This window comes from Perna viridis, chromosome 4 (genome assembly GCF_037379345.1).
Source record: "Perna viridis isolate PV_CMFRI_1.1 ecotype Kerala chromosome 4, ASM3737934v1, whole genome shotgun sequence".
In the NCBI taxonomy this organism is placed as follows: Eukaryota; Metazoa; Mollusca; class Bivalvia; order Mytilida; family Mytilidae; genus Perna; species Perna viridis.
Genome location: NC_142448.1, coordinates 45506085 through 45567032, shown reverse-complemented (window position 1 = coordinate 45567032; position 60948 = coordinate 45506085). Strand labels below are relative to the sequence as shown.

Genomic DNA, 60948 nt, shown 5'->3' with positions numbered 1-60948 from the left:
TGTATGGCACATCGTTCTGACTCCAACCTGACACATCAATATCCAAATAAAAAAGAGGAGGGTTAATACAGGGTCAGAGGAAATTTGGACTAAAAGACTTATAATGGCGCAAGCAAATGGATCAATTTCTAGGACACCACGATCTGAACATAAAGAGTACAGAACTTACCACGAAGAAACCCTACTAGCAAGCAGATTAACTGTCACAGACATTAGGAGACAGCACGGGAGGCCAATTTTTTTTTTACATCGATCGAATGATATGTCTGTTTAATAGGTCAAATAATACACGAACAATGACAACATGGTGAAAAGTCACTACATAGAAATTTTTAAAAGTGACCAATGTTCCATCCCACCCTCGCTTAACTTACAGCCCCAAAATGTGAATGGCATTTCAATGAAGTTCTAGTGCATTATCATTTTATTGCATTGTTAGAGATTACAGCCCTACCCAACCGGGATAAAAATAATCAGAGAAATCTTTACTGAAATGTTTCCTGAGTTTGGACCCCTCCTTTGCTGGCCATTTAAAATACGTCACATCTCCTCCAGTAAGCCAGCCTATCCACCAACCAAAAGAACCAACAGTAGTTATTGTATGATCACATGCTGATAATAGAGCAACGATTATTTCCCTTTGTTTGTGATTGATATACCGTACAGTTTCATTTTTCGGAAAATGATTTTGTGTCCATTCCATGTCTAATGATGACACTATGAAAATAGTGTTTTTGTACTTATTTTTGTAATATTGCACAGCTTTAGATAAATACTCTGGGGTTGCCACATTGTATCCAAAGGAATGGTTTACCATATCTCCCCTCCGAATGTGTACCCCTATTAGAATAACATCTTTCCTGGATTTTATTTTTAGGGCATCTAATTCTTTGTTCAACATTTTATTAGCCTCCAATTGCACATGCGGACGAAATACCAGTTCTTTCCGCAAACTGTCACGATAGTCATAGAAATATTTCCAGGACTGCATGTAAGTATTTAGTCTTATATTTTTTGAGGCATTGAATTTCATTAAATTTTCATCATATGCACAATCCCATCTTGCAGATCTTCCAACGACATTTTGGCAAACACGAGAGGTATTTTCGGTAAATACGTTCAATTTGAAAACTCGATCAAGTTCGGTGTTGTTGGTCATAGCTATTGTCATTCCTTTTGCCATTGAAGCACCAAAATGTGTTGCAAAAATAAACAGAAGATTTCCAAGTCCTCCAAGAAAATTTGGACACAAATAATAAGTGGCATTGCCTGTATCCATTGGTATAAAAGTTGTCTTCGAGTCATTCCGAAGAGAGGTAAATTCTATGCTTGTCATTGTAGTTTTTCTAAAAGTTTGTTGGGAAGAAGCATGTAATGTTTTGACAGAAGACGCCGTCGATGAAGAATGAAAGCTTGTCCATGGATTTGTAAAATGTTGGGGAATACTTTCATTTTTATTAGCATCTTTTATCGAGACATTAGTGTGAATATTGCTATGGAGCATTCTCATATACGGTGGTGACGAAAAATTCTTTACAAATCTAATGTTGTAGATAGAAAAGAAATTCCACGTGGTTTTCTCGCCCATTTGAAAGAAAAATATCACAAAGGTAAATGCACACATAAGTACTGGTATTAGTAAACCTGAAAAACAGAACAATCTCAATCTTTGTGCAGTTGATAAGTCGACAAAATAATTTATAAAAAAAAAAAACAAAAGTAACAAAAAAAAAAAAAAAAAAAAAAAAACGTCATTTATGGTATTGTTAATCTAGATAATACGAATTTTACAAATCCGTTGTTATATTCTGATCATTTCACTATGTCATAATACTTCCCAGCTAGTTGATCTTTCGTTTTATAGTAGTTTTAAAGTAGTAAGTTGAATTCAGGGTCTAAACTGAATAAAATATTGACTTCTTGTACATGTACTTCAAATCCTGAGTTCATGTACATGTACCAGCATTCTACCACTCTCTAATGCACTCTGCATGGCAAACCGAAAGTTGCCATTACTATATATATCTCAAAGAATAAACGCATGGGTAACACTATTGAAATTTATTTGGTATATTGTCAGAGTTTACTACATACATATGTAGATATATTACCTCTAAAACCTCAAACGAATGGGGTATATACACAATAAGATATCTTACATTTTTGGCGATCCATGCTGACATTCTTGTGACTGTGGCTCCATTTTAATTCATTTTCTCCCAGAAAAGCAATCCCTTTCTAAAACAAAAGCATATGAAATAGGATAAGTATTGTTACGATATAATAAAACAAATTTGTACTTGTATAGAAACACGTCGTATAATTGCGCAGATTATTCGGTCTATTTGATTGAAAAGATTTATGATATTTGATTTTAATCCCCTCTAATCAAACAAAACGTGTGCAGTTAAGTATCTGCCCACATACACACCAAATGTTACGTCGACTTTGTGTGTTTGCACAATAGTCAAGTCAATGGGCCTTAAATCACTATAGTTTGAAAGTAGTTTGAGGGATGTGACAGTTGTTTAATTGCTTTGAAGATTTTTGTTAGTAAATGCTTTATGTCACTGTAAGCTATCATTGATTCCCTGTCTTATTCTTTACCTCTCGATTACCATACGGTACATTGTGTTCATGAAATAAATTTCAAGATTTAAGATGGAAAAAAATGTACACATTTTGTCGAGAAAACGGCTACGACAGAACTTTTTTCTCTCTCAGACAGTTTACACTTGTTACAAGTGACAGACATCTAACACATTTCACATGGTAACGGCAAGCAGGAACAGAATGGTACATATATGAACATAATGTTTATTTGTCCTGATAAGGCTAATTTTTGTTGTTGTCTCAGCTTGGTACTTTTTATTATTGCTTACAGTATAATTTTAAGATTGAATATACGTAAGGCTTTATATGTTTTGATATTACAAATACAATTTTACTACAGGCGTTTGAATTAAAAAAAAGACGAGAGCATATAACACATCTACGTCACTCGTAAAAAAGCTAAATTACTAGTACCCCCTTAAAAAAATCAACAAAAAAATATAGAATATCTGTGTGTTAGACTGGAATAAACAAAACATATAAATACGTAAGTCCCATACATACTGATTCCTTCTCCTTAGACAAAACCTTTTTTTTTAAATGGGTATATAAGGATTTGCATTCCTCATGTTCCTTGAATATTGTATAATACATTTTGTATGTAAATGTTTGATGTTAATGAAAAGCAGAATAATTGAATTTTAGACATTAACTTTCTAAGGAAGTAACACTCATGCGTATTGTATATTTCAACACATCCGTACTCGCATTCAGGGGCGCATCCAGAGGTTTAAAAAGGGGTTCCAAAAAAGGAGGTTCCATGCTATTATTTGTTCATTTTTCCTAAATTCTGCGCGAAATTTACATTTTTTAACAAAGGGGGAAGGGGTGTCCAATCCCATAATCCCCTCCAGATTCGCTAGTGACATTATTATGTCAATAATAAACTAGATCCGCCCTTGAATGCGAGTACGAAAGTGTTGAAGAATAATCAAGGGAACCAAGGTTATAACGGTAATCAAAAGAATGCAATCCAGGGACAAAGACCAGACATAGAAAACAGACACACTCACAACAAAGAACATTAAGTAACTAAAATCATACATACAAAGTAACAAAAGAAAATGAGCAACTCGGTTCGTTTATCTATTTAGCATAGTATGTGTCATTTGTATATTATTCAATGGCTAAACGAGGCTGGAGTAGAAAGTCAAATAATTTTCAAAATTGAGATCTTATTTGCTTTGCTTAAATAAGCACACACGTACATGTACATGTATATATATATATATATGTAATACACCTACAGTAACACTTAAATTAATATACATGTGTTTAAGAATAGCAACTATTATTAAAAAAAAGTTGTTATTTAAGTGTCAATTTTCAATAAAAATCGGGTTATAAGGTAGTCCATGGGCATGTCAATGAGGCTCTCTTAGGAATTGGGCGTGTCTTCGGATGGTCTTAGAACACATCTTCATCTTAAGTCATGGCAAGGAGTTACATATATAAAATTTTTTACCGAAAACCATCTGTGCTTTATTACCATATACTGAGAGTATTAACCAACTATTACAATACACTTGAAAATATAAGTGACCAGTATGATTAAATCTCGCCACGCAAGATAAAACGAGAAAGCATGAGATTCAAATCCTTCCATATTCAACTCCTTGGTCATGTCAACTAAAGTCTCCTAACTTAAGATACGCCCTAAAATTTGTCCTAAAGTTTAGATACTTCGACAGGTATCTTAAGCTGATCTTAGGATATTCCTAATACTTAAGATGAATTTATGATTTCCTAATTTGAAAGAATAACAATAAACATGGCCGCTGTGTATGTTCAATGAAAAAGGGCATTTAAAGACAGAGATGGCCCATTAGATCATTTGGATGATTCAGAAATTGTACGCAAAAACAGATTGACTAGGCCTATGATTTGAACTTTGGAGAATGTTCAAAAAATGAGCTTGCACGCCCGACCAAACGATCACAAACATTTCCAGATTCTTTACAAATAATGGTGGCTCTTAGAGTCTATGCGACTGGCAGTTTCCAAATTGTGAATGCGACTGTCCGCTGCATTTCAAGAGCCAGTGCATCTCATGTCACTCGTGACGTAACTCAATGTTTGAAAGGTGTTTGTAATCGTTACATAAAGATGCCAACAGACCAGGTAACCCTTCATGCAATAAAGCAAGAGTTCTACAACATTTCTAACTTCCTTAATGTTGTAGGTGCTGTAGATGGCACCCATGTGCGTATCAAAACCTCAAGCATTGACAAAGACTTATACGTTAACAGGAAAAACTAATATGATAAAGGTGAAACCTTTTAGTGCTACCGAAGAAACATTAATAAAAACAACTTTGATAATTTTTGTCAGCTCTGATTTGATATATTATACTTGTAACCTTCAAGTATGGTAAATTTTGTAATGATATATACTTGTCCTTCAGCATTATATTAATTGTCATGGGCTGATATGTCTATTGGTTGAAATGTCCGGCATTCATAAGGAATTATTGGTTGTCATGGTCCGAAATGTCTTTGGGTCGAATTGTCCGGCACTGGTTAACATTAAGGTTCTTATAATTTGCGAAATGTCTTAAACGATTTCTTTTATTGTATTCAGTTTCGCTTCATTCTGTCTCATATTATGTTGTTTAATTATGTTTTTATTACGATTTGATTCGTTTCGATTCTTTCTTTTGTCGATTATTTTCGTTTCGTTTTCGTTTCGCAATGTTTATGACCCGAGAATTATGGGTAATATTGGTTACATAATTTTCGTAAACATCTGGGCACCATACTGCAGACTATAAGGCCAACCCTATTTTGGAAAAGCTATGATTCGATTTGTATTTAATTATTGAAACTAGCAAATATATTCCAAGACTTGTTTGGCTCTCAATCACTTAAACAAGTATACGCAAATGAAGCTGCCATTATGCTGTTTTTCAGCTCCTGAAAATGCAGGTACAAACCGGATATTGATGCTTTTTTCTGCCATAAGTACACAGAACCAAGTTACGCTCCCTTCGGCAGCGTATCACTCTATTAATGTAATGGGAGTTCGTGATGCAAATTTTAAGATTTTGAAAGTTGTAGCGAAATGGCTTGGAAGCAGTCATGACTCTTTCGTATTTAGCAATTCCAGATTATATGAAATATTTGATAATGGTGGCATAAATGTTTGAAATGCATGACGGGTCTTCTACAATGAAATTCTGTACCCCTTCAATGCCATCTATAGGGGTATCTCCTATAATTCCAACGATAATTTCCTCCATGATTGTCGGAATCTCTTCAGGAGGAGGTTCACCACATGTCTTTCTCGATTCCCGTCTTTATTTAGCAACCTTTGCTTTGGTATTACTCAAGTAGGTGCTCCATTTCTTTCCAATTTCTTCAAGACACCTTCCACGTCTCTTTTTGACGGCATTTACTTTAAGGCAAATATTTTCCCACACTTTTTTTAATCATTAGTTATAACATTGGACATTCTGTTAAATTTTGTTGTTTTATTCTTCTTAACTTCATTCAATATGATTTGAATTTCACTTTCCGAAAAATTTGGATTCCTATTATTACTACCCATGATTTGTGTAATACGTGTTTATTGGTAATCCTGTCGAGTGGATCTTTGTCAGAATTATATATAGGTTAGGGAGTAAGTTTTAAAGTGTATTTGTTATATTTACGGCAAAAATAATCATTATTATTAGTAATAATAATTTTTGTAGTAATCTATACACATTGCTCTATATCATAAATGTGATAGATACCATCCTTCCAATATATTCACCTTTCAGTTTTTACGTGTAAGAATTTGTTAGAATCAGGCAAAAACCCCACCAGTCTGACAATGTGATATCACTCAAGGATACTTTCTCTATTTGAAAAGACCATTATTTGATCTCTGATTCACTGGCTTTGCTCAGAAATTTTTCAATAGAATCTTAGAAAAATGAGGCTTCTGACATAGTCATCTACCTTTGAAATGTTTATTTTCAGTGCATTTTATTAAAATTGTAACTCAATGGTCCAGCATGATATAGATAATCGTGTTTGTTTTCCTTGATTCGGATGATGCAAATAGTCAAGTTATACTATCAAAATGATGGTTTTTTATACCATGTACAAATCTTAGGATACTTTTATTGACATGACCCCTGGTCAATCATAAAAATATACAGTGTACAGTAGAATTATATACAGCTTACAGTAGTCAAAATATACAAAATATAGTTATGAAAACATGGGTGTCTGAGTAAAGTTTATACTTCGCGAGAAACCTGAGTGTTCGCCTGACAGTGTAAATATATGCTTGAAATAAGGAGAAATGATTACAAAATGAATACATAAAAAAACGCTTTATGGAAGAAGGTTATTATATATTATTATACTCGGCGTCACATAAATAAGATACTATTTTCTACGACTTTATTGACACCTACCGTCGTTTAAATTGTCTTAAATGCTCATTCGTTTAGCCAAACGGCTTCTCCCTAAAAATTGAATCGTTAAATTCCGGTCAGATTTTAATTCTCGGTGCCAATATTTACATTGTAAAAAGTCGGCCATGTTTACATTAATCGGGTTGCTAGGAGATGTTGTTTACGTTTAAATGGTTTGTCCAAAAACCGAAGAACCCAGAATGCATTTCGGCGTTATTTCGGATATCTCGGATTTATTTTACGCGAACAACGTACAATACCGAGAGGTTGATCAAGCAGACGATTGTCACCGGAGTTCGACGGGAACTTACGAACTTCGTTTGTAAACAAATCGCCCCGTAGAAACCAACATGGCGTATATTAGTTTGGGATTTTTCCGTAAGGATTTGTTACGCATGATTTAAGCTAATAAGCGACTCGTTAGTATTAACACGTCATGCATATATGCGAACTACCTTCATATTAAATAAAAGAGAGACAACTCTAGCGGTAAGTCCCGACTGTTTAAAAAGTAGAGCTTCAATTCGAAATTGTGTTGTATGTGACGTCGAGTATAAGTGGTAGAATAGTTTTTTTTGCCCGACGTTTTACATCTCAGAAACTGAAATGTGATTGTTGCATTTTGATTTTTCCTAAGTTACTTGCTGTAATATTATTTGTTTCTTTAAGCATACACGAATCCTGAATAAATTTCAGCTAAGAGATATTTTCAAAAGTATCTATCCAAAATTGACATGACTGTACGAAATATATACATGTATGTGTTGTAACTTCCGTTCTTACACTGTGATAATAAGCTACTTAAGGTTTTATATTTCTGTGTTTTATTGTTTTCAGCAAAAAGTTACATTTTCATCTAAAAAAACGTGACCAACTATCTTGTGCTAATAGACGATGTATTTGTCTTTTATCTCAGAACGCAAAACCCAGTACATTGTATTGGTTGAAATGTTTCTTCTTTGAAAATTCCCAACTCAAAGTGTTCAATTTAGAAAGAAAATGTTGAAAATGAATTTTTAACTACTTTTTTGCTATTTTTTTATATTATTCCTTCATCTAACAGGCCCTTGGGACCAGGACTTTTTTCTTTTTTTATCACAAAAAAAGTATTAAATCATTTTGCTTCCATATTTGAGTTGTTATTGTGTGTTCACAGACATGTCCGCTTGCTATTTAATGTTTTGTATATTATGCCAAGTTTTTCTTCTATCTCCTTGTCTGCTTTGTTGACATTTTGAATCGTAATACGTGTGAAGTGTCAAGCTCAACGCAGCGACAGACGTTTGTTCACTCTTTTATTAACCGCTGCAGACATGCCTTTCGAAATTCTCGGACACTTTTCAAATAAAACGTCGTATGACAATGGGATAAAGTCGTGTAAAAGTATTCACTTTTTTCCGACTTTGCAAGGTTCTTGCATTTTCTGAGAGGGCTGACTGCAGCATCTAGAGTGTATTTCGAACGCAAGACGCTGTTACGGAGCTTGGTAAGGTGGCGCGAGACGAGAGTGCGATGCTTGTTACTTTTGGAACGGAACGGTCGCAGATATGTAATTTAAACCGGAATTATGAAATAGTCAGTTGGATTCCGGTTTTCTAAATCGTGTCCGCTCCGTTCCGAACGAAAAGTACTAACAAGATCCGCCAACTCTCGTCTCGCGCCACTTCACGTGTATTACGATTCCAAATGTCAATATAGCCTCCCGTGGAGGAGCCCAATTGTTTTTACTCCGATAGAATACCACAAAACGGTTCTTTAACGTGCGAGGAACCTGGCATATTACCCAACACATTCCACCACTATGGTTTGCGGTCAGGTTTTCCGTATTATGGCCTGACGACCCCAACATATAACACGCCAGGGGTACCCCCATTCCACCACCTGTTGTACGCAACCCAGTTGCCCTGTAGTCAGAGCGCCACAGCCCCCTCGGCCAGGGTTCTGATCACTATTTAGTTGCCTTTTACGACAAGCTTATTGCTGCTGCGGGTCTATTCTTTTGACAACCGGACCCGCACGGGGCGACTTCAACTTGGAAGTCTTCGAAACGGTTGAGGGCTCCGCTGTATCGCTGAATTTTCAACTTTCAGAAATTAACGAATCAGACGAAAATAATTGTTATCGTGAAAAAAAGAGGGTGGTCTGAATTACCCGTTCCACAATTGCATGTGGCACATGGTAGAAGCTTATATGAGAATTACTCTTTAGATGTCAAAATATCTGCACAACACAAAATCAGAAAAAAACACTTGAATTGGATTTAAAAACAAAACTAATATGAAACTACATTCACATTTGAGAGTAACCAGTAATTGATAGAAACAAGTGTCATGCGCAGGACATTCATAGTTCACATGCATACATGTACGATCCAGTATGCGTTGTTTTGTACGCATTATTATTTGTATTACCAATTTGTTCAAATTATAGTTAGTATTTTCAGTTTGTATAAATAATAATCAGCATGAAATTATTGAATACAAATTATGATTTGTACAAAATCTGACAAAACATCACTGCAATGCTCCATAAAAGTATTAAGTAGATCATTCTATCTATACATTACTTTGTACAATGTAGTAAAATATTTCCGGGGTCAAGGGTGAAAATTATATTTACAATTGCATTCACTTAACAGGGTCAGGTTACTTAAAGAATTTCCTCAAATTATTCCTCAACTTATAATTCGACCAATGAAATCACTTTAATTTGAAATTCTGAGGAAAAAACTCAAGGATTTGAGGAAAATCTTAATGAGATATTTTATTGGAAACCCAGGCCAGGATAGCCAATTAAATTTTAAAAACCCAAATACACGCATGACAAAACTATGTTAAGGGTGAGCAAGCTATTTATTGTTAATAGAAGGGGATTGGATCGTTTGTTTTTGTTGCGTGGTCAATTTGCCATATCCATTCATGCACACTGGCGTCATTTCCGTAATTACGATTTCGAATTTGTCCCAAAGAACAGCAGAAAAGAATAGAAATGACAATTTAACATTTTGTACTATTATCAAGGTTAATAAAAAAATACAAATGAAAAAAGCAAAGTAAAGACAAGAAACAAACACTGAGTGCGTTGTGCAAAATGGTTATTTTTCTTTTCTATATTATAGTGATGTCAGTACTGCCTATGTAAGTGTACTTACTGCTCATTAACAAAGCTTTATTATGTCCCATTTCATTTAAAAACAAAAGCCTAGCAAAATCTACCTAGTACTTAATGCATGCATGGTGTATTTAGAATTGTTATCATTTCGTATTTAAATATTTACGCGTTTTATATTTTTTGATATTTTAATTCACGGGAGTAAAAGAAATACAATAAACTAAGTATTGTGTTTCACAACATGGTGCAACCCTGGCATATTGTAAAGGCTATTTAATTTAAAGCCCAGTAATCACAACACATTTATATTTCCACAATAGGATTTCGGATTCTACATTTAAAATTAAACCTCTAGTCCACACAGTTTTACACACAATATAGACAAACGTGTATACAAGTTCGATTGTCACAGTAAAATGTGTAAATGGGTTGATTGATTGATTGTTGGGGTTTAAGGTCCGTGTAGCAATATTTCAGCTATATTTAGACGATGAACATGAAATGGATGATAAAATGAACATGAAATGAAAAATGGGATGGGACACAAAGATAATAGGGTCGACAAATTTTGATTGCCACTAGAAAAGGGAGGGATGGGTAAGGTCGGGCAATTTAGCTTCATGTGGCGAAGCGCAAAGATTCCTACTGTTATCGAATACCGCAGCAGGGTTCTTTAACGTGCGAGGAACGTGACATCTTTCCCAACACAGTGCACCACTATGGTTTGCGGTCAGGTTTTCCGTGTTATAGCCTGACAACTCCAGCATGTAACACGCCAGGGGTACCCCATTCCACCACTTGGAGCACACATCCCAGTTGCTCTGTGGGCAGAGCGCCTAGCCCTCGGCTAGGTTTCTGAGCACTATTTAGTCGCCTTTTACGACAAGCTAAGCGCTGCTGCAGGCCTATTCTTTTGACACACGGACCTGCACGGGACGTGTAAATGGGCATATGAAGCATATTGGCATCCCGGACATGCAGGGTTTGAAAATAAACTTTCTCGCTGGAAAGCCCACAGGACTATATTTGGAAGATAATCTAAGTGGTCCTCAAATTTGTTATGTGGTCCTGTCCTTAGAAATAATTTTAAGAATTCATGTAGGGTGCCCAAAGGATTACCAATTTAAATTTCAAGGTAGTCCTTCCTAAAATAATGTAGGCACAGGACTACCGGACCACTGTTTGTTTATGGAACCTTGAAGTGAGAACGAAATCAGTTCAACGTACTCGTGGTACTATACAACTATACGAAATTCTTATCCCTGGCAAACAATAGGAGGAGCGTTCGCATATTACGATCCGCATTGATATACAGAATGAAATAATTTGTCACCCTTTCTTCAAATACCCCATACCTTAATGCAGATAATATTTTTCCAACTTTGCTTACCTTATTCCAGTATCAAAAGTACAAAGAATTCTCCTCATCACTATGACACGACGTACAGAATTTGACTGTACATTTACACAAAATCACCGCATTAAAATGACAAAATAAACCAACCCTTTGACTGACCCTTTACATGTAGATCCGATAAAAAAATACCCCGAAGCCTTAATCCAAATATACCAAATCTTGTCAATCGAATCATTCAGATACAAGAAGTTTTCATATTGCCCAAAGGCAACCTTACAAACTGACCAAGGAGTAACGCGATAAAGCTTTTGAACAATTATTTTTTCTCAATTTTGTTTTCAAGCATGAACTGGAATGCAATATTTTTAACTTTAAGGACTGGTGACTTAAAATATGATCATGTTTGGTTTCTTAACCAGGAACAACATATTAAAATATGTAAACTTATATGAAACATACGTTAACTTAGATAATTCGTACTATTAAAAAACAAATGGTACATAAATGCCTTTACATTATTTCATCAAGTTATATTGACCATTAAACATATCAGTGCATGGTTTTATAAAAAAAAATTCTCAAATCGAGATTTTCCTCAAATTCTTCTTCAACTCAAATTTCAACCAATCAGATCACAATTGAAGATTTGAGGAAAAACTATGAATTTGAGGAAATCATCAACTTGAGGTTTTTTATGAAACCCAGGCCAAGTATCGTTGCTATGGTTCTATATTATAGCAACACTGTTTCTCTGGACATAGTCAATATTACGCTGGGAGATATCCGTGTGCAACAATATGGAGTTCCACAACTTAATTGCAAAAGATTGACAGCTGCATCAAAATAATGCCCAACAGGAAGTCGATTAATGTGACAATTTAGACAAGTTCTACCTTTTCATTACTATTTAGTACAAGATTATCATTATATTAAATAAATGTAAGCTTTAAGAGCGGGTGTCTATGCACATGTAAATGAAGTTAATATTTCAATTTCATTCGGTTGAGCACGCGAATTAGAATAAAATTGAATTCTCCCGAGATTATTCATCAAAAAAGAGTATAATGATCTTGTACAGTTTTCCCGTCATAGCTATTTGGGTTGTTTTACGCGGTTACATTTATCTGTACTTGTAGTCAGCACGACGACGTCTTACTATAAAGGTCTCTTATTTTATATGGAATCAGTATTTGTGTAACATTGATATCGGTGTATGATGTTACAGAGGCGTAAAAAGCTCGATACGTGTTGATATGTAAAATTATAGTTACCGAGTGAAATAGATTTTTTTTTAAAATTTTGACAAAAATTTTAGGTACAGCATGCAGTAGCAACAAAAAATATTGGTGCGTGTATGACGGCAGGCGCGTACCTTCCGCTTCGACCCTGCGTTGTACATGTTATTATATGATGTTATATAATTTATTTACTATTTTGATATTAGAAATAATAAATTAAGCCACTGTATCAGATTCATTTTTTCTCTTTTACCCCCTTATTACAGGTATCGTTTAAATAAGGTCACACAACGTGAGAGCTATAATCAAATATGGCATCGGTCATCATTTATTGTCATCTTTTTTTGCGTTTTTTTTTGAGATATAGGTGAATACTATGATGATAGTTTTAACAGGGCGAACAATAAACCCTAGAATTCTTTCTTCTCATCATATGCAATGTGGTATATTCATAAAAGGATCCACTAGTTATCTTAACAAGAGGCTCCCATGAATTGCTCACTTGGTTAATTTTTGTCTCTCAAGGGCAATAAATTTAACAAGGAGTTGTCCAAAAAATTTTGTATGACTTATCATAAGGATCATTTCAGCAATTGAAAGTTTCTTTCTATCTATCAAAGTTTTCAAGATAATGTCTGAAAACTGTAAAAACCTGTCATTTCCATCTTTCAAGGGCAATAACTCTTTCAAGGAGTCGTCTGACATCTGGAGACTTTTGTAGGCCTTATAATAAGGATCATTTCAGCAACTAAAATAATTCGGCTAAGCCTAACAGTTTTGGAGATATAATAAGCAAAAATTACTGTCTGCCCCCGCTCGGACGTTAAACCCCAACAAACAAACAAACTGTCTGCCCCCTATGTTTTGTTTTTAGTAACGGCAGCCATGTTTTCTCACGGATCAAAAATACCCACATCAGTTCTATGCAGGATACCATAAGGAAAATTGATACCAATTTTGGTTCCAATAGGTCAAGTTGTTTATGAGGAGGAGATTTTTGAAAGAAATTACATTAAAAATAGCAAAAAATGTCCATAAAGGGCAATAACTCAAACTTTGCTTAACAGATTAAAATGGAAATTTGGACCACAGATAGTTCTCAGCATGCTAAACACTTTTACTCAAGTCAAAATTTGGCTAAGCATAACAGTTTAGGAGAAATATGCGAAAAACAACTGTCTGATCCCAATGTTCTATTTTCAAAAATGGCAGCGATGTTTTTCGACGGATCAAATTCCCCCAAATCAGTTCTATGCAGGATAAGGAACCCAAGGAACATTCATATCAAGTTTGGTTCCAATTGGCCAAGTAGTGCTAGAGGAGGAGAGTTTTGAAAAATTGTTAACGACGACGGACGCCAAGTGATGGCAATAGTTCACATGGCCTTCGGCCAGGTGAGCTCAAAATACAGCAACTTCGAGGTTCAAATAGAATTCTCACTGGTGGATCCAGGGACAGGCGGCGCTTCCCTTTATTTCAAAATTTTATAATTGTGTGCAAAATGAAGCTAAATGGGAGCAAATGATAGTCTTGAACTCTTGAATAAGTTTCTCTTTCCTCCCCTAATGATTGTTTACTAGTACGTGTACATGCAAGATTAATCATAGGGTACAGTGGATCACATAAGTGTTCTGTTGTATCTATCTATATAAATGATACCTATGATATAGTATGCTTTGAGCATACTAATATTCTGTTGTATGTTATTATTTCAATGATACCGACGGAATTGTATAAGTTGAGCATACAAATGTTTTGTTGTATGTTACTATATCAATGGTATGCTTTGAGCATATTTGTGTTCTGATGTATGTTGCTATTTCAATGATACCGATGGTATGGTAATCTTTGAGCTTACAAGTCTTCTGTTGTATCGATATGTTCCTATATCAATGGTGCCGATGAAATGGTATGCTTTCAGCAAACAAGTGTTCTGTTGTACTGGTTTGTTACTATATCAATGGTATCAATGATATGGTATGCTTTTAGCAAACAAGTGTTCTGTTGTATATTATTATATCAATGGTACCGAAGATATGGTATGATTTTAGCATTTTTACAAATCATGCAAATATTAGGCGTCACGTGCATCAAGGTTATGCTTCCGACGTAGGCTTTTATCTCGTTGTATGCCACCTTAACAGGAAATTGTACTAACTAGAGAGAATTTCACTTTAACAGACTATACACAACCTTATCACACGGGCAGGTAGTCTATTCTCATTGCTACAATGTGCATGTGCATTTATGATGTATTCTCAAACTCTTCTGAAAAATCTTTCAATTGGTCCACTCTCCCTAGTATTTCTGGTAATTGGTACATTAGAAAAGGTCGTCCGCCTGGATATCATATTTCGATATTTTCGGTGCTCGTTGATCACTATTGCTACTAAAATTAACCGAAAACAAAACGAGAGAAAAAGGTTTGAAGCTTATTACTGCAAGAAAGTACACAATAAAAGTCTTAAGTAGAAGTCAGTAATAGTTTTATGGCCTAAAATAATTAAATATATGTTGAACAAAGGCGTACATGTAGTTTGAATTCAACATGGATTTCTTAGGTCCATAAGCAGTACTGCTAAAATATAAGTGTTGTCTGCAGTATACTTTAATGTCAATGAATTGAATGCATCTGTAAATGGTAAAACTAAGGAAAACAAATAAGCATTATGTACATCTTCAACGAACAACGACGACTTTGTGTAGGATTGATTGTAAAGTTATGAGGATAAACATATTGTGGAAATTTATTGATTATGATGACAGTCAGATAAAACAGTGAAACAAATCGTTTAATCAATCTAATCAATAAAACAGAAAAATTAGACACATAATGAAAATTTGGTTAAAATGGTGCAGATCATACTGCTTAAAAAATACCGTCATACCAACAGACAGAAGCGTGCTTATTCGAGATCCTGCACTATGTGCAGTCGACTCAAAAATATTGTAATTATTTTAGGTAAATCCCAACCCCGAAACTGAAAAACATTTTCCGATATTATATCTTCTTTGAAATTTGTTTTCGAATTAATACATTTTCAAAAATATCACCGACTTTCCATATATGGTTTATTAGTTAAAAGAATCAGAAAATTAGAAATTATCTTATTTATTATATTTTCCCTTATAAAATGAATTTGAGAATATTTTCCATTGAATTTTCAAATAGCTCCGACACTTCTCGCTGGTGTAGGAGGATGGACCACAGGGTTTCTTCGGGTAAACCTTATTTTTGCAAATGTCATAATTATCATAATCACCAAAATTACGTGTGGTGACTGACGGGTATCTATTTTAATTTGTCAGTAAGGTTTTCTGCACTCAACTACCTATAAAATGTACCTTTATCAACACACTCGTACAAGTTTCATGACGTAGAAACGATTGAATTTATCGAACGTTTTTCCTCACACCGAAAAGATTCATCCAGAATTTTGAGCATTCATTTATGAGTGTACTTTACCACGATTCAATATGCTGACTAGAGAAGATTTTCCATAAAGAAAACAACGACCTCTGTTAAAAGATCTTTGTGATTGCTTCTTATGAATCTTATGAATGCATCTGACCATTTTTTATTCCTCTTTCTGTCTTTTTAGGACTCCATTTAGGACCTTTACTGCTGTAGGAATGTCTTCGTAAGCGCTGTGCACATCGGATTGCAATACCGACAGTGCCTTATATGCAGAGAAAAAATCTTCTCTTCTCCTGACTAACAAGACCAGCTTTGATGCATTTCTAATGCATCCGCATATAGTCATGCGTCTATCCAAACTGGGCTAGTAATGTTCAAGTATGTTCGCAGATAAAGTCTTACGCCCCGTTGTCATGTCAGTAAATGTGCACTTGGGTGAAAATTAGTCTATGTGAACGCATTTACTCACATTTGGTCGGGACCAACTGTAAATTTATTTTTGCACGTGTGTAAATGTACATGTAATGTATTTGGGTGAGTATTTTCATTTGAACGGATAGCAAAATTTACATACCCACATTTTGACAAATAAAGTGAGACATGTGCATGGATGAAAACAAACGAAGGATGCTCTTTAACATGTCAGATATTTTTGAAATATGGTACTTTACTGGGTCACCGCAGTTGGTGGCTCCCCGAGCCTTACCAGAGTTAAAACCGAGGAATTTTCCCAATTCCTGCAAAACTGGGGAACTTTCCTGAGCCGTTCCAATGCTAGCACAGAATTTAGGCAGCCAAAGTTAGTCACCCTGCACGTTTTTATGAGACATTTGGGTGATTTTTGAGTCATATAAAAATAATTCTCTATAATCTTATGCTACAGAATGATTTTAAAGTTACCAAACATATGCTGGTTTTGTGCATTTTATTTTAATACATATATGCATAATGTGTCTCAAATTGGCTTTTGTTCATGCTCATTTTGTGCTGTAGGTAACATTTATTCATAACTTCAAATGCCCATTTTAGTTCTCTTAGGTAAAAGTGGCAATGTTTCTTCTCTAGACAAAGAGTGTATAAATGTTGTGGTTGAAACGTGTACATGATAATGTTATTCTAACAAATAATTTGAAGTCATTAGCAGAAGGTACCAGAATAGAAACTTCAAATTTGAGGGACTCCGATTGAGAAATGGGAGTCCGATCCAAACATTTAGTAAAGAGGGACCAAACCCGAACCTTCCCATCTGGACACATCATCCTTGTACATGTAATAATTTTTTAACTATACATACATGATATAACTGTGAAAAGTTGAATTTTCCCTCGTTTAAAAAAAAAGAAGAAGAAGAAAGAAAAAAAAAAGAATGAAAATGGCATTTTTTTCAGCCACACACGATCAAGACATACAGTATTTTCGTGGGGTTTGTTGAGTGTAGCTTAGTCAACTAGAAATCACTGAGATGGAATCCATCTCTGTGGGACCCGCCGCCGTGGCAATAAAACTATATACAATTGAATTTAGGTGATCTACCCACAGGAATTTGACCTTTAGGTCAAAGTTTAAGGTCATTATAGCCACTATCCGCGACACACTGTCTTCTAGTGACCTACCTTCTTGCTAAATATTAAAAGCCCATATCAAAAGACAAAAAAAATTACACGAGACACGAGTTTGTAACGAATATACGGACACTCGGACGGAGATCACTATAAGGCGACCGCCACTTTTAGTGACGAGGTTAATATTCATATTGGGGTTACAATACACGCTGCGGGTACGGATATTATAACAGTAACCAATATAAGAATAGTTACGTAATAAAAGATAACTAATATTACATAACAGAGGACCCAATCCCCAAAATAATTGTCGAAATTTCCCAAACAACTACTTAACATTTCTTCAACTGATGAGCAGACCTTCACATACCAACTCCACGTGCTACTGTGTACAATGTAATATTAAAAGGTTTTCACGGGTGACCAGTTGTTTTATCATATGATAATAGCTAGGTCACATGATACTTGTACACAGGTTCGTACACAGGGAGGGTGCGGGGCGCACCCCCTTTGAAAATCAAGAAGCACTATCAATTGAAACTCGTAGTGTTGTTCAATTGTAACTATTAAAGTCGACATTTTGTATGAACCATGTAGTTTGCACCCCTTTGAAAAATCCTTACTAAACAAATATATAGAAACAGCATGAATCCAAAATCTTTTTTCCTATAGAGGAAATAAGTGAATACACACATTCAAGTTCAGTTTCAATGGTGTAGTAAATGCTGGATCTCACTATAAAATAAGTTGCAAAAGAGTGAAAAAAGATATATCATGTACTGAATATAGCCGTAGAGACGGTTTATATGCATTCGTTTCTCAAACTTTGCTTCTAAACCACAAATTTTATAAATCAAATTAAAAAGTCTACCAAATACTTATATCATTAATGAATTTTCTTTCAAATTAGTAATTAAATGATATTAATATATTTCCCGATAATAACAGTCGGGAGAATAAGGCATGATTATGGACCCTCAATCTTCATGTGAACGGGGAATTAGATGTTTAAAAAACTCGTAAAATTGTCTTGTTAAGGAGATATACTATTACAGACACAATTAAAATTTACGTTTCCACGAAACGTGTAGAAATCGCCTCCCGTTTCGAGACCTTCCCTTTTTTTCAGGAAAATATCATCAATTGAACTGCATATTATTAATTGAGGTAGCGAAAAGAACTTGGATATCAAATTTCATCGAAATCGAACAACTTTGAATTCTTGACCGTGCATGCGGCCATTTTGAAAATAGCGGTCAATACATAGTTCATACATTATACATTGGGCCGCAGATTCTTAATCAAAATGACTTACAGAACCTAAGTATCAATTTTCATCAAAATTGGTCAACTTCGAGTTTTTTGCCGCGGTGGCAGTCATTTTGAAAATGGCGACCGATACGTAGCTCAAATTGCCATGAATTGAGCCACAGATTATTAATTAGGACGGCTCAAAGAACATAGATATCAATTTCATCAAGATCGGACAAATTTGAATTTTCGACCGTGGTGGCAGCCATATTGAAAATGACGAACGAGAGATGCACGCAATTTTTTTGGGGATTTTGTTTGGACCATTGAGCTAAATATATATTCCAGGTTTCGTCAAATTCTGATCTGCAGTTTTCAAGATATATGAGTTTCAAATTTGTTTAAAAAATGGGTACGTTCAGTCCGGCGGCCATTTTGAAAAATTGGCGGCAACTGGAAATATTTTTTTGGAGTTCTGCATCTTTCGAAAAGTTGTTCTGATATGCTGAAGAGTTTCATCTCAATCGAAACAACAACAACAAAACAAACTAAAACAAGACGATTACTTATATAATGTAATGAATCTTGAACACTTAAATGATGACCATATTTATTTATTACATTAATTACGAAAATCATGCACATGTTCCCTGTAAGTTCAGCACTGTCTCATACATTTAGGAAGATGCAGAACTCCAAAAAAATATTTCCAGTTGCCGCCAATTTTTTGACACAAGTCAAATTTAGGAACGAATGTTTTATAACTTCTATTTTAAAATAAATCTACAGCTGTCAAAAACAAGATTTGAAGTCTGAAATTCATATGAATTTCAGACTTCAAATCTTGTTTTTGACAGCTGTAGATTTATTTTAAAATATATTGTTTACACATTTGTTGTTAACGTTATATAGAAGTTATAAAACATTCGTTCCTAAATTTGACTTGTGTTTTTGTGCTATATATATAATAAAGATGCATTTAGCAATGTTTAGTTATAAAATTAAATTATTAGCAAAACTATGAATGAAAACATTTCATTAAGAAATGTCTTAGATATTGACTTAAGCTGACCCTTAAGTATATAAGTGAGCACGAAAAAGACAATTACACCAAGTATGATTGTCAGCGTCACTCAAATCCTGCAAGTGATCGGCTAACATTGTGTTATGAAAGATTTTGGGGAATTTTTGTGGGTTTTATCTACAAAGACAGTCAAATTAACAGTCTTGTAACTGCAATATTTAAAAATGCAGAAGCTTACAGGGCAAGGTCCGCCCAAAGATCCTTCCCACACAGTGCTTTTCTCTGGAGCCACTGGAGACGTTATGCGGTCCCCAGACCCCTTACCCCTACAATGCCCCTATTAAAAAAAAACAATGAGTATGTCCTACTAGCGACTGGGCTGCATTGTTGACCCTCTTGCCTACTCCCAGATCCCACGTGGGTCCGAGAGTGTATCCCCACTCTAACTGGGAATACGTCAATGTGAAGAGTGATTGAAGCGTTAAATGGCTTATCTATATAAATTGTACTTTCAATTTAAATGGTCTGCAAGTTAGAAATAAGAAAATGATAGCTCTTTGGTCGACTATTGACAAAGTCCTTATCTTGAATCAGAAAACCCCAGAAGTCATATACATTCAGATGGAAAACAAAATATAAGTTGCAAAATGGCATTATGACATAAAAATCTGCTGTAAGCCTATACACACAAAAACGTTCAGCAATAGCCTTTTTTCATATTTACGGAATGCAAGCCATTTAGCAAGTTTTTCAAAGGGGCATAATCCTGCGTGTGTAAACACAGGGAAGAGACAACTGAAGGTTTTGACCATTCAACCATTCGTTACTTAACTTCTAAATGCTGCGAGCTTAGCGAGAAAATAGGAAATACAAATAAAAGTTTTTTTATATGACTCTAACGGGGATCTAACACGTACACGACATTCAAAATGCTACTACTTGACCAAAGAAGTAGCTGCTGTTTTATTACCTACATGAATATTAGGAAAGACGAAACCACTGTCGGGAGAGACAACTACATGTATTGAAGAATTTATTTGTTAATCAGCCATACGTTCATGCCGTGTAGTTCAAGACAAACCTTGAATTAATTTAGGATGGCATACATATATATTATTTGATCTCATATTACGAAGTATCACTATTTTATTGTAACCCTATTCATCCTGGATAAAAATAATCAGAGAAGTCTTCGCTGTACATCTTCCTTAATTCAGGTTCCTCCTTTGCTGGCCATGTATAATACGTCACATCTCCTCCAGTAAGCCAGCCAATCCACCAACCAAAAGAACCAACAGTAGTTATAGTATAATATAGTTAAAAATGACACAATTAACAAATCGGTTCTCATGATGTAGATGAATACATCATTTTAGTTCATGAGTTTATGAGGCTATTGTAGTTATGACTGCAATCTTGAATCTTTGTTTCAGAAGCCCAAATGTAAAAAGCCAACACGCTACATAAAGTCTGTTTAGTTTTGGCAAGCTCTAGCATAACGTATAAGTTGCAAAGTAACAACTCTATACTCGAATGTTCAGGGGATGTTACCACGGATGAAAGGAAAGTTTACGAAACGAGAAGTCTTCGCGTTAGACTTATAGTTTCGTCATGAGTTTTCCCTTTCCTTTGATCCGATCCTTAAGGCTAAGTCGAGGTATGAGACTGAATGCATAAAGTCTGTGGTCGTTTTTTTATCTCAAGTTCTTTTGGGGTGGGGGTGGGGGGCTGTTAGATGCAATGTATCGAATCTACTAGGATTGTTCTAGCAAAACATGTCGTCTATAGATCTGACTAAAAGACGACTAAGTATTACGTATTTGTAATTGTATTAAGGTGCTCCATCTTTCATAGAGTAACAACGATATGTAATGCATTTTAGTCGGGATTCAACAGAAGACTTGAACAATCATATGTTTTATGACGTTTTATTACAATATTAATCTAGATCTAAGTTTTCAGAAGATTTTTTTCGATTTTTTCAAGATCTACCTTGATACCACTACGAGCGTTCAAGTGTCCTGGAAAGACGTTTGGCAGCTAAAAAGTATGTAAGTTAATACATATAATAAATGATAATATAGATTAAGCTTGAAGCGTTTTATTTTTTGCATGGGTTCTTTGGACTTGTGGAATCTAATACATGGACAAAGATCACAATAATTGTCTTTTGTAGAGTGGAAAGAGCGGATTTCTTTAGAAAGGTGGCAACAGTATACATCGTGTCACTGCTAGTATTTCTACATCTACACCGATAATAAACATTGGATGAAATAACAATGTTGTTTGGGTTTCATCCGCTGATACAACAACATACTTGTCATTTATAGTAAACAATGTTTTAGCTACATCAAAATCTTTGAAAAAATTATGTAGCATTGACACTCTTTGACCTATTTAGTACACTGATGTACGACCCCGCAGCCTAAACCCACTCTAACACTGAATCTAGGTCTTTTTGTTTTCGTGTTAATTATCTACGCATCTGTTGCATCCATAAGATTCTGAAAGTTACCATTCCAATTTATGGACAGTATTTTGAACCTTTAGCAAGAAATTTTAGGAGAGAATCATTTCCGGTTTTCAAGTTTTTCAAGTTCAAATGTTCCATAACGATGTGACCGGAAGAACCATATTTGAATGGAGAATTTATGCAATAATTCATGACCATTTTGAAAAGAGTCATTGCAAAACTACTGTTTTTTTCCTGACACTTTTAGTTGTAATACTTTAAGTGTACAATATTTACTTCTAAAGTGACCAGCAACATTTGTCTAGATCAGTTTAGTGACAATGACTTGTTTCACCAGTGAGGCTAAGCCTACCGCTTTTAGTTAGAAATTTGTATCGACACGTCTCCTATAATTCATGGAACTTGTCATGTTTAGTCTGTTCAATTAACTGCAACTAGTATCTGGTAAATTTACTAGTGACATGACATCCTGTAGAGTCGACTAATTGATATATTCATATGTCAATTAAATGCAGTAAGCAATACAGCATAATTAGTGAGTTGCCTTGTGCAGTCATGTTTATTGGCCGCTTTGCCTTGTATGTCTAAGTAACAATCAATATAGAATTTAAAACATTGTCAAAGGTGAAAGTGAATCATGGTTCAACATTTTTTTCGATATACATTCGCCATATTTTTGATTAAAAATAGTTTTTTCTGCATTTAGATTTGTATGTTGGATACATTCATATCCTAGTGGTGGTAACAAAATGAACGTTTGAAGACAACTTTCACATTCACTACCGTTCCGAATCAATTCCAGCCGAGGTCAAATGGTTTCGTAAATGTCAATTGTGAAAGTCGTTTATTTACAAAAGTAACCCTTTTCACAAACAACAACACAGCTGTACAAAATTGTGATGTCTAAAGTCGTTTATACTCGACTTGGGGACTAAATGGTATCACATTTCGTGAGATTCTATCAAAATTTGGCTCAACGAAAACTGTGTCTGCAGGAAGCCAAACTTTATTTATCGAACGATCTAAAACCCCGAACATACTCTCGACATATACGAAACCGTTATGTACAATATCTTTGACACAATCACCTATTTTGTCCTGTATAAATTAAGAGTCTATAAAAGTTTTCAATATTGATGCAATATTCATCAATATGCTCTTCACCCTCTTGGCATTGTAAAGGGAAGTTTTCTTAATTTATTCAAGCATGCACTGTGATAGATTTCGTTTTTTTCTTCTGAAAACATGAAAGAAAGTATAGTTTCCACCACAGTAAGGTCATTGACTAATCTTTCGAAGGAAATCAAATTCGCGTGCGTGTAATTTATTTTTACTTTTCAAACTCTCTCGTACTTTTGTTTTGTTTTTTATTTCGTTTTTTTTGAAAATATGTCGTGTGTATGAGGCATGTCCTAAAGCAGTATTGACAAAAAAACCCCGCCCGTTCAAAGTTAAAAATGGTAAATGCAAATTTAAAGTAGCTACATCTGACTAAAAAGGTATTAAACAGAAATTGACAAATGTTGTGAAGATGAAGTTTACTAGACTCTTCCACTAAAATCAACCAGAGAACGATTACAGGTAAATGCCAAAATAAAAGACTGCTTGACTGAAACATATGATTAGCCATGTGCTGTCAGTTCAATTAACTAAAACAATTATTGGTCATGATCTAAAACAAGTGTTTGGCCGCGTCCTGTGATGTTCATTAAGTGAAACATGAAATGAAATACCAAAAATAATTATTAAATATCAAAATAAGTAATTGGCAGCGTCTGGTGAGGTTTGTTAACTGGAACACGACAAGGTTTGTATTAAACAAAACAAGTGTGGACACAGACTGGTATTGCCCGAGGGACAAGTATGGACGCAGACTGGTAATAGCTGAAGAGCAAATTTGGTTGAACATGCATACGTTTTGCCTTGAATGTGTTTACATTGTCTAGAAAACTCCTCCATTTATTGATATCAATAAATGAATTATGCGTATGTTGACAAATATCCATTAACATATGTTACTAAACATCTAGATGGGGAACAAATTCCACAATGGCTTGCCATAACCATAAGACAATTCATATACATAATTATAACAATGCTTCTTTCTTGAATGTGTACTTGCATGGATGTGTTGAACTTGATATGTCGTGTAAAGAATTGACTATTTCACTTTATGTAGGTTAGCTTGGTAAAATTCTGGACTCTCAGGTTTTTTTTTAGATTAACAGAAACCAACAGTGTTGTATCTGTCAGTTACATGGATGGCCCTAATTTTAAAACTGTAAGGGTGATAAACTCAAAATTAAATAGGAGCATTCCTTCAGTAGTGAGTAAAATGTCATAACAATTGATCAATCATAACTAAAGTCATCGCACGAAAACCAAGTGAATATAGACGACGAACGACACCGACGCCGCTGTCAGCACCATACCAATTTTGTTTACATATATAAGGTCATCGTTTTTAAATTAGTCATAGTTAAAAAGTTTTCTCTCAAAAGATTATAAAACTGCAAAACTGTAAAATATTCCGACCAACAGTTATGCACTCAACAGAAAACATTAAAAAATCTTATGAATCAAATTTACAATATCGGTATATGAAGGATCCATCGATACTGGCTCACAGTTAACACTTTAAAATCAATATTTCAACTAAATATTGTATCAAACATTTCTAAATAGCCTGACAAATGTTTCCTATACTGTAGTACTTGTTTCAAAACAAATATAACGTGTAAGTACTTTGAGTACTTCACAACACTGTCATTAACTTTAGAACCACTATTTTACTTAATCCTGTAAATATTCTTCACAATTTAATAAAACTTAGTTATTTTTACGTGTGTAGTATTAATGTCTTGATACTTAATAAAATCCCCATCCTTTTAACAAATGTTAAGTATAAATGTAAAATTACATTTTATGTGCATGTACAAACTTTACTTTATTGACATGAAGTCATACACACAAAAATGTTTTAATTAAAAATCATTTTAAGAGTTTTCACTACATGCAGTCTGACATATACACATATAGCAAAACTAAAAATCGTTGGAGCTCCTCTGGAATGTATTTACATGTACACTGTACATTTACGTGTACATAATGTCTATATGTATAATGTAGAGTCCCCGAAACTTCATGTTACAGTAATGGACAGCTAATTGGACCACCCCAACTCAACAGATTCCTCATTGCCATGTGTGTTGCAACAGAATAGCTTGCCAGACAACCTCTACCACTGATGAAGTAATAAACAGATCATCCTATAGGTATTAGGCCTAAAAATATGTTATGTGTCCGGTCACCCTACCGACCCTCCTGCAGACCCCCTATCCAAAGGTTTTTATTTGTTATTTAAAAAAAAAATAATGATAAAGTCTGCCGATTGTCTTTCAGAAAAAAAAAGTAAAAAATAAACCATAGATGTGTTTTTTCGATTCTAGATGGAAAAAATTAGAGAAATATTGGTTGTTTATATTTAGATTCGATTGTAAACACACATGACGTGAGTGTGCTCTTGGTCGTGGATAATACCTTTTGGGATTCGGCACTTGAATTAAATATTTGTTGTTTTGATCACTACCGTCAAAACAAAAAAAAATATCTCAAGCGACGAACCCCAAAAGAGATTAGGCTGTGGACTAAGTCTATTAGTTTTTGCATATTTGGTCCATTGTATTCTAAATTTGGTGTCACTATGACTTATTCCATTTCAAATTTTGAATAAAAATAAATCCCTACCTACCGACCCGACACAATCTTATAATCGGCAACATAACATTATTTTTTCGGCCTTTGAGATTTCTCAGTAATTGAGTGGCGTGCACCATTAAGTTGACCTACCTTTCTGTTTTACATGCACTTGAAAGTGTTTATTTTATCCCAAAAAATATTTTAATGGGACAAAGATTCAGCAAATGCTGTACGCTGTACAGTATATACTATACAGATTACAAATTGGATCACTAGGTCATGGATCGACATTAAATCACGTGAAAATGCATTTAATGAATGAACGTGGTCACATGACATCTCATGTCCCCATAAACAATGACCTACAGTCACAGGTATGACTATGGCCGGGGATTGTGTAAACGCTTCAATGCTTTACACCGTGTGTGAGAGACCACAGATGATAGCCAAAGGCGTTAAGAAACCCCTCTTTCCGTCATGTATTACAAATACCACATATGAGTGCAAACCGGGTATAACATTATTGAGTATATATGTTAGCACGAAAACGAAAATTAAACCAAGTATAGGAAAGTCAGCTGATGGTCGGCGTCACTCATATCGTGCGAATGATTGGCTAACACTGTGTTACGAAAGATTTTTGGGGATTTTAGTGGTTTATTTCCACAAAGACAATCGACTTATCTGCTAAAAGCAACAATGTTCTAGTTTCATAATGCACTAAATGAAAGGTGAAACGGATTACGGAAAGTGCCATCATTTTCAATTTTATTGTATTTAAGTTGAGTGATTAGTCGACGAAAAAGTGACTGCATCAGATTTGACTTTGTCGACTTATTAAGGACGAACTGATGGCGTAAAATAACCGAACCAAGTTTTTGTCTACATGTTGAAATATTCAGGCCATATACATGAAATCAGAACATGTGCAACCAGGTAAGTTTATCTAAAGCAATTGATTAGCTAAGTCCAGTCTGTCCAATAAATAATAAACCATGCTCACATTGAAAAGTCAAACTGCTAGATATAAATTTTAGAATTCTTACACTTTTGAAGGTCTATGAGATCTCGCAACTTGATTTTCATATTTATACACTAGTTAAATCAGTTCTTTTAGACCCAATTATAAAATGAAATTAAAAATGAAGGTCAGTTTGTTTATGAATAACGTTGTTTAGGACACATGAGCATGAATTGAATAAATGTGAAATGCAGAAACACGCGTGTGAGATTTATACCTACCAAACACAATTGGCTTACCTATGTATCTATCAAACAATTTTGCAATATATTTTGAATGAAAATAAAACTTCCTTGTGATCTATATATATAACTTTTTTCAGTAAAAAGTAAGCCTGGAAAGTCTTTTTAAGATTAGTTAAATAAGATTAGATAAATCGATCAGTTTTTTTTACCATTAACTTTAACACGTTCGTCCATTTTAAAGCTCGACAAAACTAAAGTTACATGGGATGATGATGCGACAGATTTGAAACAAAAACCAAAGTTCATAAACTTACATTATCAAGTCATTACAAGTCATTTTGTTTCTGTCCAATATATATAAAAATGTCATTCTACCATTGACCAATGAAAATATCCACGTCAACTGATCTTTCAAGAAAGGAAATATTTGATATATTATTAATGTATAATTATGTTAAATAATATTTTAAAAAGGAAATTATCTTTAAAAGCCAAAATATATACATATACTCGTTATATTCTTCTTATATACTAGTTGTTCATCATTTTTGTTTGTTTCATGTATTATAAAAGGATGTGAAGATGAAACAGCTTTTAAGATAAAAAAGGAGATGATAGCCAATCAGACAGTAGTCATCCACCAAAAGCCAAGCAATGAACAATTAAACTTGTACAGGTCACCACACAGTCATCAAAGACGAGTAAAACCCATACTATTTAACAGGCTGTAAAAGCAAGTGAAATTATTGACCATCCCAATCGAAACAACGAAAAAGTAACAAAGAACATAAAAAACCATCAGATTACAGGTTCATGGTTGGATAGGCACATTAAGTATGTGGCGTGGGTGAGCATTCAACCGTCCCCTAACCTGGGCCAGTGGTGAAAAATTACAAAAATAAAACAACTATAAAATCTATTGAATTCGGATTTAACACTTGTGGTCAATACATAAAAAATTCGGTTAAAAAGGGTCTGATTCCCTTGTTACAACGGAAATAACGAAACTGAATATAAATTACACAAATGAAAAAAACTAAGGACTACTAGTTGTTAAGGTACATGCCAGCACCAGGCTATTTAAAACCAGCAAAAACTTATGTTCCCTTCGTATGTAAAAAAAATCCATAACTAAGGGTTTTACATGTCAAAACTTTATAATCGCAACTCCTCCTAAACTGCTCGTAGAATTTTGATGATATTATAGAGAAGTTGGGCATCATTTGTAGATGCGCATGAAGGAATATAACTATTGCCGGACTAGCTAACTTACATTATAAGTATAACATTTGATACCATTTTGATTTGGGGAGTGAACTCTCCATGATTGTTTAGTACACTGCGATAACACTACGGTCATGTTCAAATAAAGTTGCCGATAAATAAAAAATTATGCCTTAATAATCAGTATAATGTTTTTTCAATTTAAGAATCAAACCCATATTTGATACAACGTCTTTTTAAAAGCTTCGTGTAAGCTTTCTTCCGAATTTTCTATATTCTGTATACTTTTAGTAGTTTATTCAATATGATAACGGATATTCGTTTTTGATCTTGATATATAATAAGTAAGTGAACAATAACCTCATTTAGAAGGTAAAAGGTGTATCCATCTGCGCTATGAAAATTGATTTGTTCTACCTGTCATAGTTTTCATTTCCTCTTTCGCCTATCCCGGACTTCTTGGCCTTTATGAACAACCCGTCGGGTATTTCTAGAAAAGCAGAAGACGCTTACCCTTCCGGTGCACCTGGTCCACGCTCCCATTTTTTTAGAGGAGTCCGAGTTCGTTGCTCATTTGCTTTTGTTACTTTGTTTGTTGGATTTTAGTTGCTTTGTGTTCTTCGTTGTGTATGTCTTACATTCTTTTGATTACCGCTATAACCTTGGTTCCCTTGATTATTCTTGCTCTGACTGGACAGTCCTCTTCATTGGTGACGCTTTGTTTGTGCTCTACAAGGCGATCATCAAACCACCGATGTCTCTTTAACGTATTTCAATTTGCAGCATTAGCAAACGACATCGTAAATGACGTTTCCGAATGTACAGCAGAAATAGTCCTTGAATTTTATGACGATGGCTGGCCCGACTTTTACTCTAGTAAGCGACTATGTCTTTTGCTTTTATAGCTGACAGAAAATGTCTGGTAACAAGATGCGCTTTTAAGACACTTTTAAGACACTTTTAAGACAGTAATAGGTAGCGAATCGTGGAAAATTGATGACATGAGTTCGTCTTTAAGGATAGATGATTTAAAGTTGCGAATCAGAATATTCTTGATTGCAACATTGCGAGGATGGTATGTACACTTTCTCCGGTGTTTCTCATCGTCTTTCCATAGACTCAGATCTGCTAACTTGGGACAATGAAGTGGTCCCTTAATCCAAACTCTGCTCGGATAGCCTCTCTAAACAAAGAAGGATTTCCTCATTTCACATCGAGCTTTGAATTCTTGGTAGTCAACACAAATAGAGCGAAGAAGTAATCAATGGCACCAAGATTCTAGCAGGATTCAGAATCGTAAAAAAAATGTGACTTGTGAATGGGATTTTTGCATGACTGAGGATGCCAGGACTGAGATTTAGCGAAACAATGGTCATCCGTGGATTTGTAAATAACTGATATAAAAAGTTTACCACCTTGGACTTGACAATTGATGTCGAGGCAGTCTTGGATGATATTAAAAGTACATCTGATGGCAGAATGATCATACGAAAAATGCTGAAGAAAGAGTCAACAAATGTTCTTCATCAGAGGACATCCCCAAAGACATCATGTCTTTATCTTTTGAACCAAATCTTTTCAGAGTTAAATCTGATAAAAGGGTTAAATTTGGAGCTATCTACAATGTACGAGGATGTACATCAAAAAAGTTTTTTTGCAAATTATAATGGTATCGTTTTCAACCGATTTCTCTCATTGTATTAATCGTATCAGGTTTTTTTTCTGTTTTTTTTTATGGCGTGTCAATTTTTTGCTATACCAAATATTTTGAAATTAAAAAATCAAAAAGGGGATATTGGTTTAAAAATAAGTATTAAGAAAGCAACCTACCTGTGCAATACTATCCTAGGATCTCTGTAAACTATGACAGAAGTATTACGAAGGTGGGAGGTGGGAAAGAATGAAATTTTATCTGTCTACCATGTAAGAACTGATTTACGTAGAATTGATTTTGTCAGTATAAAACCACCGATGACAAGATCAGATGACCGACAACATCATGTTATCTGTTCTTTTATAAAACATATTCAACATTTTATTGATTCTCAAACTTGATATTGTTGTCGTTAAGTTTGCATATTTTTTGGTATTAACATAGATTCACTCAGAGGGTTCTTACACTCTATATCTAAATGGAATGTTCGGCATGACATGGGTTGTGGTCTTATTGTATGACTTATGACGTACCTCGGTTATCAACTCCGCATGGAAGAATCAGGTTTGATATTACATTTGACGAAGACATGACTTTTTGTAGGTTTAACTGGTTTGGAACTGGCATGTCCAGGGGCGGATCCAGGATTTTAGATTTGGGGAGGCGCACAGTCAAAATTTCGAAAAAAAAATTGCGGTTAATATTTTGAAATATTCTTCTAGAGTGGGTGCAATGTAGGTAAGTTTGTGATAAAATTAGCGAGAAATTAAAGTTCAACCTATAACCAACCGCCTAAATCTACCGCTGGCAACCCATGCTTTGCAAATTTTAGGGGGCGCACACCCGCTACATCCCCGCCTGAGTCCCTGATGTCAGTTAAGTGATAGTAGTCGTAACGTATTATCAGCTTCTTTATTTCTGTTTTAACTGGGACTCAGACCTTTTTGAACTGATTTTTAGGTGTGTTTAATTGTGTTATATTTTTCCTTATTGACCAAATTTAAAATGATGAAGTTTGTGATCACGCCAAAGTACTTTAACCCCGAAAACTGTTTTGCACCTGTCCAAAATTTTTGGCCTCTGTATATTTCGTTTCCACATTCGGTTCATTGTTATTTTGCTGGGGTGTCATGAGAATACAGGGAAAACAATTTCGGTGTACCCATGAATAATGTTATTTTCGGGCCAGCTGCTGCTTGAGGTCTCCTCATCGTTCATGGAATACCTATGGGCGGCCTTGGGTGAATTCATCCATTCCGTTGGGGTAGCTGTTTCTTTAACACATTCACCATATTCATTCCCGTTTTATTTACTTGACAGTGTATCTTCTTGTTATTATTATATAGTTTTATGCTTTGTTTGCTCAATGCCACATTACACTAAGACCTTTTATATAATGTTTTCTGCATTTTCTGATAGTAGGGAAGTTTTAGGACCTATCAAGTTGTTCAGCATGGCCGAATTTTCTGTTGCCTGTCTCAAAACAACAACCATTAACCTTCATTAACCCTGCGTGATTTTGATTCTTGTTTGTTGTTTATATTTATAGTGTAGTGTGTTGTCAATTTCCCTGAACCAGAATATTTATCGTTTCATTGGTCAACCGAATGCTGACTCCTTGTGTGTCTTATTTCTTAATGTTTATTGAGGACCAATATGCTGCCTTGGACCAATTTTCCTCACTCATTGGTAAGGTTGTTTTCGTTTTGACAGATTCCTGATTTACAATTGACTATCATTTTAATCATAAATACATTTTAAATACTGTAAACGGACTAACTGTCGCTATTTTCGCGAGGACACAAAAACCGCGAAGTTGATTTTTAACACTATATAACGCTAATCATTTTTTGAAACCGCTAAAATTGATACCCGCGAACATACTCACTTAACAGAATGAATCTAAAATAAGATTTGATTGATTATATACGTATTGACATATACGTAAAGGTATGTAACAGCTGTTAACTCTTTATTATAATTATTTATATGAAAAATATACTCACTTAACAGAATGAATCTAAAATAAGATTTGATTGATCATATACGTATTGACATATACGTAAAGGTATGTAACAGCTGTTAACTCTTTGTTATAATTATATGTAAAATAAAAAAAAAAATCAATTTCAATTGTCTACACATGCTAAAGGCTGCGATTATGAAATGAGAAGGATATAACAAAAACTGGGAAAAATACAATAAACAAAACAAAAAAAAAAAAAAAAAAAAAAAAAACATTTACTCATTTACTGAACTTTTTTAGTGTTTGTAATGTTTTAACATTAGACAACATTTGTAAAGAAACACAATTTATATGGGGCCAATGATATCGGCTACCATTTTTATAATAAAATACATATAATAAGTACTGTAAACTCACATCTTCATGTCTGATCATTTTTGTTTTTTTTTCTGGTAAGCATGGTAAAAATTTATCAAAATATATTCACTTGGCTTTGTTGCTCCTGTAAAACAAATACAAAAAACCCCATAAATTTGTGAGCAATTGAAGTTTGAGAAAGTTGAAAGAATGAAAAAAATACTATCGTCGAAATAAAAAAAAGACAAGAATATACGAAAAATATTGCATAGCATGATAATGTTTACCAGGGAAAGTACCGAACCGTAATGCCATATTGTACAGTGTGAATAAAGCTTTTAATTCAACATCACAGACAACAAATAAAGTACATTTATATAAATTGGTTATAGGGTATGAATTGTGTAATGTAGATGATATAAGATATAATATTAGAATATGTATTTATAATGCTTATCAAATGGTGTATTCCTCTATAAGTTGAGAAATGCAGGAACAAATTCTACAATAAACGACTCAATTTCATACAAAGCTGACTATCACTCCTATGAAAACACACACGGATACTCCTAGTGCTGAGTACCATATGTACGATAGCTTAAAGAGAACAAATGGTCTGAAAAAAGATAGGTATTTAAAAGGTACAGACTTGAACTTAAATTCACTGTTTACTTGATTTCTTGAGAGACCGACACTTTAGCTGTTCATAGTATATATATATACATTATATATATTTACAGCAATAATCATGTGACCCATTGAAATTATTCCTATGCAAATACATAAAAAGCTCGTATTTAGTGTACTGAAACATTGTGACAAGAATTCATTAATAAATGAGTAGGGTTTTGGTATATTTTTTGAGTCTATTGTGGATTTGATATTGAACATATGAATAAAATACAAGAGATGTATTCTTACGACACTGATTGTCCGTCACCCTTGAAATGAAAAGCCATATTGAATAGCTGATTTGATATGCCACTGTGTCAAACGTCTCATACACAACACAATTATTAGCTTAAGACCACTTTATTTCATATTTGCCACCAAAATTCAATTTCTTTCAATAGATAACGACTACACAAAAGATAGTGATACACATAGCAATTGACAAGAAATAAAAAAAAATGACAAGTTTATCGTTTGGCTAGATCCTTCAATCTCAGTTTCCGCTATATAGATGACGTATTATCTTTAAACAATCCTAATTTCGGGGATTTGATACATCGCATCTACCCAAAAGAACATGAGATAAAGGATACTACAGACACTGTGAAGTCAGCTTCATATCTTGACCTGCACTTAGAAATCGATGGCAAAGGAAAACTATTGACCAAACTTTACGACAAACGTGACGACTTTTCATTCAGAATTGTCAAATTTCCTTTCATCTGTGGCAACATCCCTTCGGCTTCTGCGTATGGAGTGTTCATATCACAACTCATACGTTATGCCAGAGCTTGCCGAAACTACGCAGACTTTTTGTTTTGTATCGCGCTAGAACTCTAACAAATAGGCTTCTGGAACAGGGTTATGTTGCTACAAGATTGAAGTCATCACTACAGAAGTTTTATGGTCGTCATTATGAACTCGTTTGTTTGTTTGTTTGTTGGGGTTTAACGTCCGAGCAGCAATATTTCAGCTATATTCAGACAATGAACATGAAATGGATGACAAAATGAACATGAAATGAATAAAAAAGAATGGGTCACAAGGATAATAGGGTCGAAAAAATTTGATTGCCACTGGAAAAAGGGGGGATGGGTAAGGTCGGGGAATTTAGCGTCCTGTGGCGGAGCGCAAAGGTTCCTACTCCTACCGAATACCACAGCAGGGTTCTTTAACGTGCGAGGAACGGTGGCATCTTTCCCAACACGGTGCACCACTATGGTTTGCGGTCAGGTTTTCCGTATTATAGCCTGACAACCCCAGCATGTAACACGCCAGGGGTACCCCATTCCACCACCTGGGGCACACATCCCAGTTGCTCTGTGGGCAGAGCGCCTAGCCCCCGGCTAGGTTTCTGAGCACTATTTAGTCGCCTTATACGACAAGCTTAGCGCTGCTGCAGGCCTATTCTTTTGACACCCGGACCTGCACGGGGCTCATGAACTCATGGATTGTTATGGTGTATCCATCAACACCATGAAAACTGATGTATTCGTCGGGTCATAGTTTTCCTTTCCTCGTTTGTCTACCCCGGACTTGACTTTTTATGAGCAACTCGGCGGGTGTTTCTAGAAAAGCAGAGGACGCTTACCCCACCGGTGCACCTGGTCCATGCTCCCAGTTTTTAGTGGAGTCCGAGTTGCTCATTTACTTTTGTTACTTTGTATGTATGATTTTAGTTACTTTATGTTCTTTGTTGTGTGTGTCTGTTTTCCATGTCTGGTCTTTGTCCCTGGATTACATTCTTTTGATTACCGGTATAACCTTGGTTCCCTTGATTACTCTTTTATATAAACAAAAGTGAACAAGCAAACATGGACATTTTTAAAAGTGGCTTGACGAAAGAGGAAAACTATGACATTTAATACAAATTGGTTAAATAAAGCATAACGAGACGTCGTGATAACGACCATTGAACTTTTGTGATTACTTTAATCTGTTCTTGAAGCCGAATTGTAAATAGTTAAAAGTACAAAAAACGCTTAAGTTTGACAAGCCCTACCACATCGAATTTGTCATATATTTTATCTTAAAGTTTTTTTTTTCTTTTAACCGTTTTAAGTAAGAATCAAAAAGATAAAAAAAAAGAAATATTAAAACTGGGGAAAATTGGAATAAGATGTGCTACACACATGATACAACAGGTATAGCTGTAACTGAAATTTTAGGCAACGAAAAGGCATGGAAAATTAAACAGCTAAAACTAAAAAAGCAATCAGGAAATTAAAATGCAACCGAGTAAAATACAAAAAGTACACGTGTTACAAGAACGCAAGCAACGCTACATACCAAATTTCAAACTGTTCCTGTGAAGGGTGATGATTTTTTATGCATAAACGTTCAGGCAGCTCAAAACCTTAATATCCAGACGTCCGTAATTATAATATAAAAAGGGATTGTGGGAAATATATCTTAAATAATCGTGCCATGGTTCACAAACTTAGAAGGGAAAAATGTACAAATGAACTCAAAGAATGGTCTAGATTTGGTGTACCTTGAATGAATATAAAAATGATATAAATTTGATGTATTTTGAATGAATACGAAGAATATCTAGTTTTGGAAAACCTTGATTGAACTCTATAATTTTGATGGGCATTCTATAAAATTTGAAAGCTTATGTTGTGGAGTGTCCCCCACTATACAAAATTACTGTTCTGAAACTTCCAAACATTTGTTGACCTTTGTACAATAGTTATACTCCTTACCCGAATATTAACCCATGGAAACAGCATGCCTAATGTAAACAGCCCCAGCAGAGGTCCGCCAAGCAAACCATACATTGTTAAACTTGCCTAAAATGTAAAACAAAACACAATACGTTTATGAGTAACCATGGTGTTTACAATCATTTTTTTAAGTAGCACTCCAGCTGAGAATCATGCAAAATGTGATTCATGGGAAAAAAGCCTACATATTTTTTTTTTTGATATTTTGTTTGAATTGCCATAGTAAAACAGAAATTAACATTCAGTTTTTCATATAACCAGTGTTTCTAGGAGTTAAAATTATACAGAATGTACTGTTGATTTAAAAATTAAGAGATAAACAGATTGGAATGAATAATTACTCATTTCATACTATATACCCATAAAACCAATTTAATTACAAAAAATAACTGTGTAGTTTTTTTTAAGGGTGTATCACATATTACAGAATTGCACGATTCTAACAAAGACTGCTACTTAAAGCCTTATTTTCGTTTTCAAAAATATATGTAAGAAAGAGTGATCACGGGAACCAAGGTTCTAGCGGTAATCAAAAGAATGTAATCCAGGGACAAAGACCATATATGGAAAACAGACATACGCAACAAAGTACAAAAAGTGACTAAAACAATACATATAAAGTAACAAAAGCAAATAAGCAACTCGGACTCCACTTAAAACTGGGAGCATGGACCAGGTGACCGGTAGAGTAAGCGTCCTCTGTTTTTCTAGAAACATCCGCCAAGTCAAGTCCAGGGTAGACGAAAGAGAAACTATGACACGTTGAAAAAATCAGTTTTCATAATGCAGATGGATATACCGTAACGATCCACGAGTTCATGATGACGACCATAAAACTTCTAAGTGCAGACATCAAAACGAAAATTATTAATAAAACATCGACTTTATAAAGGGTAATGATACAACTGCCTAATTGATAAACCCTAAGCAATAGTAAAAAGGAATAAACAAAATGAAACTCCGAAAAGTGTGTAGCAACCAGTAAGATCCTGATTTGGTGCAACAATTTCCATAATAAATAGTAGATTATTCGATTATGTATTTAGTTTTCAGAATATATATATTCAGATATATCTGAAATGTTGTAAGTTAAAATTTCTTTTTTCTAAGACGAAATAGTGTCTGCCTGTCTTGGGGAGGATATTATATACAGAACAATGAAATAGTGTATGTATTAACTTCAGCAAAAGCAATAAAAAATTGCAGATTTGTGCAAAACAGTGATGAATACTTATTTTTGCTTATACGTGTATCTGTTAATGAAATGAAGGAAGCACAATTATTTTAAAGTTGAATCGTCTTATTTAATATAGTTCAAACGATGAAGGAATAGGTGTACCCGATATATATAATTATAACTTCAGTAATTGTGTTGTACTTTTATAATTCTAGATGTTGACGTCTATCTTCTTGTTCAAAGTCACGGTATTTTCACTTAATATTTATTTTTCTTTCCTATATCAACCTGTAATGCATGTAAATACAACACGTTGGTAGTCTCAATTTTTCTCTTATATAAGAAAACAGAAAATTTATTATTTATTCAATATTAAAACCTACTGTTTGGATCGAAGCTGTCACCTGTGAGAATACACAAGCAGCTGCTAGGCAAAGGCAACCACATATAAGCACTGTAAGTGAAGATCATAAGATATACAATATAAAAATGTATATGAAGATTCACATATTTCATACTTTGTGCTAAATTCCAATCTAAAAATGAGCAGCAAAATTTACAACGAAAAATAAAAATAAATACACTAGAATGAATATATCAGGATTTTAAAACAAAACAAGAATTTTGTCATGTGTTTAGAATAATCTACTACTTAAAAGTCTTATCCGATGTATATCTTAAAACAGTAGAAATGTAAAAAAAATAGAACAAAAGTAAAGCCTGCAATGCTAAATCTTGTGAACTTGCTCTCCTAAAGCTGAGAAAATGAAACAGACATCTTAAAATTTTACATTTGTCAAAACAAAATAGAGTAGTTTTACACAGCCAAACTCATGTTAAACTCGCAGCTCGTGATGTCAGAAATTTGCTTACGTCTATTTTCTTATATAACAACATCATTGTGGAAGTCAGTATGTAAGTTGGAATATTGATAAAATATATATCGACACCCAGGCAAAATAGTCATTCTCAGATCACAAGACATAATATGGTATGTAAGGCGATAAACTTTATGCTAAATTTTAAATTGCCCTGCATCAGATTCTTGCTTATTTTACATGTACAATCAGTAAAACAAATATTGCCCAGATTCAAATCCTGATATTTGAGCAAATAGTCGTCGAAGTCATTATGAATAGTATTCTAAATTATTCGGATTATGTCCGAAATGAGTGAAAAACAAAGAACGGCAAAACGTTTGTTTTCTCCAAGTTATGTATTGTAACATTACATATTAAGTGTAAGTTTTATGTAATTATCAGGCAATATAGGATAATTCAGAAACGTATGCATCTCAAAACCCCACCGACAATATATCTGACAACAAAACTATGTTCAAGGAGGCTTACTCTATTTGGAAAAACCATTATTTGATCTCTGCTTCTCTGGATTTGCTCAGAAAATTTTTATAGAATGTTAGATTTTTCTGCCCTTCATTTTCAGTCCACTTCAATTCAATTATAACTCAATTTACCAAAATGATATGGAAATGTTGTCCTTTTTTTCTATGATTCTAATGGTGGCAAATAGTCCATTTAAACATTCATACCGTGTTTCATCCATTGCCTGATTCTTACAAAGACTGACATTAAATACTAGTGCATGAGAATTGCAGTCCCAAAAGATTGATCCCAAGATTAGTTTTTTTAAAAGTCTTGCTAGGCATATGCGTATTATTTCATTACACGTATTTATTTGATTTTTGAATACACGTAGTGCACCAACTCCTTTATGTAAATCATTTGGGCGTCAGGTCGCAGTTATCATCATTATATTTTAAAACGTAATTAACTGGTTTTAGTCTGTCAAAGTTTTAATACGGATATTCCCAGACACCAGGGGAGAACGATTATGCATTAGCCTATCGACTAACACACCTATAAATTTAGATATGAGAGTTCTTGTTGTTGATGATGTACTAGACGTAGATACTAATATATTTTTTTTCAGTATTATGACAGACATACCATTCAGACAGGAAGACACGGTACTAAGGACAAAAGTAATTACCTTTTAATAAGTTTGTTCTATAAAGAGGATGGCATGGTAGGCTATAGTGAACTGTTGAACTGTTAGTACTTCAGCTAAGAATCATGCAAATTCTGAAATATGTCAGACACACCAAAAGGGCTACACATTTTCATTTTTGTTATTGAGTTGCTTTATATGTCTATATGTTGAAATGTATGATCATTCATTCCAATCTGCCTGGTCTTTTGGGTTAATTCACATTGAAAATCCAATAGATTATATTGTATTTTTGTGTCATTTACAGAATTATCTCCCTAAATTTCAAATTATACAGTGCATTCTACATAATTTTATCTCATTTAAAAAAGAGTTTTATTTAAAGCAAAATATTATTTTCTGTTTAATTAAGCATATTGACCAAAATGTCAAAAAATATATGTAAGCTTTCGAACTTTGTATCACAATTTGCAAGATTCTTAGCTAAAGTACTACTTAAATATAAATATAAAGTACACTTGTCCCTTTTTAAAGCAAATTCAAGAATGTATAACAATACCTGAAACTTCCACTAAATATACTTGATATTACTAATGCTGGGAGACCCGACAAATTTCCAACGAAATCCATTGTCATCAAAGGAACCAATTAAAAAAAAATAAACGTAGTTGTTTATATCAAGGGTAAATAAAAGTAATGATGAGGCTGTTAAAAGATCGACAGAAAATATTTCATTAAATTCTAACCTACTTAGAATTACAACAGAAAGTTAAGACTATTTCGTCTTTGCTGTTAAGTTCTTATTTTTGGTAATTAATTATAAAGAATAATTAATGTGTATAAAACTTGTGACCCCGAGCGGATCCGGTGTTAAAAATAAGCTGACAGCATAGCTAAGCTTGCTGTAAAATGCGAGTAAATAGCGCTCAAAACACTGGCTGGGGCTATTACGCTTTGCCCACAGATCAACTGGGTTGTATGCCCCATGTGGTAGAATGAGATACCCCCGACATGGTGCATGCTGGGGCTGTCAGGCCACAATACAGAAAACCTGAACGTAAACCATATCGTTGCACATTGTTGGGGAAACATGCCACGTTAAAATATTCTGTTGTGGTATTCAATATGAGTAAGAACCTCTGCTTCAATACAGGAGGCTAAAATATTCGACCTTACCGACCTCTCCCAATTTGTCGATCTATTTTCATTGTATCATATCCAATTTTATCATCATTTCATTTTCATCGCCTGAATATAGCCGAGATATTATTGCTTTCTTACAATATAAAACTTATACATAGCCGGAATAGCATGGCAGGACATAATCAATTAAATTCTTGAGATGATATTATTTTGTCGCATGAATTATTTATATATTTATCAATTTCAAGGTCAAATGGGTCCGTGCAGGTCCGGGTGTCAAAAGAATAGGCCTAGGCCTGCAGCAGCGCTAAGCTTGTCGTAAAAGGCGACTACATAGTGCTCAGTAACCTAGCCAGGGGCTAGGCGCTATGCCCACATAGCAACTGGGATGTGTGCCCCAGGAGGTGGAATGGGGTACCCCTGGCGTGTTACATGCTGGAGTTGTCTGGCTATAATACGGAAAACCTGACTGCAAACCATAGTGGTGCACCGTGTTGGGAAAGATGCCACGTTCCTCGCACGTTAAAGAACCCTGCTGTGGTATTCGATAGGAGTAGGAACCTTTGCGCTCCGCAACTACGGTTTGTGGTCAGGTTTTCCGTATTATAGCCTGATAACCCCAGCATGTAAAATGCCAGGGGTACCCCATTCCACCACCTGGGGCACACATCCCAGTTGCTCTGTGGGCATAGCGCCTAGCCCCCGACTAGGTTTCTGAGCACTATTTAGTCGCCTTTTACGACAAGCTTAGCGCTCCTGCAGGCCTATTCTTTTAGCACCCGGACCTGCACGGGGCTTGTTACTCGGACCGTTACTACTTACTTGAACTGAGCTGCTAACAATACCGCAGATACAGGATCATATGTGCTGTAGTAAGCGTACATAATTACACCAATCAGACTAACCAGAGTAAGGAATGATGCAATAAACAACAAGCTGATCCATAAAGACCTATGTATAGCCGAATAAGGAATAAATTGATAAACATAATACTGATTCAGGGGGATAAATGAATAGACAAAGTCGGGAACTAACGAGTAACCTACAGTTACATGGGAATTGACAGTCTAAATTGAACAAGTGACATTACTTAACAGACAAACAAACAAATCCGTACTATGGAACAAAGAAATAAAAATAATAATCATCATATCATATCATATCATATCAATCCCAGACGACGAAATTATGTTTCTAATTATTTTTAAGAAGGTTTGAAAGTAGAGCTGTACGTCCTTGCTATACATAAAACATGAATGAAGTGTGAACATAACATATTCATACAATGTGTCTTTTCCACCAGACTATCGCTATATCTAAAAATAATTATACTGAATGGTAGAAGATTAACAATAAGAAAAAAGTAAGTTGTAACCTTTGTAAATAGTGTCTTTTGATGTGAATGTTGATATAAAGAAACATACTAATCCTCCCCCAACAATGACATTCCAGAATGAATGACAGACTGATGGATCCATCTATATGAAATATAGAATTCGACTTTTCTATAATAATTGAATAATTATTTTGAATAATAAAAAAACATAATTATAAACCAGATATTTCCATTTGCCTTACGTCAGACTTGCTAAAAAATCTTGAGATAAAAAATGTACAGGTTATAAAACGCTTTGATTGACACGGCATGAAAACCCAAAGATGTCGAACCCTGAACAAATGGAAAAAGTTTTGACACACCATTCCTAGTTTGATTCCTGTTATTTATTGGACACAGGATAAGACTAACTAGAAACAAAGTGGTCCAGTTTAGGTATTTATTCATAAAAAGTTCCACTTAAAACCCGAAAATCATTTCCCAGGCCTACCTTTGAGGTATGGTATTTCATAGTACAATTTCACAGAGATCAGTTTTAATCTAGTTATTGTCAGGACATTATCACAAAGTTGTCACTAAACCTTTTTGACCCTTAATACTAAAACGGTTCTAGTCGCAACCACCAATCAATGCATTCTATTTGTAGTATGGTACATTGTGGCATGAATTAATTAAGATCTGTATATTTATGTTCCAGTTGTATGTAAACCAATATGTTTACAAATGCAGACGACGATGACATGATTGTACAACCGCAAATTGTTTGCGATGTTATAAAATAATCATGTATGCGATTTTTCAATAAATCTAGGTCATTGTACTGGGTATTCAATACACAAAAACAATATACTGACTTTTCCCCATTATCCGGTATGAACTATACTCGAACTCACCTCAGCCTGTTTGCAGTTTTTTTAGATTAATTTTTTTATTCCTCAAAGTTCCTTCAGCTCTTCACTTGTGAGATAATAGGGGACATTTCAAAATATCCATAGAAACAAGATAGCGGATAAACAATACGTTCAGTGCAAAATTCTCGTAGGAAAAATAAATTTTGAATTTTTTCAATCTCGGAGGTAAGAACGAGAAATAATTGTATGAGAACTGTAGTACAGAACGATATAAATAAAATGGCAAGTTTTTTAAGGAACTTTTGAGTAATAAAAGAAATTAATATAAAAAAAGTGCAAACAGGCTGAGGTAAATTCGAGTATACCTTTCTCTTATTCTACTTCTGAGTAATCTGGCACGTCGCCTGACACGAACCACCATGTACGAACGAATAATGGAACATTAACTTGTGGTTCAAGTGGAACAAACTGTATAGTAGAAAGCTCTCTAGTCTTCATTGTACTGAAAACTACAATTGGACGAGCTGTACGTGCGCGGCGAATAAATAGGGTTTTCAAGATTATGTTGGCTATATTTTCTGTGCTGTATATTATACTACATCAAAACCTATTCATTATACAGCTACCAAATATAGAGTAAGTGACGACTACGTCCCAATATACAATTTAAGCAGTAATTGACGATAAAAAGCATGTGTTTATGACCTACTTTTTGCGCCTTCAAAACTAAATAGATATGGTTTTTATGTCCGTTTAAATAATACAAAATATTTTGCTCAGTATTTTTTTCTTCCAGCATTTACAAAAAACTTGTTCTTGCATAAACCTTATATCTATATCCGATGTCTGCAATGTTTTATGTGTATATGTATCATCCTAAGACATTTTTAAACTTAATTGACCATGGGATAATCTTTTAGTGTGCGAAATATGTTACAATTAACACATATTACATTATAAACTTACATAAACAATTTAATTATTTCATTCTGGTCTGCTATTCTCCAGGCGTTGCCTATACAACCAACCACCAAGCTGCCGTAAATCAACAGTATCATCATACCAGAAAACATCACCAGAGCCTGTACTGTGTCAGTTTATAGCACTACTTTCATCCACCCTTACGGTACAATATTTTCCCTTTTATATTCAAATGCTAGGTATAATACAATGATATGCATAAAATAGCATCAATTTGTAGGAAAATAGCATACCTTCAACTTTCGACATCTATAATGAATGTTTCGTTTTAAGTGACAAAAAAAAAAGGAGCAGTTCAATTTTTACAATTTTCAATATAGATGCAACTGCAAAGCGAAATGTGTGAAATGCTTTCCTTCTTCAATTTGACGAGTTCATGAGAACGGAAAAATTATGATCATTTTTTTATTAAGTGTAATAATAAATTATTACGTATTTAAATAACATAGGTAGAACCTTACTATAAAGCAGGCTAATATTGTACTGATACAATTTTTGTAGTTTAACGTTAAGCATTTAGAGGCTATGTATAGAAACTACGTTATTCCATTAATTTGATTATACGAATATTTGTCTAATTCTTGAATTACCATTATAACCGATTATTCATCACGATCCCTTACATGACGTCGATGGTCAGAAGTACTTAAAGCAAAATAAAAAGAAAAAAATAACAATGTTGTATAGATAGTACATACAATAGTTACTGATATCAGAGAACCCACAAATCTATTCCTGTTACTGAAATGTTAGTTAAAGACCCTTGTATCGATTTCTGCTTCTGTATTTTGTTTAAAAGTTACCTTAAATCACGTTAAAATACTTGAGCATACTTAAAATTAAATAACTTAAAATTTATAATATATCTGGTAGACATTACATGTAATAAACTTCAATAGTAATGAATGGGACATTTTATACAAAATGACTTCGATTTATTCTACTGACTAATATTTAAATTCAAGAATTGACATGTGTTGTGGTCATTAGTTTTTGATTGTGTCGAAAACATACCAAGTACGTAAAATTAAATATTTAAAGAAGTTGACAAGGATTAAATAGTTCTCTTTGTGTTTTCAATGACAATATTTTATTTAGACAAAATAATAGACTATTTATTTTTTTCTAGCATCAGTACCTGCATTCAAAGCCAATGACGGTCCGTATAGAACTAATACCATGTACACAAGCAATAAAAGAAATATATTATTCTGTTTTTAAACTGGTTAAGTTATTTTGTACAACAAGAAGCCAAAAGATGAAAAGTATGACGTATCATACATATACCCAAAATTGTTTTCTTTTCCTTTAATCTCTCTTTTGTGCCATGAAAACTGATTTGTTTAATGTGTCATAGTTTTCCTTTACTCTTTCGTCTACCCCGTACTTGACTTTTTATGAGCAAATCAGCGGGTGTTTCTAGAAAAGCAGAGGACGCTTACCCTACCGGTGCACCTGGTCCATGCTCCCAGTTTTTAGTGGAGTCCGAGTTGCTCATTTGCTTTTGTTACTTCGTATGTATGATTTTAGTTACTTTATGTTCTTTGATGTGTATGTCTGTTTTCCTTGTCGGGTCTTTGTCCCTGGATTACATTCTTTTGATTACCGGTATAACCTTGGTTCCCTTGATTACTCTTTCTTAACCGACTCTTATTATTAATTAGAAGATGCCTACTATCATCATAAGAAAGTGCGACTACATGCCATTCTATTTATTGACAGATGATAAACGAAAATTTGAAATAGTACGCTTTTTACTTCTGCTATTTCTACAAAGATGTTGAAGGCATAAAAAACCTCCTAAACTTTATTTTTGTTCTAATCACCAAACAAAAGAGGGCTAGTATAACAGGTAGAGACTATATATATAGGTAGTAATGTTATGGTTAATATAATACGTACTGTCATAAATATATAAATGATGCAGGTTATGTAACGTACTATCCTTCCAAACCTCATATCAGCGTACTGTAAAAAAAGCAATGACGCACATTACATAGCGAGGGCAATTCGTAAGAGCAGACAAAGTAATAAAGAATTTAACGAATAGGACCAGGTCTTACTCTAAATGGACTGTATGGAAAACTAACGAGAAGAATAAATTATGGAGTTGAGTCATTATTCCTTTTTGATCAGCTTTAATTATGAGTCAACATATGTAACAGAGTGTTTTAGTGTCCAAATTTTAGAAAATTATAATGCGACAAAATATGTAATTTTCCATTATGGTCGATTGAATTATTGCATTTTTATGTTGTTATGCCTCGTTAAAATGGATTCCTCCTATCTGTCTTAATAAGTAATAATACTGTAACAATATCAACATAATTATGAACAATGCATTGATTATTTTTTTTTTGGATCTAAATATTGATAACATCAATGTTTAGAAAATAAAATAAGCAAAATCAGTAACACGTTTTTTTTTTTAAATAGGTCATAAAACCAATAATCGATCTTAAAGTTTAAAATAATAAATAATATATGTTCCCAGTTTTAGTGAAGTCCGAATTGCTCATTTACTTTTGTTACTTTGTATGTATTATTTCAGTTACTTTATGTTCTTTGTTGTGTTTGTCCATCTTCCACGTCTTTTTTGTCCCTGCATTACATTTTTTTGAATTCTGCTAGAATCTTGATTCCCTTGATTACTCTTTTACAGGATCGTTTATGAGACTATACTCCTTTGTTGCTCTTCGAGAAATTTCGAAAAAAGATAACCAGGAAAACAACGGCTTGTAATGAAATAAAAAATTAAAAATACATTCGAGCACATGGTTAATGATAAGTGATATTTACATACACTCCTAGTGGTAAACATTTTATCTCATTGCAGGAATGAAATGTTCAGAAACGTATTAAATTATATTATCATACCTCAAAGACGCTAGTTATTTCAAGATTGTAAAATACAGGAATAAATATGACGTTCGACAGGAAAATAGCGATAAGAACTCCAAACGAAATTAACCAAAACATTGTATTGTATCTGTATATCTCCGCTTGTTTTCCTAATAGAGTTACAACAGAAATAAAACTCGTCATTAGAGAAAGTGCCACCGACATATTTCGGCCAGCCAATAAAAATTCGTCTTCATTCTTTTTCGATCTTCTATTGCATAAAATAATCCAATTGCTGCATATAGTCCCAAGCAAGTTCCGAATACAATATAGTCAAAAGTATGGAAGTATTTCGACGTACCGTTTTCAAAGTTATAGTTGTAGGTCCTGTTCCACATCATTCAATTTCAACCACAGGATCGTACATTTTCTTTTTATCCCGAGGTTATTTGTGTCTTGAATATACATTCATTAGGTAACCTTGAACAGGTATGTGGTAAACGATTTGAACCGTAAAAGAAATAAATAAAACGACGTACAAGTCATGCAATAGTAAAAGAAACATCAAGATTGTAATGCGAAAAATAAATATTCTTTATGTTATAGAATTTTCATAATTAATATAACTTAAATTATACATTATGGCATTTACTTTTAAAGGTAAAGTTCCTGATGCAAAATCCAAGGCCAAATATGTTTATAAAAATGCACATTTAATATTTGTTAGTCACCCAATAAACATAGTCAAATGTTATCTTGGTCGAATCAGTATAAAAATTTACCCTGCCCTGATTCCTGATACTATACAACCGATCGTACGTTAGGTGTTTTTATTATACTTGAGATGCAAAACATTTATTTTTTTCTTTTCTTTTCACCTACAAGCACCTATTTCTGTTTTGAATTTAATTACACCAAAAATAAACTTTAAACAGTTAAAATTTATTCAGGACAACCAATATATGAATATAATAAGAAACTATTTTTATTTTAAATATAAGGTATGAATAATCAGTAATGATGAAATAGTTACTGTAAACAAGTACGTACAAAGCGTTAATAGAAAAAGAGTTGAACATTACAAAGACTGTACCTTTAAAAATTCCTCCTTTATGAAAGTTATATATGACCACGTTTTAGAGAGTATATTTAAAAGGGGCAAAACGGGGACAGTATAAACAATATAAATAAAATAGTACACATGATATTTTTGGAGGTACTCAATTTATGTGGCCAGTTTTTGTAGTGGAAAGTGATTTCTAAAATAGATTACCATTAATTTACATTTACAGATAATAACAATATTCTCCTACAAATTGAAATCCTTTTACATCAACGATTGAACTGTTAGAAGGTTGGTCCGTTGTTTTTACAACGACGTTACAACGGAATAAGAGACTAGCTGGACCAATAATAGCGGACCAAGACCTATTCCAGATCTAACACGAAAAACTTATGTTTTAGAGAGTTTCAAGTCTACCGCATATTGTCATATAGCATTACATTCCTTAGTGTAATGAATACTATCAAGATGTCGAACGATTTAGTAATAGCTTAATCTATTGTAAGGAAACTATTTCAAAAATGTAGTAAGTATGTATTATGCAACAAACGAAATATTTTTTGATTAACAAATGTCAAACATTCTTGTTTAATGATTCGAAAAAATATCTGTATTTGTTTGTGGGGGTTGTATTGCTTATATTTTATTGACAATTGTATGAATATGATGCTCAAATGTCTAAGAATTTGGGATTTTCTTATAAACTCTTTTCAAAAATCAATATATTCTGCTGATTTCCCCAAATGCGTATCCCATTTTTCAACTCAGGGTGATATACATCATTTGAATATCTTATGATTATGTGTCCATCTGAGGATCATTTGGTTAGTAAACATTTGTGTGATAATGCAACCAGTATATTTCATAACATGTAGAGACGATCTTCCAAATTTGAAAAATAATTCATTAGTTCATACTTTTCTTAACTTCCAATAAATATTATTTGGAGTAAAATGACAGGTCACTCAAAGAAGAACATATAAGAATTTCACGAGGTAAATCGTTATTGATTGATAATTAAAAGAAAATCGATTTCAAAAGACAAATAATTCTCTTACATTCAACAAATAGAAAATTTGCATCGATTATGATGTTTCGATTCTGGAAGTCCAACAACGTTTTAGAAAAAAAAAGTTTTGTTTTAAGAGTATGTTTATTTTTGAATCAGTATTTGTCCAGCAGGGCTGTATTATTCCGGAACAATTCAGGATTTTGGAACATTGTCTGTAGACTATTTTAAAAGAACCTATACAAATCGACAACGAAATAAATACGGACACACGGGTTCAATGCGAAAAATACAACCCATTTAAACAGACACGGCTAGTTTCGATTTCGATTTTTCACATGCGGTGACTTCAGCTTATGTCGTCAACTCAAAAATCTTTTGACATTTTTAGCATATCCCTGTAATATATATGATTGATTATGATTTTTTATATTTTATGTTTCAAAGTTGGCATATAGTACAGTAATATATCTTTCTATTTTATACGGCTGGTTATAAAGGAGTCAAATAATAAGTTTTTAACATTTGTCTGTATTTTGCCCAAGACAAAATACTAACTTTGGACAAGGTAAATAATAAAAAAATACAATAATCTTGCATTAATTTTTGCAGTCCATCATAGGGCTAAAATTGGTCTTATAACACTGTTCTCCTACGCTTTTCTTATTTAGATATTACACTAGAAAGTGGCAGCATTCAAAATCTATGACAAAAGAGATGGCTGAATTTCCTGTTTTTAATGTTTCATTTTAGATAGTGATATTCTGAAGCACCTTCATATGGTATTTACATTTCACATGTCCGTTTTGCTGGTATTTGTAATCAAGTATCAGAATTTAATGAGTGTAACAGACTCCTCACAGAAAAGCTTTTGTACCAGACGTATCGATATCACAAACTTCAAAAAACATTTCATAATTTTTTTCCACTGTTAAAAAAATGGATACAAAAATATAATAGTACTTGGATGATCTGCATTAAAAATGGTATTGCTCACTCAGTTTTTACGGAAATATAGTCTATGAAGCAAAATTACCGGTTTATGAAATGTCCTTAATAGATATATACAAGAAGGATACGATTTTCAATTTGTTGTGTCTGATTATATTGAAACTTGTTTTATATAGATATATTCGACCGTTTTATTGCATTTCTGCAAGAAAATTAAGAAATTCTTTTTAAGTATTAAACTACATCAAATCTTGTCTATTAAGTATTTGAAGTTTCTGCTCCAAATCCAGTCTACAGCTGTAATTGAAGTGACTGATTATTTTTAATGCTGGTAATTTCGATGGTATTGCCATTAATTAATATGTTGTAAGGGTAATCAAGGAAACAAAGATACTACTGGAAATCAAAAGAATGTAATTCAGGGACAGTGACAGTCTCGGAAACAAACAAACACCACAAAGAAAATAAAGTTACTAAAATAATACATACAAAGTAACAAAAGTAAATGAGCAACTCGGACTTCACTTACAACAAGGGGCATGGACCAGATGCACCGGTAGAATAAAGGTCCTCTGCTTTTCTAGAAACACCCGTCGAGTTGCTCATAAAAGTCAAGTCCGGTGTAGACGAAATAAGATAGGAAAACTTTGACACGTTCAACAAATCAGTTTTCATGGTGTAAGATGGATATACCGTAACGATCCATGAATTCCTGATGACGACTATAAAAATTTCTATTGTGATGACTTCAATCTTTAGGAAAGCAATCCTGTTCCAGAAGCCTTATCGTAAGAAGTCTAGCTCGATACAAAAAGTCTGCGTAGTTGCGGCATGCTATGGCATAACGTATGAGTATGAATACTCCATACGCATGTGCTGAAAGGATGTTGCCACAGATGAAAGGAAAGTTGACAATTCTGAAAAAGACAATTCATCACGTTTGTCGTAAAGTTTGTTCAATATTTTTCCGTTACCATTGGTCTCGAAATGTGTCTCAAGATATGAGGTTGACTTCACAATGTCTGTAGTATCCTTTAAATCAAGTTCTTTGTGGTAGATGCGATGTATCAAATCCCCGAAACAAGGATTTTTTTTAAAGATAATACGTCATCTATATAGCGGAAACTGAGATTAAAGGATTAAACTAATAAATATTTTATTCGTTCAGATCAGCTATGAAGTCAGCCTCATAAGAGTGAAGGAATAGGTCAGCAAGTAGAAGAGCACAATGTGTTCCCATTAGAATGCCAACCGTTTGTTGAAAAAAAGCGTTCACCACACTGGAGCAAAAATATGTTTTGTCGATAACATATTTCAGCATTTTTAAAACATATTCTTCTGTATATTTGGAAAATGATTTGGAATTATTTTTTACAAAGTATGAGGAATACCTACCAAGAACTATATATTTGTATTTAGGTGTACCATAGAAACAACGATGTATAATATTTTTAAGTCTATACAGTGTTGAAAGCGTAGGTTTAATGCTATTATATTTTGATGATAAACTAGCTAGAATTGAGGGTCTCTAGAAGATCCTTCGAATTTTTTAGGATCCACATTGAATTAATAACACTACGCGAGTAACAAGTGTTACGGTAGGACTGCAGACCCCCTTTGACAGCTGTGAGTATAAAAAATTAAAGTTTTGAAAAAGGTTTGGTGGTACATTTTGGAGATCCGGCTGTGTAATTTGTTTGTATAGATTCTTGTGGAGTTTAGCAATTTAGTACATAGTCGGTAAATCACAATCATCGTCTTTGGTAGAGAGACCAAATGAGGATAGACAATGATTTAAGGTTTTCCATTATCTCTTTGGAGAGTGTAGCCGCAGTATATATCTCATCGCTGCTACTATTTTAGCTTTCTAAACTGCATGTATTTTTTAAGTTGATATCTATTTTGTCTGTATGATGTATGTTGAGGTATTTTATGGAGAAAATTTGGTTATTATTTAGTGAATAGTATTGTGAGTTTGTTTTGACCTTACACAAAATGTACTTCAATTAACCTCCCCGCAGATTTCAGGTGCCTGTCCATAGTCAGATATTTTTAACTAATATGTGTTTGTAACGTTATTTTACTTTTTAATTTGATTATGACGAATTGGAAGTGGCTTTTTATTACTTTTTGCTGTCGGTGCTTTTCAGACCTTACTTAAAGGTGTGATTACACTTGTTGACTTTTTGATATATTTACATGTACTATTTTGGATTTAGTTATAATGCTGGTCCATTTGTTAGGGTTCATGACGATAATTTATTATGATTTTACGGACTAGGCTGGTCCTTTATGAAACTCTAAAAATGTGTAGGGATCTTAATGTCAATTGATAATTTTCTTTTAAATACATGTATTCAAAAATATGTGTTTTTTTTATTAAAAGAACATACATGTCCTTGAACAATAATAATGGTCCAAAATATATTACAATGTAAACTTGTCCGTAAACTACAAACCTTGGAGATTTAACAGGTCCAATATGAAGAAAACAAATGTTAATACTTTATTAGTAATCAAACAGTGAAAGAGGCTGACCGGTAAGATATCGATCTGCAGGAAAACGATAAAACAACACATCAACTAAATCACTTTTGTGTAATTATTTACTTTCCCAATCTATGATACCCTTTGTGGTAATTTATGAATGTGATTTTAAAAAAAAAATGTTTACGTTGTTGTTTTGGTTCCCTTGAATAGACTTATGTATCATACTATTTTATATTTTTAAGTTGTATGAATTTTTTAGTAACTTTATGTTATTTGTTGTTTATGTCTGTTTTCCATGTATGGTCTTTGTCCCTGGTTTGCATTCATTTGATAACCGCTATAACCTTGGTTCCCTTGATTACTCTATACAATTTTCAATGATTACACCTTAAGATTTGATGCTATATTTATTCCATCAAATAAATCTGGATATAATAGCATTAAAACCTATGATTTTTTAACACTGGATTCTTCTATTCCTCATACTCAGTTAAAATCCCGACTTAAAAACATTATACATCGTTGTTTTTCCAAAAAAAAAAAGATGGTACACCTAGATACAAATATATAGTTCTTGGTAGAGATTCCTCATACTTTGTAAGAAATAATTCCAAATCATCTTCCAAATATATAGAGGAAGATGTTTACAAAATGCAGGAATTTTTAATCGACAACATATTTGTCCTGTGTGGTGGACGTGTTTTTTCAACAAACGGTCGGAACAAATTGTGCTCCTTTACTTGCTTACCTATTCCTTCCCTTTTATGAGGCTGACTTTATAACTGATCTGATCAGAAAGAAAGAATATCGTTTGGCTAGATCCTTCAATCTCAGTTTCCGCTATATAGATGACGTATTATCTTCAAACAATCCTAATTTCGGGGATTCGATACATCGCATCTACCCAAAAGAACTTAAGATAAAGGACACTACAAACACTGTGAAGTCAGCCTCATATCTTGACCTACACTTAGAAATCGATGGTAAAGGAAAACTATTGACCAAACCTTACGAAAAACGTGATGACTTTTCATTCAGAATTGTCAACTTTCCTTTCATCTGTGGCACCATCCCTTCGGCACCTGCGTATGGAGTGTTCATATCACAACTCATACGTTATGCCAGAGCATGCCGAAACTACGCAGACGTTTTTGTATCGCGCTAGAACTCTAACAAATAGGCTTCTGGAACAGTGTTATGTTGCTACAAGATTGAAGTCATCACAACAGAAGTTTTATGGTCGTCATCATGAACGCGTGGATCGTTATGGTGTATCCATCTGCATCATGAAAACTGATTTATTCAACGGGTCATAGTTTTCCTTTCCTCGTTTGTCTACCCCGGACTTGACTTTTTATGAGCAACTCGGCGGGTGTTTCTAAAAAAGCAGAGGACGCTTACCCTACCGGTGCACCTGGTCCATGCTTCCAGTTGCTCATTTGATTTTGTTACTTTGTATGTATGATTTTAGTTACTTTATGTTCTTTGATGTGTATGTCTTTTTTCCATGTCGGGTCTTTGTCCCTGGATTACATTCTTTTGATTACCGGTATAACCTTGGTTCCCTTGATTACTCTTTCAATATGATATTCATTTATCTTGTTTTGCATGCTTGAACTGCACTTTTATGATCCTTCGTGTAGCATAATTTTTATTTTTTGTATTTATATTTAAGGTATTTAAGCCTATTTTATAATTTCTATGTGTGGTTTGTTCTCATGTGTAATCTTTTTGGTTTACATTTTAATCATGGTTCCATAGAATGTCCTTTCAGGACTGAAAATGTAGCGAAGATACCAATTGAATTGGTCCCATTAATTGTAGATTGATGTATCAAGATAAACTACACATGATTCTTCAACAGTATAGAATTGCTAACAATACGCATATTTTTTAATACTTTTTTTTAATCCGACAGGATAATATATTTGATTGCTCTTATTTCATTTTCCTCAACAAGAAGGAGTTGTGTATGAATTACACACATCATAATTCATTCCTTGTATTTCAAACTCACATCCCTATCCATCCCGGGTTAAAATAATCAGAGAAAGCCTTGCTGAATTGTTTCCTTAATTCAGATCCCTCCTTCGCTGGCCATTTATAATACATCACATCTCCTCCAGTAAGCCAGCCAATCCACCAACCAAATGAACCAACAATTATAGTCTGATCACATGATGATAACAGAACAACGATTACTTCACGTCTATCATTGTGTACATACCTCACTGATGTATTTTTCGGGAAATGCCCATTTCAAGTCCGAAGATGACACAATGGAAACGGTATCTTTGTATTTATTTTTGAAATATTGCACAGCTTTAGATAAGTATTCTGGGGTTGCCACATTGTATCCAAAAGAATGATTCACCATATCGCCTCTCCGAATGTGTACCCCTATAAGAGCAATATTTTTCCTGGATTTTATTTTTAGAGCATTTAATTCTTTGTTCAACATTTTATTAGCCTCTGATTGCACATGTGGACGAAATACCAGTTCTTTTCGTAATCTGACTCGGTAGGTATAGAAATATTTCCAGGACTGCAAGTAATTACCTAATCGTGTATTTTTGAAGCACTAAATAACATTATGTTTTCATCAAATGCACAATCCATTTTTGAATATATAATAGAGTGATTTTTGCAAGCATAGGTGATATTTTTGGTGAATACGTTTAATCTGAATACACGGTAAATTTCAGAGTCGTTTGATATAGCAATTGGCATTCCATTTGACATGGCGGCGCCAAAATGTGTAGCAAAAATAAAAAAAGATGATTACCCAGTCCTCCTAAAAAACTCGGACATAAATAATAGGTGGTATTAACTTGGTTAGATGGTAAAGGAGTCGACTTAGGAAGAGGCCCAGAAAACGTGTATTTCATTGTTGTTGATGCACTTTTTCCGTATGGAGTTGTATTTAATGTTGTTAACAGAGAAAATATCGTTCGTTTACGGATTAGTTTTGTTATCCTGCCAGTCCAACTGTTGTTATAGAACATTTGTTATAGGACGGTTGAGTGCTGCTGTAGAAGGAAAAAAATCCAACGTAGTATTTCCGTCCATTAAGAAGACAAAAACAATTATCCACAAGGCAAGGGCACTCATCAACATTAAATTTCGTGAACCTGCAAATTGGAAACATTCGCAATCCAAATATGGTTCCATTTTCATGGCCTTACTTCTCTCGTGCAAATATAATTAGTAAAAAAGTGATTTTGCAAACGGTAGTAAAGTCGTATTTATGAATTTAAATGAGTAACTTTGCACTTTTGTAAAGATGCAAATATATTTGGAAAGGAAACTTTTATTGATTTGTATTTAAAATAATGCAATCATTTTCTTTTTTGCATCAATTGTAAAAAATAATTTTCATGGCTTTACTGCACATAAACTTATACCGTTTTTAATTTTTTTGCCACGCATGTTGCATTTGAAGCTCCTTGTTTTTTTTTAAACTAATTTCAGTGATGCATGTACTGTTAATAATTTAACAACAAGATAACCCACAGACATGCTATGGACTTCGAAGCTTGGTCTCTCAATAACACATCAACAACAAAAAAATCAAGGTATAACTATTAATAGACATCTACAAATAAAAAAACAAAACAAAACAAAACAAAAACAAAACAAAACAAACAAACAAACAAAAAGCAAAAAAACAAAACAAAACAAAACAAGACAAAACGAAGAAAACAAATCAAAAATAATAACATGGTCTTGAATATGACATAATCAATAAAACACGCACATAGGAACATAAGTAAATGAGCAACCCAGACACCACTTAAAAGGGGAAAAATACAAAGTGCATTTGTAGGGTAAGTGTTCTTTGCTTTTCTACAAACGAACAGCGTCTTGCTGAAATAGAGAAAAACTAATACATGTTAAACGTATCGTTTCTTATGGTGCATGTTATTCTTCAAAAGGATCCACGAGTTCATGATGACGACCATACAACTTATGCAATTAAAAGTAAGTTAGCACCCTTTGTTTCAATGAATTTCAATGCTTTATCTATAATTTATTTTTCTTTTATTGTTGCAGTTAATCGAAAACAACATTCAACTTTGAGAAAGGATGTACATGTATTTGTGATATGAAATGGACGAAAATGTTTTGAAAACAAAATTTGTCATGTGCCATTCACTGCCTGGACACCCTCTTCATTTACGATTGCACATGTGCAAATACCTTTGGATAAGTACCTTGGTTAAATTGGTTTTTATTTGAACGGACACCCTCAATTTTCTGTAAATAATGCGTAAATTCATTTTGATCAATTCATACAAAGTGTATTGTTTGAACATATTAACTAAGTTAGCTGATGAAACACGAACAACGTTCTGAATTATGTTTTTTTAATGATTAGGTCAATTGCAGATAACAATGAGCATAAACCCTGTTTTAAACACATCACGAAAGAAAACATTCATTTTCTATATGTTTTGGATTTCGAATTTCTGCTGTATAAAATCTATGACTATTTTACAGTTTCTTGCTTATTTTTTTAGAAAATATGAAGATTCTGCCAAATCAAATATAGCAGCACAGTAAATCCCCGATAACAACTAGACCAACAAAATATACATGCACAACAAGGAACATGAAATAACTAATATTACATGCACATAGAACCCAAAGTAAATGGGCGATCCGGACTCCACGATAAAGTAGGATCATGGGCGAGGTGTAACGAAAGAATAAGCGTTCTCTGCCTTACTAGAAACAACCAGCTCATAAAATGTCACGTTCGGTATAGACGAAAGATAAAAAAATGACACAATTAACATATCAATTCTTATGGTGAAGATGAATACATCATTTTAATCCATGAGTTTATGAAGCTATTGTAGTTCTGCAATCTTGTATATTTGTTTCACAATTGTAAAAAATCAACACGCTAAATAAAGTTTGTTTAATTTTGGCAAGCTCTGGCATAACGTATGAGTTGGAAAGGAACAACTCTATACACGGGTGTTGAGGGGATGTTACCACGGATGAAAGGAAAGTTTAAGTCTTTGCGTTTGACTTATAGTTTCGATCCCTAACGGTAAGTCGAGGTATGAGGCTGAATAAATAAAGTATGTAGTATTTTTTTATCTCAAGTTCTTTTGGGGTGGGGAAGGTGTAAGATGCCATGATTCGAATCTAGGTTTGTTCTAACAAAACAGTCTATAGATTGGACAAAAAGATCCGACTAAGTATTACGTATTTGTATTTGTATTAAAGTCTTCCATCTTTCATAGACTAACAACGATATGCATTGTATTTCAGTCGGGATTCAACAGAAGACTTGAACAATGATATATTTTGATGACGTTTTACTCCATTAGTAATCTAGATCTGAGAGTTTTCAGATGATTTTTTTGAATTTTTCAAGATCTACATTGATACCAGTAAGAGCGTACAAGTGTCCTGGAAAGATCTTTGACAGCTAAAAGTTAATACATTAAAATTTAAAATAATGTAGATTAAGCTTGAAGCGTTTTATTTTTTATTGAATGGGTTCTTCGGACTTTTGGAATCTAATACATGGACAATGTCTCTTGTAGAGTGGAAAGTGTGAATTTCTTAGAAAGGCTGGCAACAGTATACATCGTGTACTTTGTACTCTTATGTGCGACTTCACAGCCTAAACCCACTCTAACACTGAATCTAGTTTTTTTATCGTATTAATAATCTACGGACCTACGTATACGGCATCCATAAGAATCTTAAAGTTATTATTCCGATATATGGACAGAATTTTGAACCTTTAGGAAAGAATTAACGGAGAGAATCAATTTTCAATTTTAAAAGGTCCACAAAGATGTGACCGGAAGAACCATATTTGAATAGAGAATTAAGGCAATAATTCAAGATCATTTTTAAAAGAGTGATTGCAAAACTACTGTTTTGACATTTTTAATTGTAATACTTTAAGTGTAAAATATTTACTTCTAAAGTGACCGGCAACATTTGTCTAGATCGGTTCAGTGACAATGACTGGTTTCACCCAGTAAGGCAAAGCTTACCGCTTTTAGCTAGAAATTTGTATCGACACGTGTCCTATAATATCATTTAACTAGTCATGGTTGGTCTGTTCAAGTAACTGCAACTAGTGCCTGGTAAGTTTACTAGTGATATGACATCCTGTAGAGTCGACTAATTGATATATTCATATGTCAATTAAATGCAGTAAGCAATACAGCATAATTAGTGAGTTGCCTTGTGGAGTCAGTTTGATTGACAGCTTAATTTTCCTTGTATGTCTGTTTAAGTAACAATCAATATAGAATTTAAAAGACTGTCATTGGTGGAAGTGAATCATGGTTCAACATTTGTTTTTCGAACTACATACGCCATACTTATAATTACAATAATCTTTTCTGCATTTAGATTTGTATGTCGGATACATTCATATCCTAGTGGTGGTACTTGGGAAAAAATTGGGCTGGTCCAAAATGAACGTTCAAAGACTACATTCACATTTACTTCCGTTCCGAATCTAGTTCTGAGGTCAAATGGTTCGTACATGTCAATTGTGAAAGTCGTTTATTTACAAAGGTAACCTTTTTTACTAACAAATACAGAGCTGTACAATATTGTGATGTTTATACTCGTTTATATTCGACGTGGGTACTAAATGGTACCACATTTCGTGAGATTCAATCAAAGGTTGGTTCAAAAGTAAACTACGTCTGCAGGAAACCAAACATTATTATCGAACTACCTAAAATCCAGTACACACTCTCGACATATACGGAACCGTTATGTACAAAATCTTTGACACAATCACTTATTTTGTCCTATATAAATTAAGAGTCTATCAAAGTTTTCAATATTGATGTAAGATTTTTCAATATGCTCATCACCCTCTTGGCATTGTAAAGGGAAGTTGTCATTAGTTATTCAAACATGCACTGTGATAGATTATGTGTTTTTTTTTTCTGAAAATATCAAAAAGTTGTAATGTCATTTTCATATTTTCCACCACAGTAAGGTCATTGACTTCATTTTGAAGGAAATCAAATTCGCGTGCGTGTAATTTATTTTTACATTGCAAACTATTTCCTAGTTTTTTTTTCTTCTTTTTTTTTTGTTTTTGAAAACATGTCTTAAAACAGTAATAAAAAAAAAAACAAAAACGCATGTTCAAATTAGAAACGGTAAATGCAAATTTAAAGTAGCAACATCTGACTAAAAAGACATTAAACATAAATTGACACATGTTGTGAAGATGATTCATTCATTGTTGGTGTTTAACGCCCGAGCAGCAATATGTCAGCTATATTCAGGCGATGAACATGAAATGGATGATAAAATGAAGAATTGTATGGGACACAAGGATAAAGGGGTCGACAAATTTTTGATTGCCACCGGAAATAGGGAGAAGTGGGTAGGGTCGGGCGATTAAGCCTCCTGTGGCGGAGCGCAAAGGTTCCTACTCCTATCGAATACCACAGCACGGTTCTTTTTACGTGCTAAGAACATGGCATCTTTCCCAACACGGTGCACCATCATCGTTTGCGGTAAGACTTTCCGTAATATACCCTGACGACCCCAGCATGTAACACCCCAAGGGTACCCCATTCCACCACGTGGGGCACACAACCCAGGTGCTCTGTTGGCAGAGCGCCCTAGCTCCGGCTAGGTTTCTGAGCACTATTTAGTCGCCTTTTACGACAAGCTTAGCGCTGCTGCAGGTCTATTCTTTTGACACCCGCACCTGCTCGGGGCATTGTGAAGATGAAGTTTAGTAGACTCTTACTTTTCCACTTAACCGACCAAACAGAGAACGATTACAGATATCTCTTTCAAAGTGCCAATTTAAAAGACGGTTACTTAACTGAAAGATATGATTGGCCATGTGCTGTCAGTTCAATTAATTGAATTAATTATTAGTCATGTTTGAAACAAGTGATTGGCCGCGTCCGGTGAGGTTCATTAACTGAAACACGAAATTAAAATCCGACAAGGTTTATTAAATATTGAAATAAGTGATTGGCAGCGTCTGGTGAGGTTTGTTAACTGAAGCACGACAAGGTTTTTATTAAACAAAACAAGTGATTGGTCGACGAAGAAGTGTGACTGTATCGACTTATTAAGGACGAACTGATGAGGAAAAATAACAGAAGCAAATTTTTGTCTACTTGTTGAAATATTCAGGCCATATACATGAAATCATAGCATGTGAAACCAGTAAGTTTATCTAAAGCTATTGATGAGCTACACCCAGTCTGTCCAATAAATGATAATCCATGCTTCAGTCAAATTGCTGGATATAAATCGTTCATTGAAATACAATAATTGAATTCTTACACTTTTGATGGTGCATGAGTTCTTGCAACTTGATTTTCATATTTCTATACTAGTAAAATCTGTTCCTTTTTAGACCCTATAATAAAATGAAATTAAAAATGAGGTACAATTTGTTTATAAAGAACGTTGCCTGGGACACATGAGCATGAATTTATTAGATGTGAAATGCAGAAACATGCGTGTAGGATTTATATCTACCAAACACAATTGACTCACTTTTGTATCTAGATCAATCATATTTTGAATGAAAATAAAACATTCTTTGTGAATTGTATATATAACATTTTCAGTAAAAAGTAAGCTTAGAAAGTTTTTTTTAAAACTAGTTAAATAAAACTAGATACATCGATCAGTTTTTGTTGCCATTAACTTTAACACGATCGTCCATTTAGAAGCTCGACAAATCAAAAGTTACATGGGATGATGATGCGACAGATTAGAAACAAAAATCAAATTTCACAAACTTACATTATAAATCTTTTCTCCTGTCCAATTTGGATTAAATTGTCATTCACATGAAGATATTCACGTCAAGTAATATATAAAAGAAATCTTTGATATATTATCAGTGTATATGATAAATACCCTTTTAAAGGATCTTTAACAAATCAATATATGAAAATACTCGTTATATCCTCGTCACATGCTAGTTTTTCAAAAGTTTTCCTGTTTCATGTATTATAAAAGGATGTAAAGATGAAATAGATGTTACACTCCTTGAAACGTTCACGTTTCCCATTTAAGCTTCGTGCATCCTTTATCGTGCGTTTACACATCGTTTTGTGTTCGTTTAATCGCACGATGAACACACGATAGGAGCGTTCGTTTATGTTTGTACTTTGATTATTTCCTTGATTCAACTGTTAGTT

At 33.8% G+C, this 60948-nt stretch overlaps 1 protein-coding gene and 1 long non-coding RNA gene across 3 annotated transcripts; one reads left to right on the top strand and one right to left on the bottom strand.

Moving 5' to 3' along the window:
• Positions 1-406: 406 nt before the first annotated feature.
• LOC148620260 (galactoside alpha-(1,2)-fucosyltransferase 2-like) lies at positions 407-30537 on the bottom strand. 2 transcript variants are annotated; one of them, XM_088581002.1, is made up of 3 exons: positions 30412-30537; positions 2160-2238; positions 407-1644 (listed from the first exon to the last, which is right to left on the bottom strand). In XM_088581002.1, exons 2-3 carry the CDS (start codon positions 2173-2175, stop codon positions 443-445), a joined length of 1218 nt encoding a protein of 405 aa, XP_088437128.1. In that variant the 5' UTR covers positions 2176-2238; positions 30412-30537; the 3' UTR covers positions 407-442. The 2 variants fall into 2 exon arrangements, with proteins under 2 accessions (XP_088437128.1, XP_088437129.1); XM_088581003.1 differs by lacking the exon at positions 30412-30537 and adding an exon at positions 10170-10297.
• On the top strand, positions 30535-37582 carry LOC148620259 (uncharacterized). Its single transcript, XR_015921753.1, has 3 exons — positions 30535-30799; positions 31785-31924; positions 37070-37582. It is a non-coding gene; the product is annotated as an uncharacterized LOC148620259 (long non-coding RNA).
• The last annotated feature ends 23366 nt before the right edge of the window (positions 37583-60948 follow it).